The sequence below is a fragment of the Mytilus californianus genome, unplaced genomic scaffold, assembly GCF_021869535.1.
Source record: "Mytilus californianus isolate M0D057914Y unplaced genomic scaffold, xbMytCali1.0.p SCAF_22, whole genome shotgun sequence".
NCBI lineage: Eukaryota > Metazoa > Mollusca > Bivalvia > Mytilida > Mytilidae > Mytilus > Mytilus californianus.
Genome location: NW_026262671.1, coordinates 302,259 through 366,881, shown reverse-complemented (window position 1 = coordinate 366,881; position 64,623 = coordinate 302,259). Strand labels below are relative to the sequence as shown.

The 64,623-nt window shown below is 32.5% G+C and overlaps 1 protein-coding gene and 1 long non-coding RNA gene across 3 annotated transcripts; both read right to left on the bottom strand.

Annotated features, from left to right (window-relative positions):
* Nucleotides 1-15,261: 15,261 nt before the first annotated feature.
* On the bottom strand, nt 15,262-22,641 carry LOC127732047 (uncharacterized). The gene is made up of 4 exons (XM_052241084.1): nt 22,571-22,641; nt 21,464-21,499; nt 17,087-17,162; nt 15,262-16,031 (listed from the first exon to the last, which is right to left on the bottom strand). Exons 3-4 carry the CDS (start codon nt 17,134-17,136, stop codon nt 15,458-15,460), a joined length of 624 nt encoding a protein of 207 aa, XP_052097044.1. The 5' UTR covers nt 17,137-17,162; nt 21,464-21,499; nt 22,571-22,641; the 3' UTR covers nt 15,262-15,457.
* A 1,761-nt stretch (nt 22,642-24,402) lies between these two features.
* Nucleotides 24,403-30,743, bottom strand: LOC127732035 (uncharacterized). 2 transcript variants are annotated; one of them, XR_007996034.1, is made up of 7 exons: nt 30,467-30,743; nt 29,871-30,091; nt 28,865-28,958; nt 27,926-28,108; nt 26,991-27,109; nt 25,713-25,833; nt 24,403-24,721 (listed from the first exon to the last, which is right to left on the bottom strand). It is a non-coding gene; the product is annotated as an uncharacterized LOC127732035 (long non-coding RNA). The 2 variants fall into 2 exon arrangements; XR_007996035.1 differs by lacking the exon at nt 29,871-30,091.
* Nucleotides 30,744-64,623: the final 33,880 nt, after the last annotated feature.

Below are 64,623 nucleotides of genomic sequence, written 5' to 3'. Positions count from 1 at the left end.
GAAGTATAAAAAATTGGGTACTAATTCTAAAAAATCAGTGTAGGAGATTATGACTGACATGTTTTTCTATGAATCCTATGCTCTCTTCGTTGATTTTAACATTATCACAATATAATTATCACCTACGGTTTATTTGTAATGTCAGACATTATTCAATTAGGAATTGCTTAACCTTCCGATACATCCCTCGCCTATGTTTGATAATGTTCGTGTGACTCGCTCAATTTCTGTGTATTGTTCTGTGGACAGTTATTTTAAGTTTCTGCACACCGTATTGTGGACAATTATTTTAAGTTTCTTCGCAGTGTGTTGTGGACAGTATTTATAGTTTCTGCGTTCTCCTTTTTATTTTGCCATAGTGTTGTCTGAGTTAATTGCTTGACATATCAGTTAGTGTCTCATATATCCAAGCTACCGTACAATTGGGAATTATACTGAAGCATGACTGTTTTCGTTTACATGGATATTTTTCTTACTATTAATACAGATTAAAGACGTTTACCTGAAGTTGTATCGGAGGAAATATAATGTGTAGTGCTTATATCATTCACTGCGAAGAAAAGAAAAACAAATTCAATTAATGCCTAATCAAAGTAAGAAGTATGGAATAGTTCTATTAATATATATCGCGCTCTTTCCAACTTACCACATTGTTCATTATCTAAGTGAACATTGTAATTTTCTGAAAAAGCAAAATCTGTTCTTGTTATTTGTTTATACACTCTGTTCAATGAAACTCAATTCGTATTTTAACCAGACGGAGTGATTTAGCAAACTAATTCAGTTGCTTGATTAGATGCTTTCTGAAATTAAGCAAAATGAGTATTCAAGTGGCATGTTTACGCGCTCGCCCGTCTTCTATCTTTGTCAATTTTGACATCCCATATGTAATACATCGCCAATGTTTCACTTTAATGAGTAACACTATTAGAGTAGAAGTTGCGCACTCTTCTGGAATTCTTCCGTTCAGTTTTATGAGGGGATCGTTTTACTCAATCTGTCTGTTAATTAAATGTACTACTGACTTGTATCTTCTTCTTGAACGAGCTCAAATTAGTTTTTCTTTCATAATAGCTGGACCTATATTTGCTACTGGTCAAAAATGTCATTCAAAGCGATAGCAAGAATGGAAACGGGACATGTGTCAAAAGAACAACAGCCCGACAAAAGAACAGAAAACAGTCCAGTGCCAGCAATCGGTCTTCAACATGTTCAACACAGCGACAAAATCCTCAATCAGGAAGGGACGGTGGTATGACGGTTATTTCTTTGTTTTTCACGCCGTATAGCGGCGGTGAACAGCATATCTTACAATATGTAGCATATTGATACTATGAGTCGATGTTATACAACAGAGGATTAGAATTGATTCTGATATTGATAAAACATTATTAAAACAAACCTCCTAGTACACAGAAAGCATTATAGTTATCACAACAGTTGTAATGACATATTTGGAAAGTCTTTGATATAACAAAAATAAGGTATTGAGTGAGTATTTTTTAGCAAATTAAAACCACATCTCTATTTGACTGCCCAAATTATAATTTAGCAAGTTGGTTTTGTAATTCTAGTACAATCACAAAATTTATCAAATTCATACCAAAGTTGCAATACGGGGACGCATTTAAAGAATACGATATAACACAACGGTGTCCACATTTTCGAGTTCATATATAAAATTATTATTAGTATATGATCCAGTCTAATTTTTTTATTTTTTTTGGCAAAATATTCTGCTCAAGCCGGTGCAAGGGGCCGTCTTAAACTTGCAGTGAGAAGAGAGTTTTTTAAGGGGTCCATGTAGAAGGCCTAACTGTAACTTTGAGATGAGGAATATCAATAAAAGTGCTGCTCCTGTGCTTTTTGTGTGTTTTTTGTTGTTGTGCATGTACTGATTTTGTGTCATGAATAGATTCCAAATATCCTTTGTTTTTCTACTATTTAAATACAAGCCATTGACGGATTGTCATCCTATATAATATGACACTTTTTGGCAAGGTGTGAGCCTTATATAAATAAAAGGGTCAGCAGTGTTTCTTCGTTTGATTAAACCTAACATCAACATACCATTTTGACAGGAATCTTCATAATCATTACAACAGTCTCCGTATGCCTTGCAAACTGAGATACACTGACAAGGGAAGCTACTGTTAAAAACTTGTCCACACCTACCTAAACAAGATTCTAAAAAAAAAAAAATATTTAGAATCAAGAATAAATTACAAAATAGTAGTCATGCTCGAAAAATAAAACAGTTAATGTTATATATAATTCAGGTGCATACATTTCATAGATCTTTCATTAGGTCTATCGACATTTCTGTGGAAAGACCTATAGATTTTGTTCTAATAATTTTTTTTTCTTCCGCCATATGTTTGTCTTGCAGTGTATAGTGGTTTTGCAAGATGTCGCGTAGATATTTTGCATATGATATCGAACTGTTGCGCTTTTCAAACTGACCCTGTATAAACGAAGACTTTTAATTGTAAGAGGTAATTCCACGAACACTGTGTGTATTTGCGCATCTCCTTTGCAACCGTAAATAAACTCATCATAGAACGCAGGGTTAAAAAAAAAATTTTCCGCCAGGCGCGTATCGTCTACAAAAGACTCATCAGTCACGCTCGAATCAAAACATATTAAAGTCCAAATAAAGTACGAGGTTGAAGAGCATTGAGGGCAAAAACGTTTTGCCAAATACAGCTAAGGAAATCTATTCCTGATGTAGAAAAGCCTTAGTATTTCAAAATATAAAGTTATGAATTACAACAAAATTGTTCACCAATTTGCTCGTTTTATCCTAAGGAAGTTAAGAATAATTTTTGCCGAAGCGGTCCGGATACTCCATATGAGAGTTCTCTTCCCTTCTGTATTTTAAATAAGTCAAATGTAATTGTAACTGGTAAAATACATAAACCATAAATAATAGAGACCTATGGTCTTTTGAATTTAGATCCATGGTCTACCCAAACGAAAATTAGGTGAAGGTCATAGATCAAGGTCAGGTTCTAAATTTTGATTTTGGCTTAATAGTTCTTCTTTTCAGTGACCGTATAAGATATCGACAAAATATTTTTACTTCACTGTCATTTGCGACATGTTGTAACATAAATATAAATATAACAGGGTGCGTTGACATTTGATGGAAGTTTCCTCCCCTCTAAAACTCAAACTTAGCTGCATCATTCATTAAATGTAACGGTCAGTCAAAACTGTCTGCCACAGTTTACCAAAATAATTAACCTCTTGAATTATTTAACAATTCTGTCCTTATCTGTTTACTATCGGCATTAAAAACTGATTACAGATACATATACAACTGATGAAAATATGGTATCATGACAAATAGATAGTCATAAGGTTAAACGAAAAACATTGTGCCGTCTACACGTTGTTTTTGTGTGTTACATTTTTAATATTTTCTTACCTTTTCTGCCTTTTGCAGGACTGCCGAGCAATAGCCTCAAAATGAAATATTCCAATTTCATGTTTACCTATCTTGTTGTGTCAGGTTTTTCACTGGAAAAGGAAGTTATGTGTGTATTTTAACAAATAAAATAATAAATATTTAAATTATTTTTCAGTGTGATATCGATCATTTGTGTCTATTCAACTTGTAAAAAAGAAAAAAAAGATAATCGGTTTTTAAAAATTTTGGTTGTACACAAGCAGTTGTGTCTCGTAGTCTTTACAATAATTATGATACTGCTTACAATGGAATATTTTAGTGTTATCAACATCATAAAAACCACGATTGGCACCGTCTTGAACTTGTGTTAAGAAAGAATAGAACATTTGCTTTGTGTTTTCATTTGCACGAAGTGATCTTGCTTCTTGTATTGTAACACCATATCATTAGTTAGAATCGTGTGCTGTGTATCGTCTGTTAACCGTTTTATGTCCTTATGATACATGTATTCTCTATCTTTTTTTTAAGTTATTGCAAATAGTGTTGTGTTAACATTTTTTATGTGAACTATATCTTGTTCTTGGTTTCTGCAAGTTGGTTATTGGAATGAAGGTCATCCGCACTAGTGCTCTATTGATACGTAATTTACCTTTATAGAGCACTTGAGATCACGACCGGTTTTTTGTTGGGATTCCTGTTGCTCATTCTTGAGTTTTCTATGTTGTGTTTTATACTGTTGTTTGTCCTTTGGTTTTAATTTCATGTCAGGTTATCTAACATGTACCTTTGATGTTCAACGTACCTGTCGTACTTTTTAAAAATTATACATTTGCATTGTACATATGATAAAACGATACTTGGCTGTTTGTCAGGTTTTTTCGTGGTTCTCCAAAGTTAGAAAAAATTACTACATGTCTATCCAACACGTACAAAACATTGTATGGGTGTTGGTTGTTTCATAATTATAAACCTTGTTGTAGGCAAGGTATCGTATACCCTGCATATATTTGATATGTAATATGATATAAAATGTATATATAATCAAGCAAATCTCGTATGATAGTTTTGTGTTCTTCTATTTCTATGTTATGAGTGATGAACTACAAGGAAATTCATTTTCGAAAATGAGTCAACTATCTAACAGAGACAAAAGGATGAGGATGTATTCGATAATAGTACTCTCGACAATGGAAATATCCAATACTGTATAGTAAGCTAAAAGACCCTGGTATGAGGAAATGTGATATACCAATAAAAGAAAAGTATCAACCTGATTGAGGACAGAACAACGAACAAAAAAAATATTGCTGACAAATAAAAACAATTACTTCTGAATTACAGGATCTTGGCACAGGAGATTTACTTTTAAATTAATAATGTTGAGGGTTGAACTTGTTTTTGAGCTCTCTTTGGACAATCACGTTAAGGTACAACATCACCTAGAACTATAAAATTTCGTTCTACAAGACAAAACCATCGTTTTAATCTTATTTTGCTACATCATTTGATTGAAGCCTACAGAAAAGTTTTTGTAGTTGATGACATATTGACAAGACACGATATAAAAGTTTTTAAAGATGATAGTACATACTGTAATAATGATATAGAGAAAAATTATACATGTAATTTACGGTCGTATTAAACAAGTAACTGACTATACAGAATAGTTATTTGCAAAGAAAAAAGAAAAGTTAAACTTGCTTAGAATAGACTGTCAAAGAGGAATATATCAAATGTATAAATGAAGATATTCATGATAAAAAGGGAATAAACAGGGTTATCTGATTAACTTTATTATGGCAATGTTTCTGTGGATTATATAACTGGTACGGGCAAACAACGAGATACTAGCTATAAAGCAGATGCTAGCTTAGAGATTATTAAAAAATGTATCAATCCAGTAATAAAAACTTAATTTGAATTTACATTTTACTATTAATTATAACTTTTTGAAAACAAAATTGTACAGAAAATTTGAAATTTGTCATACAACTGCTTTAAATGATAATGTTAAACATTTCAAAATCAATCAAACGTAGTTTATACTTAATATATGATGTACGTATATTTATACTTGTTCCTGTCATAAAATATGGCATGAATGACTCATAAAAGGTGAATAAGTTGGTAAACATCCGTTTGTAGTTTCATACTAAAAATAAGTTTAATAGACGAAGACCTTCCGTGTTTAGTTAATTTAAAAAATAAGTTTGAATGTTATTACACGGTAATTAAATGGGGAATGTTTATTTCAAATTGACGCACTATACGGATAGTAATTAGCAAACGTGTTTCGAAATGGAATATATCACGACTACATCATTGAGACAAAAACGATTTTACTCGCATGCTACAAATCACCATGCTATCAATAACTAATAAACATAATTAAATATTAAGAAGACGAACATGCAATTCAAGTTAACTGATTTACTGATTAATATTATAGCAATATCCAAAGACAGTTACGTCTAATTGTTGTTGTTTTTGCATGGTTACGTTTATGTCTATTGCATACAATTGTGTTTAGCCTTCATTACGCGTAAATAGAAGCCCAGTTAAAAGACAAAGTACGCAACCTGAAGGGACATACAGCATGTCCACAATTGAGGCAATTGTCGTATAACACTAAGTTTTACACAATAGTCGTTACAGAAAAAATGTATCTGTACCGCTCATAGATTAATAAAAAAAAATTCTTTCACGTTCTGTTTTAATATGTTCATTTTTTAAGCGATTCGTATTGTGTTACATGTAACAGGACTTATATTTTTTGTTAATAAGATGAAATTGTGTCTGAACTAATGTCTCTTATATAACTTCATTTGAAACATCTTTTGGGTTTTATGAACAAATGAAAAACATAATCATATATCAGTATCGGACAGGTCACCAGTCACAATTATGCGATAAAGAAACGATACAGATAATATTCGACTGAAATGAAAGAGCCTTTTGAGAGTTCTTACATTTGATATGTAGTCTTTGTGACTTAAAGATATAGAACAGCAATAAAAGCGATGTTCCTTTGCGTTTGTACCCTTGTTGTTGTGCACGTCCGGATTTTCGTATCATGGATGGATATCCCATATTCGTTGATTTTTTATTTATTCCAGTATAAAAGAAGGAATAAAACAAAATACAAAAAAGTTCAAATTGATAATAGATTTTAACAGAAAGGCACTGGTATGTATTTAACATCGTTTTAAATTCATTTATAAAAAAATAACTAAATTACAAACCATTCTTTCAACGATACCATTGTGACGTTGTTGCCATGCCAAGTGAACAGCCGTCTTCTCCTCCTTTCCCATATGCTCTTCATCGTACCGCAGACAAATGTGATTGTATAGAATAAACTTTGAGAAAATATTGCGCCATCTATCTTTATCAGTTGGAAATTACATATAAATCGCCATAATTGTGTAATTTTTCTAATTTAGTAACAAGTATATCATCACTGTCTTCTCAAACATCCAATCGACAAGACTTTCGCAAATTGATATTATGTTGTTTAATAGATTCGAGTCATACAAAATCCTAATTTGGGGAAAACCACACTAATTTCCAAGCCAAATATACCGAATATAACTTAATTAAAAACTAGGACTTTTAGATGTACAACGTATATATTCAGTTCAATGAATTGATATTTCAGCTACATTATTGTATTCCAATTCTGCACGACCGACTACTAGCCGACATGTAGATCCTTGTAAACTTATCGATCCTTTAAATAAACTTATTCTAAAATGTTACCAATTCAACACTGTAATTAAATCACTGAATATTGTTTTTATTGGTATCAATATTGATTTTGTTATCTGTAAATTAAAAGCAAACTAAATATTATTGTTATATACATATACACATTCATGGATCTACAATATGTCGATACCTGTATATATCTTGGCATTGCACAAGGTCATGTTTTTCTCTGACTGTCTATGATGTCTTTACACTAAATCCATTTGATGTTGGATGTGTACTGATTGATAATTTGGTCTAAGATGCATGATTTTTATATTAGTTGTTAGTAGCTTTGAATTAGCTGTCAGTAACTGCGAGTACTCTCAGATCAGTACTTAGTGTCTTTTTGTTGTTGGGGTATACAAGTACTCGGCTACGTCCACTCTGTGTTTTTGTTAGATGTATTTTCTTCTATTTGTATCCATCTGAACAGGTTAAACCTTTTTTAAAATGATTGTCCCAGGTTAGGGGGAGGGTTGGGATCCCGCTAACATGTTTAATCCCGCCACATTCTGTATGTAATGTATGTGCCCGTCCCAAGTCAGGAGCCTGTAATTCAGTGGTTGTCGTTTGTTGATGTGTTATATATTTGTTTTTTGTTCAATTTTTGTACATAAATTAGGCCGTTAGTTTTCTTGTTTTACATTTTCATTTCGGGGCCTTTTATAGCTGACTATGCGATATGGTCTTTGCTCATTGTTGAAGATCGTGCGGTGACCTATAGTTGTTAATTTCTGTTTCATTTGGTCTCTTGTGGAGAGTTGTCTCATTGGCAATTATACCACATCTTCTTTTTTATATGTATGTTATCATATGAAGCAGAACATTTTCAGAACATTCCTAACGACAAAATGAAAAGTAATCTTGCTAAGTTCTTTCAATTTACCTTCATATATATTTAAGATGTTGTGTCAATCAATAAACCTCACTTCCATGATATAATATTTTCAAGTGAAATTGAGATTATTGTCACTAACGTGAGTAGAAGGTCTTCTTGTATACTGACCGTAGCGTAAATATTTACACAAATCATGCAAATGGACCACTCTATTTTCCACGAATGGGACCTACCAAGATATCACAATGGTTTGTATTACTATGTCGAGCAACATGTGGAGCTGTATCTGCTTACCCTTCCTGATCACCTGATATCACCGTATTTTAAGGCCCGGTTCGTGTTGCACAGTCTTTAGTTTCTTATGTTGTGTTTTGCGCATCTATTTTCGACTTCCAAATTATCAGCAGTAACATACCCTCTGCTATATCAAATATCGTTTACATATCTCAGGTAATACGTTACACTCGCGCAGGTTCACATATCTTGGACCTCATTAACTGTGTAGTGTGGTCACCACGTGAAACAGAGGTATGATGCAGAAATACTAAAGTCGACACTTAATACGTTTTTTGGTAACTATCAAGAATCGGTCGACCGATACAACGTGTTGATGTATAAACTGACTAAGGATATGATAGAAAATAGACCTTTAGACACCTGTAAAGTCGTCTGGTCAATTTACAATTCACAATTCAACCAGTTTTATCTTAATCGTGATTATAACATTCGTACCGATGGTAGGTTCACATGGCGTGTGATTCGTGAAAAGCAAGAGGCGATTGCTCTGTCGACGCAACTTGTCTTGTTTCTTTTAAGTCCATGTGATTTCTCAGTTTCTTAAGCTTGTTTGTTACCTCGATTTCTGTCATTTACCTAGATTAACGAGATTTGAAAATGCATTGCCTTAATTTACCTACAATATGATTGTGTTACATTCATGTTTATCCTAAATAATACATGTATAAGCAACACGACGGGCGCCACATGTGGAGCAGGATCTGCTCACCCTTCCGGAGCACCTTAGATCACCCCCATTTTTTGGTGGGGTTCGTGTTGCTTGGTCTTTAGTTTTCTATGTTGTGTCATCTGTACTATTAGTTGTCTGTTTGTCTATTTATTTTTGGCCATGACATTGTCAGTTTGTTTTCGATCTATGAGTTTGATTGGCCCTCTGGTGTCTTTCGTCCCTCTTTGTATACACTTTCTATATCTCCCAACTGATACGATATTCCCGGGCTTGTATTTCCTATCATGATTTCCTTGATAGAGGATTGCTGCTCACAAGGAAGCTATTAAACCAAGAGTTCCAAATGGTGAAGTTGAAATCATCCCTTTGAGGACCCAAAATTACAATTAAGTTGTTCAAAATATGGCTAAGGTAATCTATGCCTGGGATTAGAAAATCCTTAGTATTTCGAATAATTTTTACTTTAAACAGTAAGTTTAAAAAACATATTTTATTCTGCCAAATTCAGTATGTATCTGTCATAGAACCCGGTCCGCCAAATGCAGTATGTATATGTTATAGGACCCGGTCCGCCAAATTCAGTATGTATCTGTCATAGGACTTGGTCCGCCAAATGCAGTATGTATCTGTCATAGGACCCGGTCCGCCAAATTCAGTATGTATCTGTCATAGGACCCGGTCCGCCAAATTAAGTATGCATCTGTTAAAGGACCCGGTCCGTCAAATTCAGTATGTATCTGTCATAGGACCCGGTCATCCAAATTCAGTATGTATCTGTCATAGAACCTGGTCCTGTGCATATAGTGAAGTGGTTGTTTTTCGATGACGGCTGTTCTTAAGATGTTATGTTTGATAAATGAAAACTACTTGTTCATAATTTCATGCGTCCGCAGCGTTTTTCAGTTTAATGTAATGAAATAAAAGCATTAACCTTAAACAAACTCATAATTATGAGATTGTACCGGTTCTTGAATAACTCATTTCAATGTTTAGAAAACCATGAATTGTCAATAAAAACCGTAATTTGGAATTACATCCTAAATTTAACGTGTTTAACATCATAATGAACGTATCTACAAATGTACTTAGACTTGTCTTATTGGTAGTCATATTGTTATACTACACGTCTGGTCATTATGTTACTGTCTTATTCACGAGAGGGGCCTCGGTAGCCAAGTGATCAAAGTAGTTCTACTACTGTAATCACTAGCCAGTCACCACTGAGGTTGTGAGTTCGAACCCCGCACGTGCTGGTGCACTCGACTCAAATCTTAATTGACTAGGATTGTCAGTTTTCTTATTGAAGGTCGGTGGTTTTCTCCTGGGCACTCCGTCTTCCTCTACCAATAAAAACTGGCATTTATGAAATAGTCGAAAATGTGGCGCTTAAAAGTGGCGTTCAAACAGTAACAATCAATCAATCTTGTTCACGAAACTCCATCTCTTTAACAGACAGACCATATTATAAAAAATTGTTTCATAAAATAATTCAATCAGATAAAAAAGTAAATTTTATTTTCACGAGTAAGTGACATGGGGTTACAAGCATAGAAGGAGTTTCTTAATCAAATTTAAACGAATTAAATATTTTGACAGTTGGTGTATCTAACCGTTTCACTCTTTAACGATGAAGCTGACTTTGGTTTAAAGTCTATACGTTACTAACAGCGGGATCAAAGTTTTGCATTCCTGTTACTGTGGATGATTGTATAGAAATACCTCCTGTAGATGCAAACTCTTCTAGCTTCGACCAAAAAAGATCCGAATTGGGATCATGTGTTTCTTTTTTTTAACGTCCATACTTTCGCAGAAATATCTTTTTAGTGTATCGCGGCATCGGAATGTAGAATGTTCCATTAGATAGAACGAACCATCACACTTAAGTGCATCTAACCATCGCATGACTATCGTACTCCTGCGACCCATCACACTTTAGAGTCAAACATATATACATATAGAGCTTGCGCTTTTAAATCTTTAAAAGCAGCGTTTAATCTGGTAACTAGAAGGTTAGCTGCCACGTACAATGTGTCTAATTGAATCGAAGGTTAGAGCCATACTGGTTATTTAAGCTCGCGCATAATAAGGTACAATTCTGAAAGAAACAAAAATTGGAAAAGTCGTCACAACTGTTTAAGTAGATGGACAAGCGAAAGACGTTTTACATTTACTGTAATTTACTGTGCTTTTTAAATGATACAAAATCGCTTTCTGTTTAGGCAAATAACGAACATGCAAACGACATAACGTCCTTTCCTTCTGTAGAAGTAGTTTCTCTAAAGTAACTGAATGTATTGACAACGTCTTAGCCTACATCTTACCCATCTCGATTCATAGGTTATCACAGTACTAGTAGCTGGGAAGCACAATTTGACTTGATTTTACTATTCTCTTTTGCTAAATTTCACAATTCCCCAATCCAACTCCTATCTATCAATTAATACGTGTATATCGATAGAGTCACAGACGCACAAGTCAAAACAAAACCAATGTTGTTTTGAAACTTTTATTTAAATGTTTAAATCAATGAAGAACCGTTTATCGAGCACTGGTCAAGAGAGTCTACTGTGATATTTACGCCCTTCTGTATATTCAAAGTAAAAACAGTGTCATCAGGAACCCCGATTTGTTTAGTAGCATACTCGGATTTCTCAACGTTGTCATCCTGATGATATTTTTTATGTAATTTTGAAACAGCACAGGCATATGTGTTTAGCCTAATGATAAAACATCTGAAGTAATTTTCGGTTGAGAGTTCATTTTTGTTCATTTTTTTAAAATGCAGACAACGCTTACAACTAATGGAACGCTTGTTTTATCACGAGTTTCTTATACTAACACCTAAAAATCAGTATATACTGTGGAGTCATTATTAATCGTTGGATACCAATTTTCGTGGATTTCGTTGGTACAGTTAAACCACGAAATTAAATGTTCAACGAATGATGAATTTTCTATAGGTTTGTATGCAGACTTCAGCAAAACCCCGAAATTTAATATCCACGAATATGCAAGTTTTCCTTAATCCACGAAAATTGGTACCCAAGAAAGCAAAGGAATCCACAGTATATATAAAAAGATACTTCATCTTTCATAAATTCGATTGAGAGATAAAAACCTCTGATATAAAACAAATGTTTACTAATCTTCTCAATGCCCGGTACTTAGTGCAGTTAAACGAGCACATAACAATTTTGACAAATCTAAAGTCAATGCTCCCCTAGTTAATGTATTGTATAAGTAAATCTGTTTGAACCCGTTTAAATTAACAATGTATTTTAATTTGATTGGAACATTTATAAACAAATAAAATATACAGCCATTTCAAAATTAAAAAAAATATTCAATCTAGGTAGATAGATATATAGTGGAGAGGCGAATATTGAAAAAGTCGCTTTGTTAAAGAGTTTAAATTACCTAAATAATTCATGCAATTTTAATGTCTTAAGTTGTCTATCGATTATTCAGCTTTAGAAAAACGACGTTAAAAACAGCCGTAACTAACGTTACTCAACTTGCAACGAATACCTTAATGCTGATTCGGTAGACAAATCTCATAACTTACACCTTCTAAATATAATTTGTGAACGAATGTGGTAAATACAGTTACTCTTGAACCTCATACACTACAAGGGCATTTTAAGTATTCCTATATATAAAGCACAATGCATCTGAAAATGGTTAAAAATAGCACCGACAAATCCTCGTGTTTTACCTAGCATTATTTGCACGTGCAGTAAAGGTGTGTTTTAAAGGTACAACAGTAAAACTGCCGTATAATACTTCAATCGACCCGATTTACTTTTTTTAGTTAATTCGTAAGAAGATAAATATTTGGCTAAATATCTGCTTTTTATGAGGATTTCGAGTCCGGATATTTGTCACACATTAACCGACACTGCTGTGGTTTCTAGTAATACGCTATTAAGGGCATACGATACAGTTTTGATTCCACGATGAATCTTTGACGGAAGTTTGCATACAAGCTAATTTTCACCTAGTCAATTAAAATATGTAATAAAAAATATACCTTCATGTGCTACCTTTAGAGATAAATTGGTTGAAATTTTAGACATTTACTTGAAATGTCGGTTTCTTTGACATTTCTATCCTCTAGAAAGACATACCAAACTTTTTTGTTTCAAAAGATAAACGCAAGCGGATTTTTGTAACAACATTCGGAATATCTTCTCTACATAAGTGAACTTTGAATTTGTATAACAATGCTTTAGAAATAGTTCGTTTTTATTACATTATCTTGATTTTAGTAAAAACACGGCATTTTTTCCTGTATATTTATCTAGTTTAAAAAAAATCCATCGGTAATTTGTTCATAAAAATTGCCACAAATAATCTTCGTACATAATCAAGCCAAAAAGAGGGGTCAATGAACTCGTTTTCAAGTTAAATCAGTCTGAATGATAAAAATCAGTCGAAAAAAGCATCTTTTCTCGGTATCTCACAGATTGACGTCGTGAATAATAACATTTTACGTTAGCGACGTCATTATCTCCCCCGTAACTGTATCGTATGCCCTTAAACGAATGTCATTTGTAGTCATTATCAAGCTGCGTTCTTGTTCATTTTAGAATTTCGAAGCCTTGTGATTTTTTTTATGTTGTTTGGTATTGTAGTTTATTCGTTTATGTTAAATTTAACATGTTTAACAGAGAAAGTGAATATCATTGTAGGATTCGTTTCGTTTTCAGGTGTGTTTGGTTTGTTTTGTATTCAAGTACAATGGACAATTTCACTGTCTCATTAAAACTGGTTCCGCACGGTGCAAAGAAAAGGTGAGTTGTAATTGGTGTTTACATATGCATTATCTGCAGTTGATGAACTATTAATTATATTAACAGAATCTGGACGAATAATATCTGATGAATGCTGCAGCAAAGAGACGTGATGATTTGTTCGTTTTTTAAATGAATTCTGAAATAATACAGGAACTGAATCAACCGTATTTAGTTTTATAGGTCGTGTAATAAAGCTGCACAAGTAAGCACATTCTTCGGCTGAAAAGGAAGCACAAGATACAACGCCTTATTTATCTTTTTTTTTTTTGCTGTCTGAAAATAATGTTCATCCTCTCAATACATCAAAGTGTATTTTTTGCAAGAAACTATCTCATAAAAAGGTGATAACATAACATAGTATTGCATCTGTTGAAAGGTTTGCAAATCTAAAAGATGCTGATGCTAGAGCATGCGACGCTGAAATGATTTATCAACTACAGCAAGAGAATTTGCTCAATAATGCAGTTTATAATGTGGTTTGTTTGAACATACTTGACACAAAGAACAAAATACACTAATAAATACGCATATGATTTGGCGTTTGAAAGAGAAGTTGAAACTATAGACAGAGACCGTATTCGTTATAAAAAGTCTCTTGTAATGTCATCGATTTTGACAATGTACCAGACTTTTTTACCAAATAAAATTAGTAAGACCTACTGTTATTCCTCTAACCTAAAGGCTAAACGTGAGAAGCACTACTTGTGTTCGCTGCTCAACAAGAACAGGGTTAATCTAGCATTGTATTTGCTATCGATATTTCTATTGGAGATGGTGTTAAGGCCGCAAATGACGTCAATGCAGAATTAGAATTGGCAGCTTGAAGGATAACAGACGATTAATACCAGATTACGCTATTATTTCGTGTTTTGATCCAGTTGTAACCGGTATTCTGCCGATCGTTTATGCCTTGAGTGGGTGTGATTCCACTTCAATTTTTTTTGGCATCAGTCAAAAGTCAGTATTCAACCTCCGAAGGACGAAACCGAGCCGCTTCCTTTATCTGTAGCCTTAACACAGGAAGATATTGATAGTTGCTGCTAGTGTGTTTAATACTGCTTTATACGACTCGAAATACAAATTTAAGAAATCGTACAATAATTTAAATTTGCTGAGACATCATTTGACTATAAGTATAGATAAAAGTATTATAAAGCTTCCGCCATGTGAATCAGTATTCTAACAACACGTACTACGTGCTATGTGGCAAAGCAAAGTTTTGGTGGCGGCAAATTTGGCCAACCCAAATAATGGCTCACCGTGTGCATTTGGTTGTGCAAAATGACAAGCTGGAGCCAGTTTTCTTTGAGGGACAAATGGCATAAGACATCCTACAATAATCTTATTTGTACGTTTAAGGAGAATAATCATTCAAGGATGTATGTGTTTGCCCTGATTTGTGTTTTTGTCAAAATGTAGGTAGTTGCAACAATACCCAGGCCGTGTTAGCCGACATAGCTAATGACACAGATGAATTATCTTGAACATTGTTTTCTGACATATCAAGTAACTTTAATTTGATTCTTTAAACGTCAAAACAGTTGATAGTATTACTCATGCTATACCAATTGACCATACTGAATCATAACAGAAAAACAAAATGAACGGAAAAAAATATCGTGACACCTTACGAAATAGAGTATATAAATGACAAAGAACCCGTAGAGATAATACCATACAGTACGCAAGTTTTGTTAGTTTTGAACATCAAAGTGATCATAATTGTTAGATTCGTATTTATGCATGTTTATTGCGGAATGGTCATAAGTGTCATCTGAATCAATTATGTTCGGAACATGGTCATACACATTCACACTGTCTTTTTCCTGAAGTTGTACACTACTTAAATGGTCGTAGTCTGTATTATCTGTGTTAATATTCATTTCACCTAGGTCTGTTATTGTCTTTGCGAGGCCGTAGTCAGCAGATGTCATCGTATTCGCCAAGGAATTTGAACCTTGTTTATCTCCACTTTGATTGGTCTGTGTATCGACCTTTACTTGAAGATCGTTGTATCCTGGATTTGCAATAGCATTGATTGTTTTCTCTGTAAGATCGGATGCATCAACATTTTCCTCTTCTGCTGCCTTCTGTACATGTACCTTTGTATTATTAGCTGATGGAGGCTTTGTAAAGGAGTTTGGACTTACTGTCATGTCAATTGCGTTACTTAGAGCCTCTGAATGTTTTTCCAGTCTATACATATTATTCGTAGGTGGGTCTCTTTCACTACGATTAGCCTTACGTTTCGGGGATTTAAAGTTGAATCTGAAATTATTTAATGATCATTTTACATTACAACGATATAATTCAGAATATTAACATTTGATTAAAACTCCATGTTTGTGACGTGTCTAAAACATTTTTTACATTTTAAATACGGAATGGAAACTTGGGAGGCATATGTCAAAGAGACAACAACCCGATCGAAGTGCAGGAAAAAGAGCATAAGACCTACAATGGGTTTTTAACACAGCGATAAAATTCCGCCCCGGACGCCGGTTTTTATCTGGCGCTTAACGATAATGTATACCAGTTCAGCGAAAATGGAGGCCACACTCAACTGCAAACAAACAAATGAACAAAAATTAAACTATATACAAGATTAAGAAATGCTAGAGGTTTTGGAGTTGCAACAGGCGACGAGATTAGGCAGAGTTAAACATGTTTTGTGAGATCTATTAGCAGTAACTGCTTGGTCAGTTCCAGACTTCACTTAAACTAATCGGAAGATCATGTCGTTGTCAAATGAAAATCAACCACAACCACTAAGGGCTTGCTATCATTCCATCATATTATAGGTGAATAACATAACCAGTACCATGCCAACAATTGGTTGGATAATAAATGTGTTTATTCTGATAGATAAACACTATAAATCCTATATCAAAACATTGCTATTTTTAATGATTTGAAAGTATCGTAATTTAAGCCCTTGAGAATCGTATGTTTGAAGGTTCGGTTAAGTTTTTAACTGATAGACAAAATGTTCATTGATGCACATTCGTGATGTTTATATAACACCATACATGACCATGCGGAATGAAATCCCTTTTTTAAATACAATAGCAGTAGGAAATGTGTGTGAGCGCCTGTGGTAGATACCAGATGCATTGTTTAGGACTATATAGAATTAACATGATTAATGAACATTCACAGTAATGCATGTATTTATATTTTTACATACCTTATAGTACAAAGAACTCTCAAAAACTAGTACACAAAAAATATTGTAGCAAAAATAAGTGAATTATATAACCTCATCATAGATAACAGGCTTAAAATTGTGTATACTAAACTATAAATGACAAAATTATACAAACCTTCTATATGTGAATATAACTATAACTACGACAACCCCAATCACCAACATCGATGTTACTGTTCCAGCAATTATACCTAAATTAAAATATATTTCATAATAATAGTATAGCGAATCTTTTACGTCATCTCCAGATGTCTTATTGGCAATCATGTTTCTTTTTCTTCTTCTTTATACATTTATAATACATTGAAAGTTTTAGAGTACCTTATAACGTGCATGTGATTGATTATTTTCAAACAGAGAAGCGTACATAGTGTATATTTGAATAATGCAAGTAGACATGTAAGTTTCGTAATCCTTTAAAAAGATACTAATTTCTTATGATCAAATAACTCTTAAGATCGCGTGGTAGAGAGTTGTATCTATATTGCAAGGTATTTAAAGGAGACATCAGTGCAAAGAACATTATCCCCTCTACGTCAAATGAAAATGAAAAAAAAATACAATTCAACCTCTTTTCTTTCTTTAATAAGTCGAGTTCTCGTTAACAAACAACAAGGGAAATAACATGCACAAATACTATTTCTAAATGAGTGGAATCTGTTACAAACGAATTAAGTCTTTAAAACAGTAGCTTAATATACCTTAAAGGCTCAAATGTTTACGGTCACCTTTGTGTACTTGGTTTGCGAAACAAACAATATCGTGTGTTTAAAGAAACTAACGTCTTCACTTTTTAAGAAGGAATTCGTATTGATTATTCAAGTAGAAACCGAAAAATCTAAATATATTTCGTAGATGCAATTCTAAATCACTACAAACCAGTAAAAGTCTGAAATGGCCTATTTCTGTACTCGACTGTACTGATTTTTACTCGACCAGTCTGAATTGGTCTGAATTTTACTCGACATTACTCGACCCAAGTCTTAACCATACTCGACCGTACTGATTTGTACTTGACCCTTATCTTTGCCATTGAAAATAGTCTGAACTATTACTCGACCAGTCTGAAACAGTCTTAACCCATTCTCGACCTGTACTCGACCAATTTTTTCAGTCTAAACCATACTCGACCAAAGGTCTGAACAATACTCGACCAGTCTGAAGCATACTTGACCAAAAAACCTATACTTTTTTTCTAATTTCAGTTGTTAAAATTAATTTCTTTTTTTCTGACATGACAACAGCCACAATAAATTTAAAATAAAGATATATATAAAAACATATTTTGTCATCCTTACATGATTCTCAGATTTATCAAATAGAGATAGTTAAATTAAATTATCTTATATAATAATTTAATTATATTAATTTTAAAGTTTTAGAGTTTTGTTAAAAAAAAAGATTTTCTTTTAACTAAAAACCACACCTTTACTGAGGGTAATGAAACCTTATTAAGGTGCTTCTTGATTGGCATGTGTTTTTTTGTTTTTTTTTAACTTAATTTTCCTAAATTCCTAAAGAAAAACTATATAGGTTTCATGGTTACATACAATAGTTATATAATTATCTTTTTAATGAGGCAACAACAGCCAAAAAATCTCTGAAATTGTTTAACCTCATATTAGAAAAATATCTATTCTTATTATGATTTGGGATATATTATATATAATATATATCAAAAAAGGGATAAAAAAATTAAAGAAATAGATAAAATTGTTCTTCTGATTAGTGGTAAAGTATAAAGTAATACCTCCTGCTTGTGGCAAACTCATTTAAAAGATCACACCTGGTCAGAGAGTATTAATTTCTAATTAGCATTCATTAAAAATTGCAACATCCTGTAAAACTTAAATCGCAAGGCCTTTTGAATTCACTAGATAAGTAATACACGAGTTTAAGAAAAACTGGGCTTTCTTTTTACCTGTAAAACACACATGTACTGAGGTAATTAAACCTATTTAAAGTGCTTCTTGTATGCCATGTCTTTAATTTTGACAAAAGTTATTTAAATTTAATTGAAATAAATTTTTTCTGCAACTTTGGAACACATTTCCTTTTTTAAATGGTTATCAAGGATTGCTATGGAAGTTCTATTATCATGATTATATTAAATTCTTGGTTTTACAAAACAAAGGTGTGATTTTTAAAATTTATTAAGTTGCTTTATATACTATTTTAAATATATTTTAATAAAAAAAATGTTCACTGCATTATTAACTACACTCAACTGACACCATAAATCTATACAAGGCTTAAGTAAATGGTGAAAATTGTCCAGTAACCATAAAATATATCTGAAACATTCAAAAAAAATTTGAATAACATTGAAAATATTAGTCACAATTCAGTTTTAAGATTATTTGATCAGCTTGTTTTATTTTTATTTTAAAGGTGATATATATATGTAAGTGTTGATAAATATGGTGTTGAATTTATATTATGTTTATTGTGAAATTTAGGTTTCAATGCCATATTGAATACATTTTAAATTTCAAATTGTTGTTCAAATTTCTAGCCAGGGGAAATAGCTGTTAAAAACAGTTCGGAATCCTAAATTGATGAAATACAATAGATAGATACAAAAATTAGGTCTAAGTTGGTTAAGACTTAGTCAAGTATGGTTCAGACTAGGTCGAGTATGGTTCAGACTAGGTCGAGTATGGTTCAGACTAGGTCGAGCATGGTTCAGACTAGGTCGAGCATGGTTCAGACGAAAATAAAATGGTTAAGTACTGGTCGAGTACAAGTTCAGACTGTTAAGTATGGTTCAGACTACAGTCGAGTATTATCAAGTAAATTTCAGACCAATTCAGACTGGTCGAGTAAAAATCAGTACAGTCGAGTACAAATATAGGCCATTTCAGACTTTTACTGGTTTGTAGTGTATTAAATCAGACCTGTTTTGAGTTCAGAATTTCAAGAGAGAAAATCATTCTTTTAAAAATTACACTTTGATGCAAACAATAGTTAATAAAGATTATTTAAAGGTTTTTGGACGCCTTTATTTTTTTTAATTGACTGCTATGGAATATGTAACCAGGGACATTGTTCCTGCCGTTAGAGCTATTGTTTCTTCTTCTTCCTTTATAATCAAAAGAGGTCTGTCCCCAGATTAAGATATGTCAATGGCAACAAGTGAAGGTGAATCAGGAAAAAAACGCATTTCTTAGCGCAGTTATATTTCAAATCTGGTTCCTAAGATTATTGTTGTAAAGCTTGTTTTGGGCAAGTCACATGACCACGTTTTACCTGATTGTTGATTTCTCTTGCAATTTGCAGTGTATGCGATAAAAATGCATATGAACCAATATTTGGCATAATTTGTAATCATCAAATGAACTACTTTCAGCTCTCGGAAACTTCCAGAAATCTTCATTGCAAGGTATTGTGTATGTGTCCCATGTTTGAAGTCATCGTGTACTGATTTTAATGTTTTTTGGCGAAAACAAATGGTGTAAATACATACTCATCGACTGACACTTAAATAAGGGTCGAATCTGGAATTGCACAATTGTATCCTTTTCCCCGTTTATGACATTTTGACTATGTTGCGATTTTAATGGCGAGTAATCAGGAGATATAACCTACATGTATGTATGTCGACTCATCCGGTCGCGATCATTTCGGATGTCATGTCATTTCTGCATATCATGTGTGTATGTGTCCATGGATTGTCGGCATAATCGATTTATGAAATGTGAACATCAGTAAATTGCCTGTGTCTTGATTAAGTCCTATTTTGTGACAAATCATACGGAAGAAATGAAGACATACTTATTGTATTTAAATAAGAAAATGTGGTATGAGTGCCAATGAGACAACTCTCCATCCAAGTCACAATTAGGAAAAAGTAAACCATTATAGATCAAAACACAGCTTTAAACACGAAGACTTGGCTCACACCTAACAACAGGCTATAAAGACCCCAAAATATTAGTACAACAGATAGAATAAATTCGTTTTCAACTGTAACACCAACTATTTCAAAGCAGCCAATCGGCTGAATACCATACTGAAAACATTCAATGATCATGTTTTGCAATAGATTTTCTATTTCAGGTTAAATGCAATTGGTGTGATCCATATTACCTCATCATATAAAATTAATCAACGAGGTTATAATATAAAGTGGGACAACTGTCCCTCTGGTATCTTTCGCCCCTCTCTTAAGAACGACATTTTCTTTTGTTTCTTTGATCGGAATCTAGCCAACTGAAAATCATGTTAGAGGCCGTCTTGGCATCGTACTGATGGGTTTATTGTGACATTAACTAAAGATGAAAAGCATCCGTATAAACGTTGTTGTTCTGTCTTTAATTTTGCCAAAGATATGCAGGAATTGTTTGTCCTGAATTTATGCACCACATCTTTATAAAACAACAAAAATGAGCCTTCAAAATTTACATAACATATATTGTATAAAAATTATGGAATTAAGAAATATCTGTCTTTGAAACATTCATATTCAGTTAATTTCGTATTGACATTTTACCTGAACTCTGATTGTCTGTATCTTCTGTATCAGGGTCTAAAAGTCAAATTCACACAATTAACAAACAGGATAAAGAAATTGAGGGGCTATAATGAAGTATAACTCGAAGGAAAACGCTATTACACATTTACAAAAAAAAAATACTTACAAAGATACAAACACACAAGTTCGCAAATGACAACTGAAAATCAATCCTATTGTGTCGATTTTAATTACTATCCATCGGATTAAGTTTGTTTTGTCGACACTGGTTTCTACTATTATTGCAGCAATTTTGTCAATGTCAAATTACTTGTTTATTGCAGAAATGATATGATATATATTGGGAAGATGTATGCCTAACAATTACTGCTGTACCCCTTTTTTGACATTTTTGTGTCTGTTTGTTTTGTTCACACATCGTTGTCAATGTGATGGAATTGTATGCGACAGTTAAGCAGGTGGGTGGTTTGGCTGGTTGTAGAGCAAAGATTAATCCACCATCTTCTACTTAAGAAAATGCTTATACCAAGTCAGGAAAATTACAGTTCTTGTCCATTTGTTTGGTGTATTTGAGCTTTTCAATTGTTCCATTTGCGTTATGACTTTACGTTTAGAAATTTCCTCGGAGATCAGTATTTTTGTGCTTTTACTTTTCACACAGGACGTTTAATACCATCTTCAACATCATATATAGATATAAGAAGATGGGGTATGAGTGCCAATGAGACAACTCTCCATCCAAGTCAAAATTTATTCATATTTCACACCGTCAGGAAGTTTAATTTTATCATCGTTCATCACGTGAGAACTGTCTTACGTTAACCACTGATAACCATGACCGTAAACAAAATAATCTATTTCATATATATCCTAATTTTTTTAGTGTTACCCTGAATTTATAAAAAAATATTTTTTTTATTTTTACATGTCATAGAATATACAAGCAGAAGTAATGTTATGTCTGATTTTGCTTTTAACTAATCCAAAAGACTAGAAAATTATTTTTTCTGTACACTGAATAAAAACAAAAACAAAATCTCGCTTACCTATATGATATATTTGTTGTTTTACTTTACACTAACATAACACATGACATTTATTGCTGCTACAGTGAACGTATCTTACCTTCAGACCGACACACATGGTTTGAAATAGTGTTTTTGATTGGTTCCTCCTGAAGATCTATTTGAGTGTCTGTAAAATCAACAAACTAATGGATCAAAAGTCCACGAATCTTTTATTGGTTCTAACTTTATTCGATCTGTCATAAAATCAAGCTCAGTAGAAAGTATATAATCTAAATTTTAAGATGTTTTTTAAACATTTTGATTTCTAATCTGTATTTATTCGGCAAATCATCATGTTCAACATTTTTGATTTTTACACCACTTCTATCATGTTTTCTATGATGGCATTTTTTTTTGCACACATTTTAAACCTTGGGTACGTGGAAAAGTAAACACGTGCTTTTTCTAAACATGAGTTGCCACATTTATGCTGATTTGTCCCATATTGATTTAAAATATTGCTCTTAATTTAATGTTCGGTTATATACATAAGAAATTGTTTCGTCATTTGTTATATCTGATTCTTATATGATTATAGTTATCAAAGGTACCAGGCTTATAATTTAATACGCCAGACTCGCTTTTCGTCTAAATAAGACTCATCAGTGACGCTCTGATCAAAATTGTTAGAAAGCCAAACAAGTACAAGTTGAAGAGCATTGATGACCCAAAATTCCAAAAAGTTGTGCCAAATACGGCTAAGATTATCTTTGTCTGCTTGTTTCGATTTGTAAACAAAACCGTGATAAAGTTATCGATAAATTTATAATAAGCCCAGACTCAGAGATATACATAGTAATTGCTGTTATTATATACCTCCCATGAAAATTCACATGTATCGTAAACTATTTGCAAACGCTACGCCGATTTTGTTGTATTAAAAATTGAAATTGAAAAAAGAATACAGAACCTTTATTATTATTCCAATGCATAACGAATAAAGCATTACAGCTCGGAGAAATGTGCAAAATCAAAATCAAATAAAATTCAGCAAAAGTCCTTTAGTGCGTTTTAAATGACGTAATACACATGAAAACACAACAGCTGAAGGTCGTTCCGTTACGTGAACCATGGAAACGGATAATATCGCATTAAAATGGAGTTTTTTATGTTGGTCTTGTTTTATTTTCTATTCCATTGATTTATTCGTAAATCTACTGACTCATTATTTTTTGTGATTTCAGCAAGTCAATATGGCGGCTGCTATCACAGAGAATGGAATATTGTTGATAGATTACTTATATAAGTACAAAAATGTATATACTTTTCATTTAATGTTATATATGTTATAAATGAAAATGCTGTATTTACTATACTGAGGTAGAAATCAATGTCTAGATGAATTGTATTGAAAACTCACCACAATATTCTCTCTCACTCTCATTCTCTCTCCATTTCTCTCTCTCTTTTTCCGGTGTTCAGACTGCTTTACTTTCTATCTTATATTTGTATATTTGAAGAAACAAAAATTGCTTCCTAATAGAAAGATGTATTGATTAGATAATATCAATATATTTATAACATCGCTATTATATTTGTGTATATTATGTTGTAAATTGTAAGTTATAAATAATAAATATTAAAAACAAACACCAAAAAAAACAAACAAAAACTTGTAACTTCACAAAGTACCAGTAACCCTACCCGTAAACATTATTCTGATTCTCAGCAGACCAGTCGTCGCTTTTACTTCATAATGCTCTAGCTTAACGGAGAGGCAGATAATATTAATTTTTAAGTATTTGTTTTGACAAGGTTTCGAACCAAGGCTTCTTTTCACTAGATGGAATTACTAATGGTTCCAAATTTTTAAACTTTTTTACTAATTATGTCTGTTTGTTTTGCTCACACATTTGTATTAATATAATGAAATTCTATTCGACTGTCGTATAAGTAAAAGATAGCATTTTTTATATTGAGCAAGGCATTTCGATTTCAATACTCTTTAACTTTACTCTTGTATGGACTTCTTGCTTTGAGCGTCTGTGTTGAGTCTAAGTAGATAAAATGATCGTCTTGCAGTAAAATTTGAAACCCTACTAATTTCTAACCGATTTTTTCTTTCATTATCTAATATACTTACGACAATACGATCTGGCATATTCAAAACAATCTTTTGTGTAAAATATTGGCATCGCGCCAGTATAGTTACATTGGTAAGACAGGCAGTCATGGTTATTACCCGCTAAAGTTATTGGTCTATCAAAAACTGGAGATTATAAAATAAATGAAGTATTTTAAATTAGATTAAAATAATTATGCAAAAACTTTGTATCATTTATTTTGCTTTCATATCAAAAGATTGTACATTTGCATAGTGTAGCACATTCATCCACGTTATACACGCAAATACGTGTATTGTGTTGATTGGCTTCAAATCATGGAGAGAACAAATCTTCACAGTGCATGTATGCAACAGGTGTTGTATTCAACCATGTGTACTTATGTTAATATTGTAATACAGTACGGAAACCATGTTTTAAAGATTTAATACCCGACAACATATTTGAGGTTTCTGCATTGACAATCTTAAAACATTTAACCTTTTATCTTAATCTTGACATATGAAATAGGTCTTTCCAATTGCCAATAGACAATTGTCTCCGACTTTTTCCGATAACCTTGAAAATGGTGAAATGAATTTACATTGCTTTCGAAATACAAAATTCTTAGTTCGATATATTCTAATCCATGTTATCATTAACGAACAAGAACATCAGTTTTTCCGAAAAAAATATGTTTAATGTTGTTTTAGGCAACAAAAACTTAAAACAAATGAGATTTTGAATTTTGCATTAGTAATGAGTGTTAATTTTCCTTATTGACAAGGTGGCACAACTTAGATATAACTTAGTGAACACACTGTTTGATATAAGCTAATTAGACTTATTTTAAACTAAAATAAAGTTAAATCCTGCCCACCAAGCCTATACTCTGTACATATAGATGAAGACAATATTACGGTACGAGTGGTCAATTTTTGTTTACCTTGTATAGCTTATTTTGAACATGACTCCGTTTTGAACTAAGTAAAATTGCAGTTTCCATTGCATTTTGAAATTGTTTGTTATTCAAGACGGAAGTGTATATTCAAAAACGGTTTCTGCCATTACTTTTGAAATGTATCCGTCTAGTTGCTTGTTCGACATAGCATATGCTTCATTTAAAGCCGGGAGGAACCACAAGATATTAATACAAACCTTTGTATACAACAACGTGTGTATTGTAGTCTCCACGATGTATAAATTCTTGACAGAAACTTGCATTGTCAGTCTCTTTCTCCACTACATCATGTTCATCAAAGCACACGCATCTCTCATTCTACAATGTACATTTAAATTAAGAATGTTCATTTCTGATTTTTTAGCTTTTCGTGTAATTTTGAAATCATAACCTATTACTGCAACATAACCCTAGTTTTTGATTTCCTCAACTGTTTCTTTCTTTTTAGGTTTGGTTATGTCCTGCAGTTAGGAATATGTTTTAAACTTTTCTTTTGTGGTATTCGAGACAAATATAAAGTCCAAAACCTAACACAAAGTAAAATAGCAAATCAAATCGGTCTCGAATGTCAATTAAAAACGGAAAGTCCCTTATAAAATGTCAAATTAAAATGCTTATACATATCAAACAAATGGTAAGCAACTGTCATATTTCTGACTTAGTACAGGCATACATTCCAATTCGAAATGGGACAAAAAGGAAACAGTAAACAGGACGAGCGTATCTGGACAACAAGGCAATTTTTTTCAATAACACATCGACTAAAAACTAATTTTGTAAGCTGCAAATATTCAACCTAGTCATGTGATTCTTTTAAAGAATCAATGAACCCGAGATAAATTAAAGAATTGTAACAAACAAAGTCATAATGTAATGATTTTGTCATATACCTATATATAACGATACCTTTAAGATATTTACAAGTTTTGGAAGAAAAGATTTTGACCAGACATGCCAAAACAGACAACCATCATTCTCTAAGTGAATTATTGTACAATATATTATATGAGGGATCATTGTGTTTATGTTAAATTGTATAGTTCCTAAACGACGACAAAATATGAGATTTGATGACGAAAATGGGATGATATTTGTCCTACGACTCTATCAAGGATAAGAATTGAAATTTTAGCTTCAGATAAATTCAATATATCATTAGTTGTTCAAATACTCCGAGTACTCTCAAATCTGTTCTTTGCGATTGTTTAATTGTGTGTATGTGTTCTTTTTATGGATCTGATGAGATAAAATATTCTATCTGAAGTTTATGGGTTATGCGGTAAGTCTTTAGAATTTTTAAACTAAAAATACGATTCTGACATTTTTACTCTAAAACAGATTTCCAAGAGTATTTAACCTGGAATAGATATAGACATGATAGACTGTTTTATAAAAAAAACTTGAAAAGATCAGACTTTGACGAATAAATTAAAACTGCGCCACACTTGAATGAGCTCCATGACTGATCAACTTACTTTTTGGTTAAACGCAAAATATCGTCTGTTCATGCATTTTAATTGGCACAGTTTTGAATTTGCGGCATTTTTTTCATCTATTTCTAAGCTGTTGCATGTAAGTGGTATATTGTAACAACCTTTAATAAAAAGAAATAAAAAATAAGCTTAAAATAGATAATATGGAAACAGTTTATGTGCCAATTGGATCATTTTCAAACCATTTTTTTCACAAACATGAATGATTTGAACGTATTTGCTTGCTATTATCAATACTTAAACACTAATTGTGAAATGAAAAAAAGTAAAATATCAGTACAAAAACTTACGTTTATAACATGCATAAACAGGAAAAATATTACAACACTAGATGCGCGTTTTGCCAATCATTGTCTCTTCAGTAATGTTCAACAAAAACATATTTGAACATCCAAGACCTAATAGAATAGTTGAATAAGTGGCGCAACTAACTCAGACAACAGCATTATTATCAAAACAGGACAACGAATCAGAGTTTTCCTTGAGGGTTTTAGATGGCTTTAAATTAAAATTCAATTTTTAAATGATAATGTTTTGAAGCTAGGTTGTATGATTAAATTTAATAGGGGGACAAAGTGTATCCCTTAATAAAACAATATCAATACGCACATTTAACAAACATTAAGCTAATAAATATAGATTTTATCGAACACATTTTTTTTATATGAAAATTGGGAAAAAAAATTGCACTACAGCACAACCAATCAATCAGTTCTATATTTCCATTCTGCAATACCATATGCATGTATAATTCAAAAATTTATAATTCAAATACCAAAGTCAAGCCCACTGTTCCTTTCATTTCTTGCTCCAGATTGAACATCTTAAGCTTACAATGTCATAAAAGAATGGAATGAAAAAAAGAAAAATGTTTTCTCTAAGTAAAAAATAACCGAAACACTTTATAAATAACCTACCTCTTATTTCAATCCAAGGAAGTAAAGCTTCGAAGCTGCCAACCCAAATACTTATATTTACTTTGGTATGATTGAGCATGTACTGTTTAAGAACAGTTGAGTTGCTTTCCAAAAACGTGTTATTCTCATAGCAATCTAAAACCGCTTGTTTCCATGTTTTCATTGTAGATTCCGATCCGCTAACTGAAATTGATAGGTATTTCCTCATACGTAAATCTGGTGTTAGACTATGCTGTAATCAAACACTCTATTGGTGAAGGAGACACAGTTACATATACATCATATTAAGAGAAGATAACATCACCGACAATTGTAAGATTAACAAACCAGAGCCTTATTAAAAACTGAAACTGATTTGTCTCAAAAAGGTAATGATGATTTCTTAGACTTGATATAATAACGATGTAACATTACTCATAAACATTAAAATTTGAAGCAAAAAATAGCAGAACGCTATATACAGTACGTACATATATTCATTCAAATATAAACTATCAAAATCGACCACGAATACTTCATTTATATAGTTCATCGATAAATAATATCAGTCGTATTCATAAGTATGAAACAAAACATTAAATGGTTTAACGTCATGGTACGTATTCTCATTCATGACAGCAGGCAAAAAGAAGAACATATATAAAGTGTGTCTATCATCATGTCATAATAGCAATGAACATACAGTAAATAGCTCTCTCTCTATATATATATATTATACTACACTACATGAAGCCCACTTCCAGGAAACGTATCACTAGATTTACTAAGGCTGTACGTGTATACAGCATAGTTCATTGAGTGGTTTAAGGCTCTGTTAAAATTCATGATTAGTTGATAAAATATGACCGAGACATATATTTAAAAGTAAATAAAGTCATTACTGTTGGATATATACATATACAAGTGCTTTTTATACCAAAACATTTTATCATTACTCACCCTTTCCACATTTCCAGGATAATACCAAAAGTGTAATCCAAACATATGTGTGTGGACGGATATGCATGCCTTGTCTTATTTCTTAAAGTGTTCTCTGAAATTAAGTTCTAATAAGTGAAGTGTTTTTGATATGACAGCAACTGTTATAAGTGAGATGCTTGGAATTACAAACAAATACAACATTTCAATTTCCTACTTTTAAGCCGTATAGAATAATATAGCTAGGAATTTTCAAAGAGGAATACAATCGATTAAGTAGGACCAAATTTGACAAAACAGATTCTCAAAACTAACTTTCTACATCGTTTCTCGTTTTTTATATAAATTAGACCGTTGGTTTTCCCGTTTGAGTGATTTTACACTCGTCATTTTCGGTGCCCTTTAAAGCTTGCTGTTAGGTGTAAGCCAGGAAGGCTCCGTGTTAAAGACCGTACTTTTACCTATAATGGTTTACTTTTATAAATTGTGACTTGGTTCTGGTTCGTGAGTTGTCTCATTGACACTAATACCACATCTTCTTATATCTAGTATAATAAAAGGAAACATGATGAGCGGAAAGATGAATATTGTATTGATCTGTAACTAAATTAATGAATATTTAAAAAAATGGCAGTCAATAAACAAAAGAGATCATTATTATGAGTAAAAACTGTACATGTGTTACCATTCAATATAGACCAACTACTTATAGATATTGAACGGTTTGTGCTAATTAAATGTTACACTAATACATGATATTAAATACCTAGAAATTTCGTATCACATTTGAAAATAAACATTGGTTTATTTGGTCTTGTCATCAGCTTTGCAAAAAAAGGTCACAAATAGTTCACCAATGTCACTAAGGATAAAATGGCAATTACTAAACCATCATATCATCTGAAAATGATCTTAGCTCCTCCTCAGCTGGGATTTTTTTTTTGAGAATTGTCATGGTTTAGACATTGCTATAGAACCCTTTGTGTCATTTATTAATAATCATGTTGTTATTCATTATAATATTTACCCTGACTCTTAACAGTGAACTGTTGATTCATTATTTTTCGTTGTATACCAATCTTCGTGGGTACAAGTTAACCACAAAATTAAATGTTCAATGAATAACCAATGTTTTATAAGCTTGTATGCGGACTTCCGGCAAATCCATTGAAATGATTATCCACGGAAATTGTACTTTTTTTATTTCTCGAAAATTGGTACTCACAAAAATAATTGTATCCAAAGTATCTACAATGTATTGCAAATAAATGTGAACATTAAACATAAATGTGGTTTCTGTAAAAAATGTCAATGTCTGAAGGTCAACGAGTCAGGACATACGACTGATGTTAAGAAAGCAAATAAAGATATACAAACGTTTTGACTTGAATTATTCTTCATACACATTCCTTGCATTGTTTTTGTATCTGTTTAGCTATAAGAATTATTATTTTCTCACTGTGTCGGTGTTTTTATATTAAGTCTCGAGCACCACTGGAAAGAGCTACCCTTCATATGTGCAGACGTTGCATTAAATTACCAGTAAATTAAACTTGGATCTTGATGTTAAGTTGACGAAAACTAAACATAATCGTTAGGTACCATATGAAATATACAATTTACCTTAGGTGATGGTGTACGATTCCATTGCAAAATATTGTTTTGTCAGCTTTTTTAAATTCAAAGACGGGTTACAACCAGGACTTCCTTTTAACTCCTAAACCACTGAAACAATTATGTCCTCCAATTATGAAGATTGTTAAAACATATACCGAAAACAATTTCCGAATTCACACTTTAAAAACAGTAAACGAGAAGAGAGGAAAACAAGCTGCAACATTTTTTAATACAGTAACTTGTTTAAATGCATGTGATAAACATAACAGGAAGTTTTTCAAGGATGTCTTGTTACACACAAAAGACTATTTAAAAATGTATGTCATACTTTACGTATACTTTAAATACATAATTTGATATAGTGTCACCAAGAAATAGTTTAAAGGTATTTTGTGTAATTTTCGTATCATAATGTTTAAATAAATACTAGTACACATTTCGTAAATGTAACACATAAACAAATATTATAAAAGATCTCATTCGTATTAAAGTTTAGTCAGCTCGTTAATATTCGTTTAGATGACGTTATTCTAGAGAAGTGTCTGTCTATTGTGTGTTAGAGAGAAATGGGTTTCTTGCTAAAAAAAGCGGTTGTTGTTCAAGTTCAATGTGATATTAAGTCATTTAGAAAACTATTTTACATTGAGGAAAAAAATCTTCGTCAGGGTAATCACCAATTTCTCGTCCATTTTGTTCCTTTTTTGTTTATATTAGTTCTTGAGAAAAATTGAAGATACTAAGGGATATTCAAAATTCTGAAGTAGAAGGGAATTGACAATGCAATGACGACAAAAGAAAGACACCATGATTTCAATCCATGGTCACCAAGCTTCAAGGCTGCCAAACCCATATGTTCTGTCATCAGCAAATACTGTTATATTGTTTTATCAAAAATTGTGTGTTGATTATAGCAATGTAAAGCAAATTTGGTCCATATTAAAGTCGTTTTTGGGAATCCCGTGACTAAGACCACATGCATTTTATTAAATGTTTTAACCGTTCAGGTCAATATAGACATGAGATTAGTGTCTTAATAATATTTCTCTTATGGTTGTGGCCAGTTATTTAATTTCTTGCATGAAAAGATATTTCTCGTATCACACTACACGGAGTGTGATACGAAAAAGTGATACAAATATCTGCTTTAATTTTATTGGCTTATTGAATATCACAAGACGATATTGCGTCATGTCCATTGGCTATTTGCTAGGTCATTGATGACTTTCAAAGGTTAAGACGATAAACATTTCGTCCATGGCAACACACATCTATGTGATTTCTTCAATAATATACAAAATACTCACACTTTTCACCTGACAATCTTCTTTTTGACAAATTTTATTACATTCTGAATCATACAAAAAGTCTTAATGTCTGATTTTAAAGTTTGACTCTGGAAATGGACATTTGAGGTCATACTGGAATGTACAAAAGACTAGATCAACATTTCGCGGAATTTTCAATTTAACACATTGAGAGTGTTGACCATAAGAGAAAAAGGTTTAACAAATTTTGAAAATTGGATATCGCTTGATATCAACTCTCGTTATTTAATTTAAATAGTAATAATAAACTCGCCACAGGCTCGTTCATTATTATACTGAAATTAAATAACTCGTGTTGATATCAAGCGATATACCATTCTTACTCGTCATGAAACCTATAATAAGTTTGATGTATGATATACCCTTGATGATCAATATATCTCTTGATGTTTCTGTATGTTGCCCTGATTTTCTGTTTGTTTTGTAATTTAGTTAAGACTGGAATATCAAATATGAATGGCGGCGTTAATTCTGTCAATAAACTACTGGTAAAGTTACAATGAATTGAAATCCTGTCTGTTATCGTTATTGCGGTGTCAGTTTCCCTTCGACTTTAGAGTTTTGAAAGTCAACTTGGAATTGTCTGCCTCTTTTTGTAGAACAATATAGTTTGCGCATTGTTTATATGCGTGTCTGAACAAGATTTGATTTAATGATAGTATACATGTAGCTCAACGTTTGTCATTCAAGCTGTTGTATTAATACAATAAAAAAAGTACAAACCTTAAAACGCAAGAAAAATCTAAGAAGAAACACGTGAACGTCCGCCCCTCGCTGCAATTGCAATACATAAGATAACTGATTAGTGCCTCATTTAATATTCTGTTTTCGACCCGTATTTCTGAAAAATTTTGCAAGTATGTTGAATAGTTATTCTGCGGATTTTTGTCTTCCTTCTACATGTTTCACCATTTTTATCAGTAGTTTATTGACAGAAAAACGCCGCCATATATATTTTACATCCCGTCATTGCGTTATTGCTATCGTAAATGTTTGTATTCTTGACATTTTTGCTAATATGCTTTTTCTATAGGACTTTTTATTTTTCTTTGTCGATATATTTGTTTGTCTTTTTAAGTGGTTAAGATTATAACATAATGTTGACTGCTGTACACCTATGTATGACATTTTTACCTTTTATGTCTGTTTGTTGTTTTTACACATTGTCGTCATTATAATGGAATTGTATGCTACTGTCAAACACGTGAGAGGTTTAGCTAGCTTTTAAACCAGGTTTATTCCACCATTTCCTACATAAGAAAATGTCTGTACTAAGTCAGGAATATGAGAGTTGTTATTCATGATGTGTTTGATGTGCATGAGCGTCGATTTTAACAGTTGATAAGGGACTTTCCGTTTTAAGTTTCCTCGGAGTTAGGTATTTATATTACTTCGCCGTTTTTTTACACAGACTCAATGAACGTGTAATTATATCTCACCTTGTTTACCTTTTGAGAAAAAAAAGAACATTAAAAACAAAACTATATTGCAAAATTGTGTCAGGGATTTTATACGATAAAACATAACTTATTTTTGTATATTATTGCACAGCATTAATATTTGTATATCATTCATTTTACAAAATTATTTTAAAATAACCATCAGGAAATAATTCAATCGGACATGTTTACTGTGTATTTATATCTTTCTGTTAAACATGTTAAAAGACATTTTTATTTCTCATTAATTTTGTAGTCAAGATAGAGTGTAAAGTTTTTAAAATATATAAGATCAATTGTGAAAAGACCCATATCTACTGATGCATTCTTAATTTGGTCCCCTGTTATCTTAGTTTAATGTATGTCGTTGGATTGCTGTCTTATTTTGCAAAGAAACAAAACAACTACTAGTGTTATTCATATCTTTTAACAAGTAGTTACGATATAAACCACACTATCAAGATAAGTAATGTAAAAATGTTGGCGATAATCATGATAAGTACACATGCATGATCAAGTTCGCGGCAAGAAATACGTCTATCATATTTCATATTCAAATTGAACAAAAGTTTTGTTATGATAATTCAAATTATTTTCTGAGTTGTGATATGAAATGAATCGTGTTACTGTATGACATTATTTCACCTTCATTTATCTGTTATAAGATTTATATACACAGGGAAATTTCTCTCAAATTAATTTCACGTTATTTTTGTAAATTTCATGTATAAATCATATAGTTCTCAATTCACGTGAAATTCACATGACAATTTCACGTGAGTTTCATGCATAGGCCATTTGAGGGGAATTTCGCGTGAAAATTTTTACGTGAATTTCATGTGAAATTCAATTGAAACTCACGTAAGCAAATGTTGCCTGTTTCGCAATGTAAATAGTGAGTGTTACAATGAATATCATATCTGATGAATTCTGCTTATATTACATGTAATTAAGATATCTTTATCCCTTTCAACAAAGTATGCACGTACATTGAATTGTTATAATCATTTATCATATTCCAAAGATGGTATGATTTTTTTTTAAGTTGATATTAATAACAACAACTTGTAATCTGTATTGTTTTCGGACAACTTGTAGGGTCAAAGCAGCAGCGTTTTTGAAAAGATTTGCAGCTGAATGACATTAGTTATAAAAAGGTTCAGGAATTTATAATTATCTTACGTAGATATTGGCAAGGGGTTCACGACTAGTATGGTTCACATTGAAAAATTTGAAAATGCATAAGCCTTCATAAGCACGTGTGTATGGTATGTGGTAAACGAAAATGACGCAACCATCTTAAGACGCAAAAAATATTACAAACAAATAAAGTGGTCAACAAACTGTCTTCAATAGTAAACATGTGTCTATTATGATGTATCAAGGGTTTAGTCTATCGAACCGATTACAAAACACAATATAGCATCAATGCGTATTTTCTATATGACAAATTCAGCAAAATAGGACAAACAATATTGACTGACAAGGTTCCGGACTCGTGACTTTATGACTAGGCCGCGAAAATGTGAGGGTTATGGACTCTAACATAAATTTCTAAAGGATCAGAAAATGTAACACAATTCAGTTGAACGTCATAAATGTATTCTAAATGCTAATATTGCCTTACAAATAGGGTCAAAATTAGCTTACTACAATACTTACACAAGTTCTCTTTTTTATTTAAAAACAATAATAATAATATATGGGTTACCAAGTTAAATAACTTCCTTAATGTCGTATTGTCTTTTAAAACTGTAATTAAACTGTTCAACATGCAATAATTCCTTGTTGAGTAGATGCAGTAGATGAAAAATTACAACACAGTAATGTACTAGTACATCCAGTTATGTGAACACTTTCGTGTTAATGAAATATACGGAAAGTTTGATAAACCTGTACTTAACCAGTTCTCGACTTCTTTTCAATTTCTTATAAATACTTTACCAAAGAACGTTAAACTATTAACCAGACTAGAAAGAAGTCTGATCCATACTTAACCAAGTCTGGAGGATGCTCTTCAAGTCTTTCCATTCTTAGACGTGTTCTTAATCTATCTCTGTATATTTTCTTTTCTATTTAGAGAATACATTTTAATAGATATGTTTCTTTTTTATTTCAAGTATGTGTACAGCAATGCATGAAAAGATAAAATGTCGCTGCATTATGGTATCATCATATTAATGGATGTTCGACGTTTTTTATTTTTCTCGAACTGACTACTTAATTCGTCTTGATATTTAAATACAAAACCCAAAAAAGTCATATTCCAGTATTCTTGTTATATTTTGTATAAAGAAACTTTAATGGCAATATTTTATTAGTGTTAAAGACCAATTTACAGTTCATGGTTTAAAGTGAAATTACTAAACACATCAGGCGATATTAAAGAGCATTCTTGATATTTACACATATAAATATAAATAAAAAGATACAAACAATTCAACCAAGTAATCATCCCCTAACGTTCATATTTTACCTCATATAATTCACTGGCAATGCATCACTGTCTCATCAACTTACCGTTCTATCTTTAGATTATTATTATAACTGGGATTAACGAGTATAGGTATTTCTAGATTAACGATGAAATGGAACATCATTTAAAGTTTTTTTTATCTACATGGTTTAATGAATTAAATGTTGTACTTGCGATGTTCTCTTCAAAAATGGATTAAGAGTGTTCGTGTGTGTAGTCAAGGTAATACACGTGTTCAACATGTAATTGATCATACACGTTCATGCTTTCGTCTTTTTTTTTTAGAATTATCTAACTGTTTATATTCCATAGCAACTGTCATATAATTCTTTTTAGTTGTATCTCCTATGTGTTTATAACTGATATGTTCTTCTCTTTGAATCATTGACATGGATTGTGGTGAGTCAAGTCATTGCCCATCATGTCTGCAACATTCAATTGATCATACACATCCACGATTTTATCCTTTTTAGCACTATCCAACTGTTCATATTCCGAGGTAACTGTCATATTATTCAGTGTTGTTGTTTCTTCTATTTTTTGCCTTATTGATATGTTGTTCTCGTGAAATCGTGATCTTAAAGTTGTAGTTAGTCTGTTTAGTGTCCATCATGTCTGCAACATTCAATTGATCATACACGTTCACGCTTTTATCCTTTGTAGCATTATCTAACTGTTCATATTCCGAGGTAACTGTCATATTTTTTACTTTAGGTGTTTCTTCTGTTGGTTTGTCATTGCTATGTTGGTCTCTTGAAATCGTGATCTTGGAGTTGTAGTTCGTCTGTTTAGTGTCCATCATGTCTTTAACATGCAATTGTTCATACACATTCGCGCTTTTATCTTTTTTAGCATTATCTAACTGTTTATATTCCGAAGTAACTGTCTCATTGTTTAATTCAGTTGTTGCTTTTGTCGATTCGTGTTTGCTATGTTTTTCTTTTGAGACCGTGGTCTTGGAGAAGAAGTTAGTCGGTTCAGTCTTAACTACATGTGTAATATTTAACTGATCATATGCGTGTGTGCTTGTATCTTTGTCGGCTTTATGTAACTCTTCGTATTCCGAATAAACTGTATTTGTGTCTATCCCATTCGAGTCTACAATACATTCATAGCTGCTTTATTCTTCTCTGGAAAAAAAGGTATTGGCCTGGTCGTTTGTCGGTTCAGTGTCTACATTACGTGTAACGTTCAACTGATCATACGCTTTCGTTTTTTTCTCTACATCACTAATATCATCTAACTGTTGGTAGTCAGAAATTACTGTATCGTTATCCATTTCGTTTGTGTTACAATCTTTCCTACCAGCTGTATTTAATGATAACTGTTCATGTGCATATGTCCTGCAGGAAAATTAAACAGAGAACAATGTCCTTAATCTTCTCATACAGAGTGCATATTTTTTTAACGATAGCAAATAATTTTTCCAGCATTTCCTAATATATAAATACCTAAGTAGCCCATGGCGCATACTTAGGGACCCCTGTATTTTTACAGCATGTCTACTATTCATTCGCCAAATACAACATCATAAACAATATCAACTCATGAAACATGTCTGAACTGTTCATGCATGAGCAAAGATGATCCAACATATATGAGGTGTATCATCATTGAGATGATGTTTTTAATTTTGCTTAATTAAATATGGTTGATACAAAAAAAAACGGATGCTATCAACTCTATGCTTAAGAAAGGTGTTTTTATCTAGAGAATTCGGAACATAAATTTCACAAAATACAACACAAAAGAAGCTAAAGATAAAAAAAAATCATCAGATACGTAAAACATGGAGACATTCTACATAAACGTTATAACAAAAAACGATCAAAGATGGAAAGACAAAACAGTTCACAAAACACTAGACAGACAACTTGGACAACAAGAACAATATCAGAATCTGGGATAATCTCCTGGCTCCCTGAAAGGTAAGTAGATTATCCACCATATGATCACCCGTCGTGTTACTCATGGTTATAACAATTTCAAGGATGTGTCACACTCGATAATGAGTCAAACTAGGTTATGTCAATCAGAGGAAAATGAACTGGATTGTGTTTACGACAATTTGGACATATTCTTTTATTCCATTAACCCATGACGCGTCTATTCATAAATATCAGGATCTTTTTTATAACCATGCAGTCAATATACTGCTCATATTTACGGAAATGCTTACCTCCGGTAACTGAATGCTAGTATCACAAATATTGTCAGTACTATCACAGATATTGATATCACTATTCCAACTATATTACCTGAAAAAAGAAAAACATCAGTTTTCTCCAACACAATGTTTGGTTTACAATCCAATATCGCCAAAATCCTTAACATAACGATAAATGACAATTTCTTAAAACATTGTAAAATATCATCCCTGCAAAATTTAACATGAAAAGTCTTTAGTATTGCTGAGATTATTTCAATTCAAATTAGAAAAAGGTATGAATAACGATTTTGTTCTAAGGAGTTACATATACTACTTTCAAAACCAACACTACAACATGTCTTTCTGTCTTTTTTTCGGTGGGGGGGTGGGGGGGTGGAATGACAAAAGCCAACGATTTGTATCTGTTTATACCAGAGCAAATATATGATTTCTCACAAATTTTTTAATCAAATGTAAATCGAAATCTGGAATTGTAACAACAAAGAGAAAGCACCATTTTTCTTTACCATCTATGGTAGTTCATGTACAGTCCTTGGAGGGTGTAAACTTCTCACTAACATCATACACCATTACACCATTCACCATACACCATTACACCATACACCCTGTACAATTACACCATACACGTTACACCTTTGCACCATACACCTTACACATTACACCATAATGCAATTTAGCGTCAGACTACAAAAATTATTTATTTATTTTAAAAATCGAATTTTGATCACAATATTGTAAATTAATGTATAAAATTAAAAATCAGTTCTCATCAATATTTTGCATAGTTTTAAATGTCGTACACCATTCATTCACACCATTCCCCTTACACCATACACCATAGCACCATACACCTTCTACCATTGCACCATATGTCATACACCATTACACCATACACGTTTTTTGGGGGAAGTTTATACAATTCAAGGGCTGTAACATTGGAAGAATATTTCTAGTATTCGATCGTTCAGACGGTTTTCCGATAAAACTATCAATTACAAAAATATATTCCATGCATTGTAAATACGATGTGCGCAATAGGCTATCATTCGTTATTTATTTGATCATTGTATTTGAGAGGGGGCGTTCCGATTATTGTTACTATTCTGTCTGGCTTCTTTATTGATTTCGTACTTTCATTGGACGAACAAAATCTAATTACCTGATTTACACACAAAATAAAGCTTTGTTGGTTGGTTGCCAAATTCTACGTGGTTGTTAATGTGTGATCGATATGCAAATTTGCGTATGTAGCTTTTGGTGTTGATGAAATCCGTCATATCTAAAAATTAAGAGCAAACTGTGTATGCAATATGAAATAAGCACAAACAATGCTCAATATATAACATAAAAGTAAGAAACATTCACATTTTCTATCAAATGTTCACATTTTAATAAGAATTTTTAAATATTTGTCTGAGATAAAAGTTTGTTTCTATTAATTTGGAATAGATTAAAAAGGCCATGCACAAAACGGATGAGATTTTTTATCACCAAACTTAAATCAGCAAAACATCGTATTCAAGATATTCAGCAGGGTCTGTTCAACACATCCGGAGATTCATAAACCATCCCTTATTTTGGTGTGTTTTGATGGTGCACAGTCTTAAGTTTTTTCGTTTTTTTTATTTGTTGTTATTTGTTTGTTGCTTTTCATCGTTTGTTCCATGGAGTTAGGTAGTCTTCGTTATATGAGTTTGAATATTCCGTTTATATCTATCTTATATTGAGCATGTTATTTACTTAGAGTCAGAGCAAAAACATGTCTAGCATATGCAACTATTCTAGTCATAGTTACGTTCGATAACTCTGCATGTTACTGGTTTAATTAGAAAGTATGTCAAATTTGCTGGTTACCCGTGTGATGATTAAAAAATTGAAAATATAGATATTTCACCTCGGTTACCATCCATTCGACGTTTTCTTTTATTGATATAAAATAATAGCATAAAATAATTTCATTAAGAATCGAACAATACTAATCTTCATGTACATAGGTCTTGTCAAAACTTACATCATGATTAGGTGCCATGTTTGTTTTCGTTGATCACGTTGATGACTTAATATCTCCTTAATTTAGCTATGTCCTTGTGTATTATCAAAGTGACAATAACGTGTCATACTTAATTGCAATATCAAAAGTGAAATCAAATTGAATTATTTGCATGGGTAAAATCAGTGTCGAACATCGTCGACGTTTGAAAATTATTTGGTCGCCATTTTTTTTACGTAACTTCGAAATTTTATCAAAACAAACAGCATGTATCCACTTTAACAAAGAGAAACAATGTTTGATTCTATGCTCCTTTAAGGTAAGACAATTACTGAAAATGCATGCATCCAACATTTATTCGATTTTCATCGTAAAAATCTTACAAAATATATCTTTACAAGTCGGCCCAAGCTGTCAAAGTAAACTGCATGCCTTTGGTTAATGCATATAAATCTTTATTTTGTGTGCGAGACTGTTTCTAATAAATATATTAAAGAAAAGGTGAAATAAGAAACTTCTTAAATACAATAAGACACTTCAATAAATAATTCAAATATAATTTTTGATTTATAACTAAATGAATACATGTCGTTTCGATGTTTACTTCCAACAGCGGCCGCCATTTTCAAAATATTGCTAACGAATGCCAAAATGTGAAATTTACAATCAAATTTTGAAGCAAAAAGTTTGATACCTAAACTGATATGGTTTTCGATTTCATTTAAATGAATATGTTGTCGATCTTTTTAGGGGTTGGGAGGATATTAGTAACAATAAATAAGTAGAGAAAATTGATTATATAAGAAGGTCCCATTGCAATTTTATCGAGTTTTAACGAAGAAGTCAACGGAGGCTGTGTGGTTATGTCACCTCAATTTTCAAAATTATTTTGAAGCAAGAAATCATATATCTGAACTGAAACTTAAAACATTTTTAATTGTTTAAATGAAAATACTGTTAAATGCGGGGTTGGGAGGTAAAATACACAATGTAACAAAAAAGTTATGACCGTTTAATCTATGTACACCGTTCATTTTCATTGATAATCAATCGGCCATTAATGATATACCACTGAAGTGTAAAAGTCACGTGATGACCACGAAAGTTGGATATGTCGGAGTCAGAATAATGTATCCTAGCAGGGAAACATGTCTTCTGTCGATTTGTTACATTGTAAACTGGGTAGTTAATATTATATTGTTATAAATTGTTCATTGGAAAAAACTTTATAGTTAAGATTGCGACTATGTAGATATAGACAATGCAGTTTCTCGTGGGAACTCCTTTTACGGCTTAAACTGTATCACTTTAACTATGAGGTTTCATAAAAAATATAATATAGAATGGAAAGTACATATGCTCTACTTTTTTTCAAAAGTCAACATAAAGGGCCGTTCGTCATTTTCAACACTTATATGCCCCGAACTTCTGAGAGTATAAACTTATACTAAAATTGTGTACAATTCCTCCCTTCACCTTGGATCTTCTTTATATTTTAATTAGGCAGCTATTCATGTTTATCTATATTAATAACATTCCGAAGTTATTTCTCTACGAGATTAAGCATAGAGATCATATTTAGGAACCAGTAGGTAAACAAAACAAAATATCCCAAGAGAGGCGAGACTTGTGAAACAGCTGTATTAACAAAGTGCAACCTTAAGCCATCAAAAAATAAACTTTAACTAGCTACATGAGCTATGCGTGTTGGATTAGTTCAAATAGTATTCATATTTGTATTTCATGTTTTCGGCCTAAGTATGAATTTCAATTGTCACTGTACGTTAAACAACCGTCCATAGTCATCTTTAAAATAGTTTACCTCCACTTTAATGAACGGATGCGACATGTGGAGCATGATCTGATCATCCTTTCGGAGCACCTGATATCAATCCCGTTTTTGACGTAAAACAATTCAAACTAGTAAAACTAACGGCCTGATGTATGTACTAAACATTGAACAGAACACAAATATGATAAACACGAACAAACGACAACCACTGAATTACAGGCTTCTGACTTGAGGCAGGCATATACAGAATGCAACGGGGTTAAGGTAGTTTCCTGGCGGAAAACCCTCCCCTAACTTGCGACTATGGCGTAGCAGCTCAACATAAAAACAAACTATAAAAATCAGTTGAAAGGGTTAAACTATCAGATCGATACACAGCAAAAAGTTAAGTAACAATATAAGTTGTGGCAGGTTATCAATACATCCCTACAATATAAACGAAAATAAGTACAGATATTCGAGTACTTGCAGTTACTGACAATTAGCCAATAAAAACTAATACAAAAACTATGTATCCGATGGATGAATTATTTTTAATATTTTGGCGTTGAGCATCACCATGATTACTAAAGACACTTGATTTTTTACATGAACACGTGCAATGTTCGAGGAACATGTATAACTGACACTTGATACTCTGCTTGCGAACTAATAGCATCCAAAGGTATCACCAGCTTAGAAGCTAGTAATACTACAACTTGGTCGATGCCAGATCGTTTGGTTTTTTGGTCGGATTGTTGTCTCTTTGACACATTCCCACTTTCCATTTTCAAGTATATAATATTTCAAAACGTGACTGTATTGTGCTTCAAAGTACAGATAGCGAAGTTTATATCAACTTTGAATTATGTAAATATATTGGCCTCGAGCATTACCGAAAGATTTGTTTGTCGACATGCCCACGTGCTACGTTTTTGGTATGCATAACCGACATTTAATAATCTGCTTGCAGACTGAAAACATCCGAATGTATCACCAACCTAGTAGCTTGTAATACTGTTGTCCTGGAAAGAACATTTAGATAATGTGTTACTGAAATGGTAATCTGTAAAATGTTAGATATCATATTAAATACTGAAATGTATCTTCCTTATGCTTAGATTCACTGTCCTCCGATAATTTGTTTTCCTATTTTGGGTTAATTTAACATCAACGTTCGTACTAGGTTTGAAATTTGCAAATAGCATCACTGAAGAGACATTATTTGACAAAATGCGTATTTTGCCCAGTAAAATTGGTACCGTTTATGATTTGGCCTTGGTTATAACACAATGTTGACTGCTGTACCCCCCTTTTTTTTACATTTTTACCTATTATGTCTGTTTGTTTTGTTCACACATCGTTGTCAATAGGGGCCTCGGTGGCCAAGTGGTCTAAGTAGTTACTACTGTAATCACTAGCCAGTCAACACTGAGGTTGTGAGTTCGAACCCCGCTCGTGCGGGTGCACTCGACTCCAATCTTAATTGACTAGGATTGTCAGTTTTCCTATCGAATGTCGGTGGTTTTCTCCGGGCGCTCCGGCTTCCTCCACCAATAAAAACTGGCCGCCACGAAATAGCCCAAAAGCGGTGCTTAAAAGTGGCGTTAAAACACCAAAAATCAAATCAAATAAAATCGTTGTCAATATAACAGAATGTGATGCGACTGTCATACAAGTGATAGGTTAAGCTAGCTTTAAAACCAGGTTTAATCCACCATTTTCTACATAAGAAACTGTCTGTATCAAGTCAGGAATATAACAGTTGTGTTTGTAACCCGGATTTGTTTTCTCTCAATCGATTTATGACTTTAGAACAGCGGTATACTACTGTTGCCTTTATTTGAGCTTTTGATTTTGCCATTTGATTAGGGACTTTCCTTTTTTGATTTGGCCTTGGTCAGTTTTAACAGTACTTTTTGAGACTTTGAAATTTTCAATGTTCCTCAATTTTGTCATTGATTTAATATTCCCACTGTTTCAATTCGAGATTCGAGTAATACTGATGAGTTTTACGAAGACAAAACTCGTGTTTGGTGTCTTTATTATATGCATGGTAATGTGATAATTGGTTGCATTTATCTTCAATTTTTGCATTTTTGTTTTTGCTTTGTTTTTAGTATTTATGTAGTTTTCTATTTTGCCCTTAATCATCAATTAATACATACTGACATTTAAATATTTTGATAGTATGTCATTGACGATCCAAAAGTAACGTTCTTCAACTCCTATCACATATATCGGTACATGATAGTATATTTGCTATTATTTTTTTCTTCTTGTTTATGTATAAACAGATACCTGCATGTCCATTACTTTTTTAACAATCAGTTCGTTTAACAAATACTTAAGTCAGTCATGACTTGGAAAACCTTAATGAAGTACATTTTGCGTGGCGTGAGGTTACCTGACGAAAGCAAACACGTTTCATTTTTGTTCATGACTTTATTACTTTAATTTGCATAGTTTCCCTCTGAAAAAGAAAACAAGCAGCGTGATTTGGTATTTATATTGATTGATTTTGATGTTTTACTGATTTGAGACATAAGATCAAACCAAATTCATGCGGAAAGAAGTGATGATTTTAACTATAGGTGCAATTATATGATTAAGTTCTCAGAAAACTACTTTGTATCCTTACGATTATAGTCTAATAATTGGTACGTATGGTTGTTTATGTGCTTTTTGTATGTGCCTTTTTGTGTGACTTTGTTGACATATCTGTTTGTTTTTATAGTTATTAAGATTATAACACACTGTTGACTGCTGTGTCCCTAATTTTGACATGTATAACTATAATGTCTGTTTGGTTTGTTCACACATTGTTGTCAATATAACGGAGTTTTATGCGACTGTCATACAAGTGAGAAGTATGGCTAGCTATAAAACCAGTTTAATCAACTTTTTTTCTACAAACGAAAATGCTTGTACAAAGTCAGGAATATAATGGATGTTATCCATTCTATTGATGTGTTTGAGCTTTTGATTTTGCCATTTACTAATTGCCTTTCCGTTTAGAATTTTCTTCAGAGTTCGGTATTTTTGTTATTTTACATTTGTTTTTGTTAATACACAACATTTAATAAAAAAAGAAGGAAACTAAACAATTTTTCATATTTCGATAGATGAAGTTCAATGGCATGATGGATGCTTAAAATGGAATAATACATTGCATATACATAATATACAAGTTCATTGAGAATTGAACGTGTGTGACATACTTAATTGTATATAGTTTTATCATAATCTGGGTTGTATCATTTACTCATGAAATTACGTCTAATATATTTCGTGTAAGGATTTAATTGTTTTGTTGTTATACATCATTTGCTTCCGCATGATTTGGTCTGAGCTTTCCTGATGAGGGTAATTTCAGGAAAGCGCTGCGGACGAACGTAATTAGTAAGTTGTTCTCCTAAAAACCTTTAACACAATACTCAATATTATATTATACGAGATTTTTAATACAAATTTACAAAAGAACCTTCATTCACCCTTCAAAATTATAACACTTTTCTCATTGTGTTTGTTTTGTATAAAGTAAGGTAGAATTATATATAACTGTCATAATGTATATGCTATCATAATGTACATATTATCGTCCTGAAAATGCTGGTAATATTTTCTGCTGGACATTTGTCAGCTATCAATTAACCTTACAATGTGAATCAAAGTATGTATGTGAAGTTAGCGGCCGGTTCGTTATTCGATATTCGATATTCAATATCCAACCGGCTGCTAGCAGTCGGTTCGATATTCAAATTAAGTTGAAAATCGTAAACAAATACAATAATTGATAATATTAAAAGCATGATTTTCATAGTCAAGAGGAGTGAAAAGATACATAGGAAATCGGTTTATGACTCCTTCAAGCTGTCGTAAATTTTCGATGTCCTCAAATATAAACCCTTATGTCAGTTGCATATTTGTCTTTATGTAATATAGATGTTTATCAATAAAACGACATCAAAGATGAAATTTTATATATATAATATTTCTTAAAACAAAAACAAAAACCGATCACTCTAGAAACATCAGCGGGGTCTCATCGTCATTTAAGCGGTCTCCCGTATGTTTTCACTATGCATTTTGAATATATTTGAATAAACTGGCACTTTGGGCCCTCCGTAAACATAGAAGACAGGAAGTCTTCCCAAATTCCTTTTAGTCACGTTTGTATCTACATATTGACTAACTAACTGTAGAATATTAGGAAGATTGAGAGATCAGGGAGTCTCACCATTGCCCTGTGCCCTTTTTCCTGAAATTTTGACAATTTTTAGCAGAAAAGTGACAATTAAAGCCCTCCGTAGATATCGAAGATGACGTTATTCTTGGAAATCCTTTTGATACAACCTTAATATATACAGAGTCTATGATCTCGTCGAATTTAATGGACATTGAAAGACCATGGGGGGTCTCAATGTCATTTAAGCGGTCTTCCGTAGGTTTTCACCATACATTTCTTTTTTTGGGGGGGCTTTCCATAAATATTTTTATTTATATTTCTAAATGTTTCTAGAGAAAATTTTATATTATATAATATATATAAAATTTCATCTTCGATGCATATTTGATGTCGTTTTATTGATGAAAATCTATATTACATAAAGACAAATATGCAACTGACATAAGGGTTTATATTTATGACAGCTTGAAGGAGTCAGAAAAAGATTTACTATGAAATCATGCTTTTAATGTTATCAAATATTTAAATGTTTTGTGATTTTCAGCTAAATTTGAATATCCAACCGACTGCTAGCAGTTAACCTACAACCACGAAATCCACGAAAATTGGTATCAAACGAATAATAATGAATCCACAGTAACGGGCTGGTAAATCATGCGATGCCAGAGATTTGACTTAACCCCCAGGTACATGCGGAGATTATATAAAGGTTTAATGAACCATGCGATGTAAGAGATCTGGCTCAACACCCAGGTGCATGCGAAGATTTTATAAAGAGCTGGTAAACCATACGATGTAAGAGATCTGTCTTAACCTCTTGGTACATGCGGAGATTATATAAAAGGCTGGTGAACCATACGATGTAAGAGATCTGACTCAACCTCCAAGTACATGCGAAGATTAAATAAAGGGCTGGTGAACCATGCGATGTAAGAGATCTGACTTAACCCCTAGGTACATGCGGAGATTATATAAAGAGCTGGTAAACAATACGATGTAAGAGATCTGACTTAACCGCCAGGTACATGCAAAGATTATTTAAAGGACTGGTGAACCATACGATGTAAGAGATCTGACTTAATCTCTAGGTACATGCGGAGATTATATAAAAGGCTGGTGAACCATACGATGTCAGAGATCTAACTCAACCTCCAGGTTTATGCTGAGATTATGTAAAGGATTGGTGAACTAAACGATGTTACAGATCTGACTTACCCCCAGGTACATGCAGCGAATTACATAAACAGCTGGTTAACCATACGATGTGAGAGATCTGACTTAAGCCCTAGGTACATGCGGAGATTATATAAAGGGCTGGTGAACCATACAATATGAGAGATCTGAGTTAACAACCAGGTACATGCGAAGGGCTGGTCAACCATACGATGTACAAATGTAAGAGATTTGATTTAACCTCCAAGTACATGCGAAGTTTATATAAAGGGCTGGTAAACCATACGATGCAAGAGATCTGACTTAACCTCTAGGTACATGCGGAGATTATATAAACGGCTGGTGAACCATACGATGTAAAAGATTGGACTTAACCTTCAGGTACATGCGGAGATTAAATAACGGGCTGGTAAACCATGCGATGTAAGAGATCTGACTTATCTCCCCAGGTACATGCGGAGATAATATATTGTAAAGGGCTGGTGAACCATACGATGTAAAGGATCTGATTTAACCTCCAGGTAAATGCGGAGATTATATAAAGGGCTGGTGAACCATACGATGTAAGAGATCTTACTTAACCCCCAAGTACATGCAAAGACTACATAACGGGCTTGTAAACCATGCGATGTAAGAGATCTGACTTAACCCCCAGGTACATGCGGATATTATATAAAGATCTGGTGAACCATGCGACGTAAGATATTTGACTTAACCCCCAGGTGCATGCGAAGATTATATAAAGAGCTGGTGAACGATACTATGTAAGAGATCTGACTTAACCCCCAAGTACATATAGAGATTATGTATTGTAAAGGGCTGATGAACCATACGATGTAAGGGATCTGACTTAACCTCCAGGTACATGCGGAGATTATATAAAGGGCTGGTGAACCATACGATGTAAGAGATCTGACTTAACCCCCAGGTACATGTAGATATTATATAAAAAACTGCTGAACTATACGGTGGAAGAGATCTGACTTAACCCAGGTACATGCTGAGATTATTTTAAGGAATGGTGAACCATAAGATGTAAGAGATCTGACTTAACCTCTAGGTACATGCGGAGATTATATAAAGGGCTGGTGAACCATACGATGTAAGAGATCTGAATTAACCTCCAAGTACATGCGAAGATTAAATAAAGGGCTGGTGAACCATGCAATGTAAGAGATCTGACTTAACCCCTAGGTACATGCGCAGATTATATAACGGGCTGGTAAACCATGCGTTGTAAGAGATCTGACCTAACCCCTGGAAAATGCGGAGTTTATATAAAGAGCTGGTGAACCATTCGATGTAAGAGATCTGACTTAACCCCCATGTACATACGGATATTATATAAAGGTCTGGTGAACCATGCGATGTAAGATATCTGACTTAACCCCCAGGTACATGCGAAGATTATATAAAGAGCTGGTGAACCATACGATGTAAGAGATCTAACTTAACCCCCATGTACATGCGGAGATTATATAAAGGGCTTGTCAACCATACGATGTACAAATGTAAGAGAGCAGATTTAACCTCCAAGTACATGCGGAGATTATATAAAGGGCTGGTAAACCATACGATGTAAGATATCTGACTTAACCCCCAGGTACATGCGGAGATTACTATAGTATATAAAAGACTGGGGAACCATATGATGTAAGAGATCTGATTTAATTCCCAGGTACATTCGGATATTATATAAAGAGCTGGTGAACCATATGGTGTAAGAGATCTGACTTAACCCCCAGGCTATTGCGGAGATTATGTAAATGATTGTTGAACCATACGATGTAATAGATTTGACTTACCCCTAGGTACATGCAGCGAATTACATAAACAGCTGGTGAACTATACGATGTAAGAGATCTGACGTAACCCCCAGGTACATGCGGAGATGATATAAAGGTCTGGTGAACCATGTGATCAAAGAGATCTGACCTAACCCCTAGGTACATGCGGAGATTATATAAAGGGCTGGTGAACCATACGATGTTCAAATGTAAGAGATCTGACTTAACCCCCACGAAAATGCGCGGATTATACAAAGAGCTGGTGAACCATACGATGTAAGAGATCTGACTTAACCCCCTAGTACATGCAAAGACTAGTTAACGGGCAGGTAAACCATGCGATGTAAGAGATCTGACTAAACCCCCAGGTAGATGCAAATATTATATAAAGGTCTGGTGAACCGTGCGATCAAAGAGATTTGACTTACTTAACCCCTAGGTACATGCGAAGATTATATAAAGAGCTGGTGAACCATGCGATCAAAATGATCTGATTTACTTAACCCCCAAGTACATACGGAGATTATATACATGTAAAGGGCTGGTAAACCATACGATGTAAGAGATCTGACTTAACCTCCAAGTACATGCGAAGATTAAATAAAGGGCTGGTGAACCATGCGATGTAAGAGATCTGTTTTAAACCCCCAGGTACATGCGGAGATTATACAACAGAAACGATAATGATACAATGGCAGGTGGTGAATACATGAAAGGAAGAGCGTAACCTGTGGAAGAATGCGGCAGAGGAAATGATATTGATACTATGGCTGGTGGCGAATACATGCTAGGAGGAGCGTAACCTTTGGAATCTTCCGGCAACAGAAACAATAATGATACTCTGGCAGGTGGTGAATACATGAAAGGCAGAGCGTAACCTGTGGAAGAATCCGGCAGAGGAAACGATAATGATACTATGGCAGGTGGTGAATACATGATAGGAGGAGCGTAACCTTTGGAATCTTCCGGCAACAGAAACGATAATGATACTAAGTCAGGTGGTGAATACATGAAAGGAGGAGCGTAACCTGTGGAATCTTCCGGTCTTGCTATTTTTGGAGCTCATGCTATTCCCTTGTTTTTGGGGTTTTTTGAGGAGTCCAGTGACTGGCGTTTCGGGGGATCCAGTAACTGACTTTTCGGGGAATCCAGTGACTGATGTTTTGGAGAATCCAGTGACTGAAAGCACGTGCATTTTATAAAATCTAAATACTGGAATGAAATTAGTGTAATGACACTTATTTCATTCCAATATTTTGTTTTATTGTTTCGTCCTTTTCTTTGATTACTGTTTATGACCATTAATGCATTTCTAAATATTTTTTAATATTGTTCTTCTTTTTTTTTGGCTTATTATGTTATTAAGTTAAAAATTTAATGTCAACACTATAATGAGGTGTCAGGTTTTCAATAAGATACTGTCGAAAATGAGAGTTGAAAGTCAGAAGAAATCGGAGTATACATTGTAACTATTTGGTTCTTACGGAATTTTTTGAATTACGGGGTGAACACAGACAGATACAGAAAACAGAATATGAAATGAGGCACCGATCATTATTCCTATGTTTGTCAATTGTTGGGATAGATGTGGAGGTTCGTGTGTTTTTTTCTTGAGTCAAATAAATTTTGCATTTTTTAACTGAATGTTACTTTATTTTCAAGCAAAGCTTACAATAAATTTTACTTTTATTCTGTAACAAATTAAAGTATTCCAAAAAATTTCGAACAAAAATCCTTTACATATAGCAAAGAATAGGATGATTTGTGTTGTCATCTTGAAAAAAGAAATCGATATACTTATGCTTGTGACATTGCATGATGTGTGTTGACAAACTTTAATATGCTTTGTAAAAAAATGTCTTTTATATTTTTTCTTGTGTCTCATTAAAAACAGAAGCCTTCTTAAACATTCAGAACACTATTCTAAACAAATCGATCAGAATCTATTCCTAAATACCGAATAATATTTTTTACAGATTATTTCAAGAATTAATGTTTCTTGTTCTTTTAACTTGGTCAAATGATTAGTACAAACTTCTTACTATTCGGAACATTTAACAGCCTTTCTGGGAAATAATTAATGTGGTATACTGGCTTCTTTAAAGTGTTTTTTTTTTGTTACTGTTTTTGTTTGAACAGCTGGAATCGCAAATTTAAAAAATATCATTGGTTGGTATGCTCAAACAATTTTAGTAATATATTACAGCCCTGATGTCATAATTAAACTATTGGATGAATGATTTAAATCTGACTTTCTAAATATATTTTTCCCTTTGTAATTCGGTTCATTTTCGACTGATGATTTTGAATGTCTTTCGCCTCTCTTCTGGCTATATAGATGAGATATCTTGATCAGATACAATAAACAAAATATTTCACAATGAACTTGTGATTATGTTTTATCTTGTTCGCCTTTCTTAGAAACAGAGAACAATGAGAACAAAACGAAGTATTCAAATTCCATTCTTACACTTCGTGTCATGTTAGGTGTTTCTATCTGAAAAAGGGAAGTTATTTTTATATCTAATTACAAAGACAACAATTGATATTCAGATGTCATGTTGTGTACAATAAAATTTGAAATAAACCATAAGGAAACAAATCTCTTGGAAATTTTAAGTGTGTATTTATATCTTAGTGTTAAAAGAACTTGTATTTCACATGGGCATTGAAGGACGCGGGCGGTGTTTTTAAATGTATTTAGTCAATAGTTAGTAGATATAAGAAGATGTGGTATGAGTGCCAATGAGACAACTCTCCATCCAAGTCAAAATTTATAAAAGTAAACCATTATAGGTCACAGTACGGTCTTCAACACGGAGCCATGGCTCACACCGAACAGTAAGCTATAAAGGGCCCCAAAAAATTACTAGTGTAAAACCATTCAAACGGGAAAACCAACGGTCTAATCTATATAAAAAACGAGAAACGAGAAACACTTATGAACCACATCAACAAACGACAACTACTGAACATCAGATTCCTGACTTAGGACAGGTGCAAACAAATGCAGCGGGTTTAAACGTTTTAATGGTACCAAACCTTCACCCTTTTTCTGAAACAATAGTGTAACATCACAACATAGAAAGACACACTATAAAATATCAACTGAAATAGCTTAACTCAATCAAAGGACATATTAACACCATTGAACATACACTGAACAAATAAATTTGACCTATGACACAATGTAAATACAAAATAAATAAACTAAGGGAAGAATAATAAAAGTAATATGTTATATCGGTAAGAAATGTTAAACAATTAAAGAAAAACAATATGCTCGAACAAAAATACCATCCATTTGCAATAACTTTAAACACAGGTAAATGAAAATAATTTTGTTGTTAGGTATACGTGTACAGTACCAATAGAGAAAGGAAATATATTTACAAAATAAATAATTTTGAATACAAAATAGATAAATTAAGGGAAGAATAATAAAAGTAACATGTTATATCGGTAAGAAATGTTAAAACAATTAAAGAAAAACAATATGCTCGAACAAAAATACCATACATTTACAAAAACTTTAAACACAGGTAAATGAAAATAATTTTATTGTTAGGTATACGTGTACAGTACCAATAGAGAAAGGAAATATTTTTACAAAATAAATAATTTTGATGTTCATAGTACGAAGTGAAAATTTATAGTTATACCAAACACTTATCAAAGCTGGTATATAGACCAGATATAACCCTGAATAACATTAAATAACAAAAAAGCAATACAATTAGTATCAACAGGTCAAATAAACAAGAAAGTACGATTTGAGAGTACTCGCAGTTACTGACAGCTAGTTAAAAGCCAAAACAATTAATAATAATAAATCATGCATCAGAGACTAAAATCAACTAAAACACATCCCAGGGATTTAGTATTTTAACGTCATGGACAGTCAAAGTAGACATGACTAGTGCAATGCCAAAAATAAATGTATCGACAGACAGTAGGATAGTTAGGAGTTTAACCTCTTTATAGATCTAAACGAACGTGGGTGTGTCTTTATACATCCCACTTGAAAACAATACAAATTTAGTTATGTTTTAATTTGCTGATGACAAAATCGATATTAGTCCCAATGTAAACTATATTCAAAGATCTAATTACAACATTGGTAAGATAACCTTTACTAATAAGCCTGTTTAAAGGTTCGATGAGTTTACACGGATCACATAGCGATTTCCGCGCTTTAAGTACAATATTACCGTAAAATTTAGGATGTGAAATACCGTTTTTAATCAGTTTTCTACAAGTACAGCCAAATTTACTAATCAAATCTTTGTACCTATGAAAGAACTTAGCAAAAGTTTTACGTAATTTATGGTAACGAAATCCTTGATTTAATAATTTACCAGTGATGCATTGATTACGTTCGTTAAAATCTATGACATCACTACACACACGTGCATAACGAACGAGTTGGGATATATATACACCGTATGATGGAGCCAAAGGAACATCGCCGTCTAAAAAAGGAAAATTAACAATAGGGAATGAAAAATCGTCTCTTTTGTCGTAAATTGTCGTATGAAGTTTTCCTTTAGAGATTGAAATGTCCAAATCCAGAAAAGTGTATGTCATCGTTTAGTTATTATGTCATTGGATTGATGTCTGATTTAACCCCATCCCCTCCCTTTCAATCTACTTGTATTTATTTCTTAACCAAGTCGAAAGCATAACACATAATCCGGTAATAATGTAAATAACATGTGTTATATCGTTATTGATGTATGATGAATTATGTTAATATAAAAAAATATAGATATTCAGAGAAGTCTAGCATTCTTAAATGCATTCTTCTCATTCTTTATAAGGTGGTGTAATTAGGAATAAAAATCTTTGTAACCTTACCAATTACGATTCCTTGTTTTCTGACAACTGGAAGAGCTCTTGAAAAAGGAGTCAGCAAGAAAACCTGAGTATTTCTAAAATGTTTGTTATCAGTGGTGTTCAAATTACAAAATAATTAAGCGTGCATGGGAATAAAGAGTGTGGCGGGGTAGACGACAATACGCAAACAACCTAACGACTCATAAACGACAAACAAAAATAAAAGTCAACAAACTGTCTTTAACAATAGACATTTGACGGTAACAAGTTGTAAGGCTTGTATTTGAACAAAAAAAAAGAACAGATAAGGTAAAGTGGCGTTATACTCCAAATGACCCGACTTGGGACACAAAGTATACATGCAGCAGGGTTAAAGTAGTTTGTATTTTTACATATTAACTTATGCAACGACGAAATACTGGCCTTCAAAGCGTCATAATATGATACATTAAATCATATCAGGATACTACAAGCAAAATAATTTGTTATATAGTCTTTAGTAATTTATTGGACTATTTAAGGACTCTAACTGATCTGTCTTTCAAATAAAACAAAGTGTTTATCAATTAAATGTGCATTCATAAATATATTTCAAATAAAGGTATTTAACTCAAAGATTAGTACAAACTAGATAATAACTCTACTTACATGATTTCATGTCTTAAATGATAAAATTCTTAATAAATTAAATAACAGGTGATCAAGTTAAATAACTTCCTTAATTGGGGTGTTTCTTTTAAATCTGTAGTTAAACATTCCGTTTATATGAAAGTTACATCATAGGCTGTGACGTCAACGTGGGTCATTTGCATAGCTACATGTAGGTCAGTAGTCTCATTCATTGACAATGTGGCAGCCAAGTGATGCATTTTCTAAAATGAGTGCAAATGATCGACATAATAAGAAAAAATCGTTAGTGAATTAAATATGTAATTACAGACATCATGGATACTCTAGAGAATACGATATTTCACAAGGACAAAACCATGGGACTAAGGAAAACGCGCGTGAAGTTCCACGGTGTAATGAGTAGCAACGTCCGGGGATATGGGTTAGCAACAACCCGGGGCAACGGATTTTGTAACAACGTGCGTTAACCAATCAAAATCCTAGAAATATACTAAGCCGGGGATAAAAGGCCTTTATTCATCGGAATAAAATTAAAGTTCTTTTCAATTGTTGGGCGTGTAAGCAGACCTTTATTCATCGGAATAAAATCAAACTACTTTTCAACTGTGGTGCGAGTTGATACGCGTCTTTCAGTGGGATTTAATTATATTGCTATAAGTGGGATGATTTTGCGACCAATATTCGTCCGGATTAATCTAATTTTAATAGTCATGATAGTGAGTCGAGTTGGTCGGCCTAAAATCAAAGGGATTTAACGAAGATGGTAGCAAGTAATTCCGTACCTTGACCATTTCGTATCCAAAGATTACAATTTTGTTCCCAACATTAACCATTTCGTACCCATGATTAAAACCATTGTGTATACCATTCGGTGCAAATACCATTGTGTACCTCACAAATTACCTTGTTGTGCATTGAATATTTTCTTAAAGCGTTATTAAAAAAAAACAGTCCATGCATATGCTATATACACACTGTGTAATATATCATCGACACTCGAAATTGGGTATCAACGAACGGAGAGAAAGGAGAAAAGAATATAAACAAGATATAACTCCTTAAATTCAAACCATTTCTACCATGCTGATGATATTCCCGCTTATGAAACGATTTTCTGGTGGATAGTACGTGCTTTAAACCTTTTTGTGCCAACAAGTAGAAAACAAAGAAAACATGTTGTGTTATACTTCAAAACTGTGCACTTGGTACAAGAACATTTTGAGTCAATCACCCTCCAAATTGCCGCTGGCCATATAATCAACCATTTTTCATTCTTTTTTTCAAGACAAATTCTTAGACTAATATGACAGTGTGCCTTCATATTTACGGAAGTTCACTATTAAAGCTATGTTTTGTAAAGAATATGGACCAGAACAGTAATTGTTTACTGTACGGCAAATTGAAGGGCCTTGTACGGCGAATTATAAAATAACAACTTTTTTTTTTAGTACGGCGTATTCCAATACATACTGAAAAGTAAAGATGATATTAATATAATCTTTACAGATGATAACTTGGGTGATATGATGAAAATACATGTATTACATTGTAACGCGTTTCCAGCTTACAAATTTGCGAAATAAGCTACATAGCAAAAAATATCGTTAAATATATGCAGCTAATTTTATTCTGATTTTATCAATGCGTATACCCTTATTGGATGTTGTGTTTTGAAAAGAAAAGAAACATGGTTACTTTAACATACTCATCATGATTGATTTATTCACATATTTTTCTATACTAAGTACTAACAACTGAATATTTGTCTTACATGTTGTAAGGGCGAATTTTAAATAGTTCAATAAAACACTGACCATTCATCTTTTGTGTGTTTTTCTTTTTATATATACATTTAAATGTATTATTGTTTCTTAAATTTTAAATTTCTTGAATATATGATTCAAATAATTCCTTGTTTAGCAAGAATTAGATTGTGAATAAACTACTTTGTTTGCATTAAAAATTAATGGGTAAATGAATTATTCATGTAATTCATTGCGTTTCGTAAGGATTTTCTAGTTAATGTATGTTATTAGGAAATTGAAGTCGGGGGAAAAAATGTTTTTCACAAGTGAAGAAAAGCATGCCCCCTACAAAAAAAGAATGGTCAGTCCCTAATTATAATTCAATAAAAAAAAAGACGAAATGGGATCGCCAACTGGGAATTAAGACTTGAAATTATATTGACAGTTACAGCATCACGTACGTGGTTTTCGTGTTTTCAAACACACCAACTTCTGTTTTTTCATGGTTTTTAAACTTACCCCTTATGGAACTGAATTGTTTGCCGCAAACTTGCAGCAGACTTGCTGCAAGCTTGCGGCAAACAAAAAGTTTGCAGGAACACAGAAAATAGTGTTTGCAGATGTTTGCCGCTAGCTGCAAACTTCCGGCAAACATTGCAGCTTTTTGCTGCAAGCTTGCGGCAAGTTTGCAGAAACATCAATGTTTGCCGTTAGATTGCCAGAAAGTTTAAAATTATAAAGAATGTTTGCCGCAAGATTGCAGAAAACTTTGACCATTCTATATGTTTGCCGCAAGATTGAAGAAAACTTTGACCATTCTATATGTTTGCCAGAACATTGCAAGAATTACACAATATTGACTGGGCATGCCTAGTTGGCACTTCCTGGAAGTTATCAATTTGAAATTGTGGCTAGGTCATGTTGGTTGTGTTTGGAAAATGCATTTCACAAATAAGAAATCAAGGAGGCATTTTGGTTCAATAGATAAGGATATTCAGTATGTAATTTTGTAAGTACAAATAATTCATAGAACTGCATGTTTTAATAAAATAATTAATGTTATCATCATACATAATAAAGTAAGCAACTATATATACATGTATGTGTGTAATGAAACACTTTAGCTATTATACTTTTGAATTTTGTAACTGATGTACTGTACCATGTTTATTAAAACTAAGTTCAATTCTGTTATGCAATTGTTACCTAGCTTTATACTCAATACACATTTGAGATTTATCCTTTTTCATTTCTTAATACAGGTATATGATGTCATTTGAGAATGACCCCTGCCCCCTTTTTTCAAAACTCAAATGCATGTATGTATTTCCTTAAATCTCGTAAGTTTGCAAGAACTCTTTCAATGACTGTTTGTATACAGGCATGAATTGATTTTTTTAAAATGTTGCTGTGTAATTTGAATGAGATAAATTGAATATGTCTACACACATGACATTGGTATAATGTGTAGTTCCAGCAAGTTTGCCGCAAGTTTGCAACAAACGATTATCGCAAGCTTGCAGCAAACAATTGCCGCAAGCTTGCGGCAAATCTAATTTGCATAATTATGTTTGCAGCAAGCTTGCCGCAACCTTCATTTGCATGGTAAAATGGTTGCGGCAAGTTTGCTTATTTTTCGGTAAGGGTACGAGATTGTAATTTGGTTTTCTGGAATGCGAAAGAAGCTTTTAATTATATATACAGATAAATTGAAAACAAATAACTTTGCTCTTGTGAAACAGGATAAAAATGAATATTCTGCAGCACGAAATGAGGGAAACAGATGTGTACAAGAAGGCGGACAAAAATACGTGATTAAGAGATAAATGGGAAAAAAAATCATCTTGCACTCCCCCTTTCCCCCCCAAAAAAAAATCAAATGCCCTTGTCGTCCCTTTATAACATATGGAATTTTTCTTATTAAAAAGTGTCTGTATATATCTTCTTGTTTTCATTTGGTTTCGTTTCGCGGTCAGTCAAGTCAAAGATTTGTATAGTAGTTTCACTATACAAATCCTTTGTCTTGTTTTTGATACGGATATCATTTTAAAAATTTCCGAAAATCGTATTGAAAATTGTATAATTCTTGTATGAAATAATGGAGATACAAATTAGAAAACCTGTATCAGAAGTCCATTACTAGATTGACTTCTGCTGGCTTTGTTACAGTAGGCGTTCCATATGTATAAATAAACTACAGTTATCACCCTTTGGTAACCTTAATCAACTTATTATTCTGCCGACTTGTTTATACTGACATATATTGAAATAAAATCGGACAATCTTTACATTAGTCGATTACTATATACTCCTGCTGCTAAAGTTCAAATTTTTGGATTAAAGGTACAATTTTGCACCTTTAAAAATGACTTTCTATACAGGTACCCCCCTTTGCAGAAAACGTTGCTTTTTACAGACTTGGGGCCATTGGCCAGCTTATTTTGACTGTTTGGCTATGTTTAAAACGAGGTGTTTGATTAATGAAGTTCGATTTAGGCCTATTAAAGACTTTAGGCTGATGATTTGATAACTGTGTCCAACTTATATGTCTTTATCACGAATATATGAACACCGTTGCATAAGAGTCAAAATATTTTATGAAATAGACTAAAAAAGTGCTAAAACTAAGAATTTATCATTGCTGTTATGTCTTTTATATGAATCGTGTGCAGAATATTCAATTCGACGATACTAAGGAAAAACATGTATTGCCTTTGATTTTTTAAATAATTTTAATATTTTAGGGGCATGCGCATTTTGGCACATTTTGGCCATTAAAAATACAAAAATTTCGCTAACGTCAGTAAAAATAAGCCCCCCTTTTTTTAAATATGCATAAATACATGCAGTGTTATCGAGGATGAGGAGAAATGATTAAAGACAGAGTCATTGACAGAAGTCTCGTTCTTACAGTAGGTTAATGAACCCTACCCCTTAGGCAGAAGAATAAAAAAAACAGTAAAAATTTGATATAGACTATAGTTTCTTGGCGAGCAGCAATTTTCTTCTGATACAGTTTATCACTTAGTACCTTATTAATTTACCGATCCAATTTCTAAAATATCTCGAAAAATACAGTGATGCGCCAGAAATCGTTATTTCGCTTTATATACTGACATATATTGAAATAAAATCGGACAATGTTTACATTAGTCGATTACTATATACTCCTGCTGCTAAAGTTCAAATTTTTGGATTAAAGGAACAATTTTTCACCTTTAAAAATGACTTTCTTTACAGGTACCCCCCTTTGCAGAAAACGTTGCTTTTTACAGACTTGGGGCCATTGGCCAGCTTATTTTGACTGTTTGGCTATGTTTAAAACGAGGTGTTTGATTAATGAAGTTCGATTTAGGCCTATTAAAGACTTTAGGCTGATGATTTTATAACTGTGTCCAACTTATATGTCTTTATCACGAATATATGAACACCGTTGCATAAGAGTCAAAATAGTTTATGAAATAGACTATAAAAGTGCTGAAACTAAGAATTTATCATTGCTGTTATGTCTTTTATATGAATCGTGTGCAGAATATTCAATTCGACGATACTAAGGAGAAACATGTATTGCCTTTGATTTTTTACCTAATTTTAATATTTTAGGGGCATTTTGGCACATTTTGACCATTAAAAATACAAAAATTTCGCTAACGTCAGCAAAAATAAGCCCCCCTTTTTTTAAATATGCATAAATACATGCAGTGTTATCGAGGATGAGGAGAAATGATTAAAGACAGAGTCATTGACAGAAGTCTCGTTCTTACAGTAGGTTATTGAACCCTACCCCTTAGGCAGAAGAATAAAAAAACAGTAAAAATTTGATATAGACTATAGTTTCTTGGCGATCAGCAATTTTCTTCTGATACAGTTTATCACTTAGTACCTTATTAATTTACCGATCCAATTTCTAAAATATCTCGAAAAATACAGTGATGCGCCAGAAATCGTTATTTCGCTTTAGGTTACAAGGAAGTAATTATTTACATAGGCGACAATGGTAGCCTTTTTTGGTCCTGCGTTTTCACTATCAAAGATCCCTAGAAAAAAATGTCGAATTCTGAATTATCAACACCTTTGGGTGTAATTGAAACTGCAAAACACATATGGTGCCGCAGCTTTTTTGATAGAAAAATTGCATTTTTTAAGGGTACTCAACGGTTCCGGAATTTTCGAAATAGTATAAACGAAGAACACCCCTTGCTAAATTTGGCACAAAAAATGTTGCTCGTCACAGAGAGTTTTCTCTAAATTTCTCGCTATTTCTACACCAATGGCCAACACTCATTTCTCACTATTTCAATTTTGATTTCTAATTACAAGGGCAGCAGAAAATAAATTTACTTCTACCTATTACCTTGGATGTAAAATCTAGGTGGCGCCAGTCATCTTTATTTACTTCCTTTTAACCTATACTGACATATATTGAAATAAAATTGGACAATCTTTACATTAGTCGATTACTATATACTCCTGCTGCTAAAGTTCAAATTTTTGGATTAAAGGTACAATTTTTCATCTTAAAAAATGACTTTCTTTACAGGTACCCATCTTTGCAGAAAACGTTGCTTTTTACAGACTTGGGGCCATTGGCCAGCTTATTTTGACTGTTTGGCTATGTTTAAAGCGAGGTGTTTGATTAATGAAGTTCGATTTAGGCCTATTAAAGACTTTAGGCTGATGATTTGATAACTGTGTCCAACTTATATGTCTTTATCACGAATATATGAACACCGTTGCATAAGAGTCAAAATAGTTTATGAAATAGACTATAAAAGTGCTGAAACTAAGAATTTATCATTGCTGTTATGTCTTTTATATGAATCGTGTGCAGAATATTCAATTCGACGATACTAAGGAGAATCATGTATTGGCTATGATTTTTTACCTAATTTTAATATTTTAGGGGCATTTTGGCACATTTTGGCCATTAAAAATACAAAAATTTCGCTAACGTCAGCAAAAATAAGCCCCCCTTTTTTAAATATGCATAAATACATGCAGTGTTATCGAGGATGAGGAGAAATGATTAAAGACAGAGTCATTGACAGAAGTCTCGTTCTTACAGTAGGTTAATGAACCCTACCCCTTAAGTAGAAGAATAAAAAAACAGTAAAAATTTGATATAAACTATAGTATCTTGGCGATCAGCAATTTTCTTCTGATACAGTTTATCACTTAGTACCTTATTAATTTACCGATCTAATTTCTAAAATATCTCGAAAAATACAGTGATGCGCCAGAAATCGTTATTTCGCTTTAGGTTACAAGGAAGTAATTATTTACATAGGCGACAATGGTAGCCTTTTTTGGTCCTGCGTTTTCATTATCAAAGATCCATAGAAAAAAATGTCGAATTCTGAATTATCAACACCTTTGGGGTGTAATTGAAACTGCAAAACACATATGGTGCCGCAGCTTTTTTGATAGAAAAATTGCATTTTTTAAGGGTACTCAACGGTTCCGGAATTTTCGAAATAGTATAAACGAAGAACACCCCTTGCTAAATTTGGCACAGAAAATGTTGCTCGTCACAGAGAGTTTTCTCTAAATTTCTCGCTATTTCTACACCAATGGCCAACACTCATTTCTCACTATTTCAATTTTGATTTCTAATTACAAGGGCAGCAGAAAATAAATTTACTTCTACCTATTACCTTGGATGTAAAATCTAGGTGGCGCCAGTCATCTTTATTAACTTCCTTTTAACCTTCAAGAAATTAGAGCTAAACATCAGTCATGTAAGTAGACAGTGATCATATATGTATTAAGTATATTTGGTATCGGTTTTTTAGAACTGAATCGTTAGAACAAAATTACTTGCCAAAGCAAAAATACTCGTTTTGTACCTTTACGACGTAAAATTATTAGAGTTTAGCTAAACATATTGAGTATTAAAAACAAAGGATTTATTGTATAAATATTACATAGCTATTAAACAGTATCTGTGTGCTACTATAAGTCGTGTCTATACACGTTCAAAATCGTATCAAACTGACCATAGTGGCATTCATAGAAATTAGGTTTTGAACAATAGACTATTAGTGAATAGAAAAGTTATTCTGTAAACTTGTCTATGACTATGGAATGCAAAATTAATATATAAGTGCAACATTCATGGATGGTATTATTTTCAATATAATAATGTTAATTTGACTTACTGAATATAATTTGAAAATAGAATTATCATAGTAGTATTGAAAAAAATATTAATTTACAAATAATGCTAATAGCCTCTTCAAATCTTCAATTTCAAAACATCAATAATAAATAAACCTATATGTGGTGTTAGTAGAATTAGGAAACATCTGAACATTGCATACATTTGTAACAGAGGTATTATTAGCATTTATATGGCAAGCCAAAGTGGACAAAAAGAGTTTTGTTTTAATATTAAAAAATCATTTTATATTATTAGACAATGCATATCTAATATTAAGAAATTAATTTATAATATTGAAAAAGAAAAACACTTTTCCTAATATTAAAAATTGAATTTGTAATATTAGAAAATTAATTTGTACTATTGACTAATCATTTCTTAATATTAAAAAATCTATTTCTAATATTAAAAAATCATTTATTAATATAATACAAATTTATTTTCTAATATTACAAATTCATTTTTTAATTTAAGAAATTCATTTTCTAATATAAGAAATTCATTTTTTGATATAAGAAATTAATTTTTTTATATTCAAAATTCAAAATTATTTTCTTATATTTGAAATTCATTTTCCAATATTAATAAAAAAAATTTATATTAGAATATTTTTATACGACCGCAAGAAAAACAGTTTAGGAATTAGGGGCCAAAAAGGGGCCCAAATAAGCATTTTTCTAGTTTCCAGACAATAACTTGTGGAATGGTGTATGGATCTCTCTGAAATAATACCACAAGTTTCCATACCATAAAGGGATGGTAAACATTGGCTTTGGGAGGTTATGACTCAAACCGTTTAGGAATTAGGGGCAAAATAGGGGGAAAACAAGGGTGTCCTGGTTAATGGACAATCTCTTAAGTACAAAATATAATTTAAAAGCAGTGTAAGGGAAGTAATTCAAACACAACTTTTTGAATTATCTCCCTTACACTGCTTTTTATTATGAATGAAGAAATGTTGTATTGACTTGAGGTGATTACCTGTCAATTTATTTTTAGAAGTTACTATTTTAAAAATGCTGATGAAGGTAATTTAATTTTAGCCATGATTATGTATGTCATTTTCTATTTTAAGACTTTTATTATGTATTCAAATGGGTTATTATGGTGCAAACTCCATTGGAAATTTGAATTGAGATTATGACCATATCTTGAGGGAAAGATTTTTTTTTTGGAAAAGGGGGGTGGGGGACAATTTTTTCTCAAGATTACAAAATAAAAAAAAAACAAAATTTCTTCAAATATTATTTTTTTTTTGGGGGGGGGGGGGGGAGTCAATTTGCAACAGCATAGTGTATTGCACAAAAGCAAAAAATTGAATATAAATTCAAATCACATAATCAATTCCAGTTCTTTGACTACAGTTATTCTGTGTCAGAAACTTATTATGTGTCAAATATTTAATAACAATCCAAATTCAGACCTGTATCAAGTGCGAATATTGTGTTCATTTTTGCCCCAACTGTTCGGGGTTAGACCTCTACAGTCGTATCCAGCTGCGCTCGGCGAAGCAATTTTTTTTTTTTAATATTAAGAAATCATTTTCTACTATTAAAAACTCATTTTCCAATATTAAAAAATCAACTTTCACAGTCATGATAGTTACAAATTAAAATCTCCACCACTAAAGAATTTTGACTTATCACTTGTTTATTATCTTTTCAATAACTAAATCATTTCCTATTAAATGTTAAGAATTCATTTTCTTATATTAAAAAATGCAGTATTTTTTAATATTAAAAAATCATATTTTAATATTAAAAAATCATATTTTAATATTAAAAAATCATATTTTGATATTAGAAAAGCATTTTTTAGTATTAGAAAAGGATTTCTAATATTAGAAAATGATTTTGTTATATAAGAAAATGAATTTGAAATATTAAAAAATTGATTCTTTATATTAAGAAATGAATTTTTAATATTGAAAAAAAATTTTAATATTAAAAAAATATTTTCTAATATTAAAAAAATATTTTCTAATATTAAAAAAATAGCTGTTTTGTCGCCATAAATTTCGGGTAATAATTTTAGACAAATTAATGCACATTATCTTTATAAACTTGATAAATTTATGAGATGGGGTTGGATTTCTTTTGGCACAAATGAAACATAACCTTGTGGTCTCAAATGAAAGATTAGATTTTGTAAAAATTGGGGTAAATGCAATGCACCTGTTTGCGAGAGCTCAACACTTCCTGACATGCCTGAAGCTGAGACAGTCACAGGCACATATAGAATGTGTTGGGATGAACATGTTTGTGAAAGCTCAACCCTTCCTGGTATGACTGAAGCTGAGAAATTCACAGGCACATATAGAATGTGGTGGGGTTGACATGCTCGTGAAAGCCCAATCCTTCCTGACATGACTGAAGCTGGGCCAGTCACAGACACAAGCATGGAATATGAGTTTGGAAATATTTACAATATTAGAATGGACAAAAGGAAAACTATCATGACTATGTCCAAAAA

What these genes read in the sequence shown, in the direction of transcription:
- LOC127732047 (XM_052241084.1), bottom strand. Translation starts at nt 17,136, where the DNA reads ATGTTGGTGATTGGGGTTGTCGTAGTTATAGTTATATTCACATATAGA. An exon ending in GTTATATTCACATATAGAAG is followed by an intron (nt 16,032 to 17,086) that starts GTTTGTATAATT and finishes AAATAATTTCAG; the next exon opens with ATTCAACTTTAAATCCCCGA.